The 72,089-nt window shown below is 42.5% G+C and overlaps 1 protein-coding gene across 1 annotated transcript; it reads left to right on the forward strand.

Moving 5' to 3' along the window:
* Nucleotides 1-297: 297 nt before the first annotated feature.
* On the forward strand, nt 298-57,905 carry LOC306935737 (uncharacterized protein). Its single transcript, XM_079518924.1, has 19 exons — nt 298-346; nt 3,691-3,771; nt 13,282-13,344; nt 13,792-13,863; nt 15,011-15,052; nt 15,354-15,392; nt 17,403-17,441; nt 32,455-32,508; nt 34,824-34,871; nt 35,307-35,342; nt 37,698-37,736; nt 43,802-43,840; nt 44,066-44,134; nt 45,536-45,574; nt 45,757-45,810; nt 47,756-47,812; nt 51,832-51,874; nt 51,973-52,027; nt 57,813-57,905. Exons 2-18 carry the CDS (start codon nt 3,755-3,757, stop codon nt 52,000-52,002), a joined length of 780 nt encoding a protein of 259 aa, XP_079375050.1. The 5' UTR covers nt 298-346; nt 3,691-3,754; the 3' UTR covers nt 52,003-52,027; nt 57,813-57,905.
* The last annotated feature ends 14,184 nt before the right edge of the window (nt 57,906-72,089 follow it).

A 72,089-nucleotide genomic window follows, 5' to 3' on the forward strand; every position in this document is an offset into this window, starting at 1 on the left:
CTCTTTCAATCTGCCGAGCTTGTTTTTCATAAAAATCCCCCGTAGACATGTTATGAGCTACTTTCTGTCAAGAAGAAGAAATGTTGGAGTTTGGAAGCGCTCGTTTGTATTAAGGGGTCGCGCTGCTGCCTCCTGCATTATGTGCAAATGCGAAACAGATGCATGCAGGGCCGTTCAGTGACTTACGACGAGCGCTTCCAAACTCCAGGACTTAGAAAAATAATCACTTGCACATAATTTCTTGACAGAAAGTAGCTCATAATATGTCTACGGGGGATTTTTATGAAAAACAAGCTCGGCAGATTGAAAGAGAATAATTCAAGCTTGGACTACAGCTGCAATGTTGGTGAGTTTAACGTTGTTTAAGACAAGCAGATCGCAAACGCAAAATGATGAGTGGGGAGTCAATGGAGGGTATTGCAACTCTAGATCCCATTATAAAAAAATCTAGAGTTGCAAATTGCGGCTAGTAAATTCCAAGTGTCCTAGCACTGTCCAAAAACTAAACTCATACTCAAAAATAAATCAAATCCAAACCAGTCTGTAGTATGCACCGAGTGTGGCCAGTCTCCTCTGACCACCCTTAAACTCCTTTGCAAAGTCTGGCCCTCTAGAAATCCAACATCCGGGGAAATAATCCAAAATGGAAAGAAAGTTCTCCTTCTCCTTGGTAGAAATCCAATCCGAATACAATACTATAGCAAGACTTGGGATAAATCCTCTTGCTTCTTAGTAGCCTCTTTTTACCTCCACTCTGGACTGACAGAGTGAAACTCTCCAGATGGCCCAAACATTGTGATTGCCCATCACTCCATCAGCCAGGTGAGCTGTGGGCGGGGTCTCTCAATCACTGCTTGTTGCCATAGAGACACACGGGGACTACAAATTCCACGCCCCCAAATGAGACAGCGTCCCCACTTCTGGTCCGTTTCAACTGTGTACTGCAGCTGCCAATGCAATCCCTATGAGAGGCATCATAAAATACCCTTATTTCACTGGTTCATTACTGAGGCTGTAGCGATTTATTTTGTGTTCGAATAATGTGTCCCATATGTTTTATTTGTCCTTTTTAATGTCATATACCTGCCATCTCAATATACAACCCACAATGTACTATAATATACTCTATAAGATTGTAAAGACTGCTAGCATCGGATATATTGAAGTTTCCCTGACGTATGATTTGTACGTCACGCATTAATCCTTATAAATACCGCTAGATGCGGCATTCCCCAGCGACGGATCGAGCCAGTCCAGCGTTGTAAACGGTTAAACGGCCGGTCTTCATCATGCCTAAAGTGTGCTGCGTTCCTCTTTGTAAAAACAACAAAGAAAAAAACCCAGACTTGATGTTTCATCAACTTCCAGCTGATCATGAAAAGAGACAGAAATGGCTGCACCCATCCACTAGTAAAAAATATGTGAAACCATCCAGAAGAAGTTTGTGAACTCCACAAGTGGTGGAAATTAAGTATTCAAGTGAAGCTTATGAAGGTATATGTCACAGTGAAAATAGCCTTGAAACTTATGATAGTCAGTCATGACGCAACTTCACCCTGTCTTTAGTGCCTTGCTACATTTACAACGTTTAAGTGTAGGCTACATAAGCGTTCAGATTTCAAATATAAAGTGCTCATCCCCGGAGCTACGGATGTTATACATTTGCACGTTTATTAGCACCCGTGTAGTCCTTATATTGTTCAATAAAAAGCATTTTTATCGCTCAAAACAAGGCAAGTCACGCCACGACGCACGTGAAGGACGAGCGTCATGTGAACCATTAATCTTATCCTACTGAATATGATATAGATTGACAATATCAAGAAGTCAGGCAAAATCATCTGAGGAGCATATGCTGCTATATAGGATTACACAGACTGAAATTGACTGCCTGAAAAGTAATTTATTATATTATTCTTCATGCATGAAGCTCCCAATTCCCGTGAAATTGCAATATATGGGCTATATAAATAAATACCCCATATATTGTAATATGTATTAAAACTGTAATACATAAGATAGATTCTAATTGATATTTTATTATCTATAAACCTGGAGAATCCACTAGATAGTTGACAATGGATATGTCACTCCTGGCCATTTAGTTGGGTCATTTTCCCAACTACTTTTAGGCAAATCATATGGACAAATTGATAATCCAACAAGTTTTATTTTTTCTTTGTATAAAGAATTCATATACGCCTGCATGTTCACACCATGCACCACAAATACGGATAATGTATCTTCAAACTCGGCGGCGCTTGGAACGTCACTTATAAGCGACAGGTAATCAGTCTGTCAACTCAGCTCTGCTCCGTTAACATTATGGGTAACTCATTCAAGTGGTAAATTAAATGTGAAACAAGTCATCTATTGAGAAAACAAAAAAATATGTTGACAAAGACACTTCATACATTTGGAAACATATTTTTATTCAAATCAATATAGTCTTCAGTTCATGTTGTATTATTTTAAAAGTAGGCTAACTACAGTGGAATTTCAATTGACTTCTATGGGCTGGCATGCAGTACACTGGTCTAACGGACCAGAAGTGGGGACGCTGTCTCATTTGGGGGCGTGGAATTTGTAGTCCCCGTGTGTCTCTATAGCAACACATGCATCTCACTGGCTTCTTGTAGCATATAGTCCAGCAGATAAATAGCAAAATCTCATAGAGTAGCGGATTGGTAGAAAATAATAAAGTACATGAAAATTGACACATTGCAAACAAAAAATACATAGAAACAATGTGACTCTGGGCACAGAGGTTACAATATATGCGTCTTGCATCTCATGCCTGATTTGTACGTGCGGCATATCAGCAGACTTTCGGCACAGAGGCCCTGTCTCTTGTTTCGGAACAGCGGTTCCCTGCGGTGCTGTTCCATGCAGTAGTGATCCAGAAAAATGTAAAACATCCTTGATAATGATCGGAGCGCCAACCGTGCTGTGATCGGCCCTGAGCAGATCGGAGAGATTGGACTGTGAACCACTCATACTAGAAGATAATTTCCAGAGAATAGCTCCCGGGCTAAACTTGGGGTAGACAACCTCCAAAATAATAATAATAATAATAATAATAATAATAAGGGTAATAATAAGAATACGAATCTGAGATCAATCCCTTTTTCTGAATCAGCTTTTTCCCCACTTCCGGTTCCTGCATATGTGAGTTTCATAGCAACCGAGGATCATTCAGATGGTGGCAACAAGTCCCTCTAGCGTTTAACCCTGGCTTTGGCACCCAGAGGACCATGGCAAAAAAGAAAATATATCTTGTCCTTGGCACACAAGGCTGAAGGTTAAATGGTGTCTCATAGCTTAGTGAAGAGCGCCACCTAGAATAAAAAGTAAAATCACACGAGGCGTCAAAACATGTGATTGGCAGTGTGGGCTTTTGACAAAACCCAAGTCAAAAGCTGGGATTGGCAAAGAATAAGGCCACTGCAGCCAGCAAAGGGCAACTGTCTGGCCTGCATCAATCCTTGTCATACATTAATTGTGCGAGCGGGGGCAGTAGCATGCCAATTGGAAGATCTATAGCTATATAGATCTGCTATTTGGTTACGTTTCCATTGGCATCTGTGTGACGAAAGGTGTTTTTGTTGTTAACTGCTGTTGGTCAAAGACTGTTGAATCAGAACTTGAAATAAATGATTTGTGTGTTTTTAATTTCTCTTCTATGTACAGACACCATCATACCCGGTATAATCAAGGTCAAGTGCGCACTGTACAACATCACCTCCTCCTTGATATGATACAACAAAACAGGTAACAAGCTTCTCCTAGTGTCACACTGTCACCTGTTGTTAAAAACAGCTCACCTGCCGCCTTAATCCCCAAGAGGCACTGGGGCAGTAGCATGCCACTTGGAAGATCAATTGACCTTATGCAGACCGCAGCCATCTTGCCATTGCCATGGCAGGTTAGCAACTAGCCACAATTTGTCATTGACAGCCCATAGATCCAGAAAAGGTCTGATTGTATTAAACAACGTCAAACTTACCAACATTGCAGCAAACATTAAATTCCTTTGAAAATGAATGGCCATTTTTGAGTGTTTGTCTAAACACAGACATTAAATGCCATTGACCATGAATGTCCATTTTGAGTGTCTGTATAAACACTAACATTGAAGATGAAGGTGAGGACACAAATTCTGATTGGCCGGAATGAGATGATGTATGATGATGATGTACGATAAGAGCACCTCACACTTTACACGGGTGTGATTTTATTATTTGCACTGGAATAAGAGTGTAAAATTGGATATTTTATCCATAAGTAGCTTAGCTAGATCGGCTATTTTCAAATGGCCAAAATGTGTATAGGGCTTAAGTTGTTAATGTTTGTTTTGTAATAATAATAATCAAAACCTATAAAGTAAATAGTAACTCAAGATTTCAAATAATTGTAGTGGAGTATGCATCATCATTGAAGGTCTTGAGAGACACACTGATTGAACATTATATTAATATTTAAAAATAAATAAAAACTAGAAAAAAATCGCTGCAAGCAGCGATAAGGCAGGACCAAGCAGGAAGGCAATAAGCAATAAGAATAATATGCACAATAAGCCATATAAACATGGAAGAGTGAACTTGTGAAAAAATAGACCATGAAATTGTGACAGGGTCAGTTTTAATTGTGTGTGTGTGTGTGGGGGGGAGGGGCAGCATTATTGAGGACTCATACGCCGAGTTGTCTGTACTCAGAGTTGAACCCATGACTTCGTGTCCCGAAAGCGAGAGCCCTACCTACTGAGCTAGAGCTATCCGGACACAATCAGTTGTTGTATTGTTAACAGCAAAATCATTCAAGAAGGCAATAAGCAAATATACTTTGAGTACTCAAACAGATCTACACGTGTAATGCCCTGGATTCGAACTCGGGCCTCACGCATGAAAGTCCAACATCTTAGACCAACCATTAGACCAACAGGATATCCCTCTGGACCAGGGGAGATATTAGACTTTTGAGACCATCAGGCAGAGGCTCTGAGCCACTCTGCTAAACTCAACTCTCTTTTCACCTCCTCCCATGGGGAAACCCGATTCGGGTCACGGCACCAATGTAACGCCCAGGATTCGAACTCTGGCCTCCCACGTGAAAGTCCCACATCTTAACCACTAGACCATGTGGTCTACATGACATTGTTCTATTGTTAACAGCAGAATCATTCAGTGTTTGTGATGACAATTATGTGTCCATTACTCATTACTACAGTGTGTTCGCTATTCAATGTTTTTTTAAGGCTGGTTTCAGTGCTATTTGGCATGACCCTCTACCATACTGTAAAGTTGCAAAAGCATATGACGCTGCATGTACGTATGTATTAGGGACAAAAAAAGATTTTTCACAAAACTGCAATTTTCATTGGCTCATAAAACCTTAATTCTTTCACTTTAAAAAACGTACCAAACCATGTCCGTATAGGTACAAAGTTCACGTGTAGAACTTTTCGTGCATTTTTATCAAAGATCCTGGGAAGAGATGCATTTTAATTGATTTTCATATAATTCAAAATGGTGGGTGATCTAGAGGTCAGAGGTCAAAAGGAAGAGCACCATACTTGTTCGGCAAGAGGAGACGCATTTGTGTATCGAAGTTTCATTGCCGGCGGTCAAACGGTTCATGAGCTATGCGTGGTCAAAGTTTGCATTTTCAATTGAGTGCTATAGCGCCACCCTTTGGCCAATGGTTGTGGGCTTCGCATTCTCACCGTTTGGCATGGCCCTCTACCATGTTGCCAAGTTTCGCGAAAACCGACTGCACGGTTCAGCCAGAACTGCTATTTTTGGCGGAAGGAGAAGAAAAAAAGAGACAATAACAATAAAGGACCAAGTCCTTTCAGGACTGCTTGGTCCTTTAATAAAAATAAAACAGACAGTACACTCACACACGCAGATTTTGACCCCCCCCCCCCCCCACACACACCAGCTTAGCTGTAGCTTTTTAAAACCAGTTAAACCAGTTTCACCTGGCTAGTGGCTGGCTACCCACCCCCTCCAGCCTAAATGGTGCATTTATATAGCACCTTTATAGCGCTTTACATAGTGCATTACATTCACCCATTCACACACACATTCATACACAGATTGCGGCGGAAGCCATGCAAGGCATCAACCTGCACATCAATTTGGGGTTCAGTGTCTTGCCCAAGGACACTTCGACATGTAGACAGGAGGAGCCGGGATTCGACCGCTCTACCTCCTGTGTATTCCTTGTCCAGAAAGAGAGAGAAATAAACAAGCTTCAGAGACAGAGACACTTTTTAGGTTGTGCGAACGTTGTGGCTGCACATGGGCCTTGTGGAGTCGCGCCTGCGAGACGGCATTTATTTATTCTTTGAAATGGAACGGCTTTACGTGTCTGTCTCTCTCTCTCTCTCTCTCTCTCTCTCTCTCTCTCTCTCTAAGAAATTCTCTCTCTCTCTAAGCAATTCTCTCTCTCTATTAACTACCGGTATTTAATTACATATTTCCATTTTTGCACCAATATTATACTGCCATGTCTTAATACAGTGTTGCTTTTTACAAATAAAATAAGCAAATTAAGAAGGTTGATCACAAAGTTAGTGTGGTATTATAGGCTACTTTGATGGGAATGCGACGCGATTAAGAACACCTGCCTGGGTGCTGTGAACAGTGAAGAATTATATTATATTATATTCTTACCTCGTGGCTCGTGCTGTTCATTTGAAGAAAGAAGAATTATAGGCCTAATCCAATAATTTTAATCCAAGGTTTGTTTGTCTGTAAGTCATATATTATTAAAGTAAGAAAACTTTAAGAAGAGCTGGTCATAGAGCACCGAAGTCTGATGTCACTTTCAGTAGAGGGCACCAACACACAGGTTCATGTATTTTTTTATTTGCATTGAAATCTCCATAGGGCGATTTTAGGTCGCTTCATATAAGAACTGTGTTTGAAAAATAAACCGACCACCCCGGCCTTTCTGTCGGGGGAGTGGCTGTGCGCCGTTAATGATGTCCATTCATATTTGATTGATCTTATATGAGGCGATCTAAAATCCCCCTATGGAGATTACAATGCAAATAAAAAGTACATGAACCTGTGGACTGACGCCCTTTACTGACAGTAGAGGGCAGTGACGTCAGGACTTCGGTGCTAGTCTATTGTGCTGCAGAGTAAGAAGCTGCTCCGCTCTGCTAATTGATCTGACCTATATATTTGTGCAACTGACTGGCATGACTGATGTAGCCTAGTAAATATACTTATTTGGCAGCACCTGCAATTGGGAATGCAAGGCTGACGTCACGGTAGGCTGTCACGCCTACCGGCGCCATTGTGATTGTGATGGCCTACAAGCCCTACTACATATTAGATCTGCATCAAGTGTATAAAGTTGGTGTTTGAGTGTTTAGTGCACGGTGCTAGAGCTCTTTCAGTTCGCCAAAATGGGATTTATTAAGCCTACTTGAGTAGCCTACTGTTGTGTGAAATACAACAAGTAGGCTTCTCACCATAAACAAGGTCAGAATAAAGGGGATAAAATAAATAATGGACTAACGTTTCACCGGCGCATTCATCTCACTGCCGCCTGAGTGTGACTCTCTCTCTCGCGCTATATTATGGATATATAACTATTCTCTCCCTCTCTCTGTCTCTCTCTGTCTCTCATATATCTCACACACGTTATACATTCGCGTGTGTGAGTAGATCGGCGACCCGTTTCCTACCTGCTGCTCCATTTGTCTGTCAAACCACCACCTCGGTCATTTTATTATTTAATATCTCCGACCGACGGCGACAGTCGATGAGAGTCAAGCTCGGCTATATTAGGTCAGTGGCTAACACAACAAACTAGCCTGCAACATAAAACCTCTATTTATTTACTGCAGAGAGAACACGTTTGCAGTTTGCCTGATGATCACTTGTCAGTTGTCACTCTTGTGGTATTTCCCCATCTCCCTTCTTCCATAAGGATATAATAATTATGTCCACGTGCGTCGTGCACAACTCCACTCATCTAGTAAGTTGTAAACATTGCCAACATGCATCACGCCCGTTCTTTTAACGAGCCGTGTGTTACCATAGTTGTTTTACTTTACACACACACACACACACACACACACACACACACACACACGTGCATGATTCTGCATCGATGTGGTGATGTGACATAATCGATGCGTTTGCTGTTGATTTTCCTCTGAAGGCATTCCAGCCTTCCAGGCAATGTTGCCCGTTAGCTACAGTAAGCTTCATGCGTTAGCTTTCTGCTTCTGTCTGAGTCTGACTGGGACAGTGACTAGTCTGGGACAGATCGAGTGACTGAGACTCTGAGAGTCATAATGTCATTATTTCGTAAAAACAATTTCAAAGCGAAGATTTGATTCGGAGAGTCTCTTGCTCTCTTCATCTGTGATTTACAACAGCTGATCATCACAATACATCGCGGATGCGTTCGCGCACCTCTCCCGTACACTCTCAGTAACCTCAGTAGTTAATTTAACTCTGAGTCAGAGTTAAATGAACACTTGTGTTTTTAGTGTGTAAAAACCTCAATGAGAAGTGCCCTTCTCAGAAAGTCCCTAGTATAATTAGGGTAGGCTATACTATATTTGTATTGTCCATTTTATAGTGACAAAGCACCCATGGGTTTTTAGTTCTGAAAAACAGTGTCATAGGACTTAAAATAATAAATATGTTAATTCAGTCAGAACTATTCTTTGTTTTAATAGTCATGATAATGAATAATGTATTTGGATGTTAAATCCATCTTTGCCCACTACTAGTATTTGTTACCTTCAGGTGTGCTAATACTACACAGATCAATATACATTTACAAATAGCCTATATCTTTATAATGTTTTATATATATATTTGAATTTATTATCAGTTATCGGTATCGGTCTTGAGAAGCAGGATGTTATCAATATCGGTTAAAAAAAGTAATGGTGATGGGCCATGGTGGTCTGCTGGCCCTGCAATATGAGTACTTTTACTTGTAGTACTTTAAGTACATTTTGATGCCGATACTTTTGTACTTTTACTCAAGTACATTTTCAATTCCATACTTTTACTTGTAACGGAGTAGTTCTAAATTGCAGTATTGGTACTTTTACTTAAGTAAAACAATTGAGTACTTTTTCCACCACTGTATGCCTTGGCGTTGGCCAGGTATAGTTGGCCAGGTATAGTAGTGACTCATCACAACCAAAATGGCGCACCCCCCGAATTTGCATACCAAAGGTGCGAGGTTTGCAAGCCCTATTCAGTAACCTATACACATTTCAAAAGGCTTTCATATGCTATTAATATTTTTTCTAATAAGGTTTGTCCTTATAAATAGAAATGTGAAAAAATTTGTATAGTTTTGGATATTAATAAATTCATTATTAAAGCACAGGGCCTCACATTTCTCCCAGGCAGCTCTGATTGCGCTGATAGTCTATTGCGTTTCATTCCTCAAAAAGCGTCCGCTTTTGGTCTGCGAGCCATGCGTGCGCCTCGCAGCAAGCACTCGTCTCGCTGCTGTCATAACGCCTCGATTAAATGATGTTTTATTTCAGTTAATTTTACGGCAAGAGAAGCAAAATGCCGTTCCTTTACACTTGTATGTGCTGTTGCGTTTGCAAAATGCTTAAAAAAGTTAAACCTTGACATCTGAAGAGCACTTACAAAATGTCTGCATTAATATGTTTGCCTGGGCATACACAGTGTGCAATCAGAGATATGATGTCCGATTTAGGCCAATACTCGCACTGCACACAAGAAGAATGTTACTACTGAGAATAAAATGTACTGATGTCAATGGTACCCGACCAAGGTGGCAAAAAAACTGCCCACCTTTACCCAGTGCAAAGTTGTCCAGGTGCCCAATTATCCTACCCCTAGGTGCCCAGTTGTCCCACTGAGAATTACTACTGAGAATAAAATGTACTGAGGTCAAAGGTAATCAATCGACCAAGGTGCCAGAAAAAACTACAACCCTGTACCTAGTGCCCACATATCCCTAATGCCCACTCATCCAAGGTGTACAAGTGACCTGTCGATCCACTAAGTGTCCACTTGACCTGTAACCCTGTTAACAGTTTAAGGGCCCCAGACGGAGATCACCGTCAAGTTCAAGTGCACGGTCAGTTGCCCGAGACGGAGATTGATAAAAACGACGGAGATTAATGATATCAAAACCGGTCGCATCGCTCCACAGCCTAGGAGCGCTTGTTGCCCAATCCTCAGTGTTGCACAACAGTGACACATCATCGAAAATGTTCCCTGCCTGTTTAGCGGACGAAAACGAAAATCTTAAAACGTTCATAACTTGCGATCTAAATCATCCCGTCTAATTATGAAAAAATATCCTGTGTTAGACGGCGCTCCGCGGTCCAGTCGCTAGTCGCGATAGATTTATTCTTACCTCCCGTTGTTGTCGATCGACTCTAGAGTGGTGTGGCTATTGTTAGCTGCTACACAAACATTCACAACAACTTCCGGTCCGCAGGTAAAAGTGGTCCGGGCGCTATAAACGATGGGCACATTTTATTAATGGATTAAATAGGCCCGAGCCCTCAAGGTGTTAAGCATCTTTCTGATAAATTGAAAATGGAGGACCCTGATGTAAACAAGTATTTTTTCTGGTTTTATCCTCATAGCAGTTTTTGTCCTGTACCTTCGTTTGAACTGTACCCAAATTTTACAAACTGTGAATACAATTATCAATCAATCAATCAAACCCTTTCTTGTGTTCAATATTTTTAGCATTGTATTTGCAGTGGTGGAAAATATCTAAGTACATTTTTAAGTATTGTACCTAAGTAGGTACAAGTTTGAGGTATTTGTTGAGATATACACAGTTTACTATGAAAACCTGCATATCCATTCAGTCAGTCAGCGTCACGCCTCCATATATAGTCATCAGTCCACACCTCATGACATCACACCACGTGACATCATGCCTCGTGACATCATGCCTCGTGACATCACGTCTCCATATATGGCCATCTCCATATATGAATATCATGACACTGACCTCATCAAACCCTGGATAGGCATACATGGAGAAGACTGGATCATCACCTAGATCTGCATATGGAGCCGACCAGCAACTCTACATTTGACCTCAAATCCTCAAACCCTTAGATCTCCATATATGGACCTGCCCTGTTCTGACATTCCATATGTTGATCCTTCTCCACCTGTCCTTCCTGTTCTGACATTCCATGTTGATCCTTCTCCACCTGTCCTTCCACTTCGATGTCTCCCTTTTGACTGATACCTGTCCATGCAACAGGCCCGAAGATTAAGGCCCGGCCCTACTGCTGGGCCCTCATCAAACCCTGTACACTCAAGACACTGCCCCCACTGCCACCCTTACATCTCCATATATGGAGTTGACCTGTTCTGACATTCTATATGTTGATCTGACCTCATCAAACCCTGTACACTCAAGACACGCTCCATATATGGCCAGTACAGAATTCTTGCCATATGTTGATCTGACCCCCCCATACCAAAGCGCCAGCCGCCCAGCAGTCTGGCGTCACCCAGGCGGATGCGTGCAAGGAGGTCTTACTGGTACTTTACTTGAGTATTTTCCAAAACCAATACTTTTATAAATCCCAAAATTGTAGCCTACTTTTAATCCATTACATTTATTTGAAAACTTTAGTTACTAATTAATTTGTAGATTTTAATTATTACAAAACTTACATACAATAGCCCTAGCATATATAGATTTCGGGCATTTGAAAATAGCCGATCTACAAGCTCACATGGGCTGCAATGCGACACATTGTGAGCTTGGGGAGAATGTATCTCCTCCCAGGATCTTTGATCAAAATGCACAAAAACGTCTACACATGAACTTTCAACCTATACGGACAACAAATCGTAGTACCTTTTTTAAGTGAAAAAATGTTTTTATGAGCCAATGAAAATTGCTGGTTTGTAAAAAGTATTCTTCTGCCTAGAATACATACATGCAGCGTCATATGCTTATGTCACATTACAGTATAGTAGAGGGTCATGCCAAATAGCACTGAAAGCAGTCTTACTCCAATTGGCCATGCATGTACTATGTGTACTATGTAAACATTTATTAGCCATTCAGTTGCAAAATGTTTTTTTTATTTTTTTTTATTTGGGGACTCACGGAAAGAAATTGGCGACCCCTCCTAGGGGTCGCGACCCACAGGTTTAGAACCCCTTGCCTAATGCATGCCAAACTGGGGGTCCTTGAAATTAAAATGATAAGATGCTAGAGATCTATTGGGGCAAATGAGTTTAAAAAATGTCAATATTCAGAATTAATGTGTATAGGGTGTACCAAAACTCCTGGATGGGGCGTCAACAAATGTGTCACATGGTAGCGGCCGCCATACTTGCTGGCTTGTCTGGTTTGTTTACATTGAGCGACTATCCGTGTGCTTGTATACGTTCTTTTTTTAAACTGACCTCACAATGGTGCAGACTTGCTCAGTAAATAAGTGCCACAGCAGGTCGCGTCGAGGAAATGAGCCAGAAAACGGAATTAGATGTTCAGCTTTCCAGCATGGAGACAGCATCAAGGAACCCAGATTGACGAGTTTACAAAAAGACGTAGAATGGCTTGGATCTCGGCTGAACGGCGCACGGGCGCAGAGACATAACATTCAACAAAGTATCTAAGCTCAGCCGTGTTTGTTCACAACATTTTCCTTGTCCTTGTAATGTATTTGGGCCCGACGTTCTTTCTATCCATCCTGGTGTTGGTTAACTATGTTGTCCCCAAGAATGAGCTCAATATTTACAAAAACATACCACCGTCACTCTATTCTGTCCCTTCAAAAACCAATAAAAGGCGTAAGCCGCAAAAAAATATCTTAAAAAAAAAAAAAAAAGAGTAAACTGGTAAAGCTGGACGACTATCTGATTTGTAAACAAACATCCACACGCTGTCCTGCGTAGCATAGCTACCCATCCCTAGCTACCGTCCCATCCCCTGAAGGGATGCGACGCTCTGATTGGTTCAGAAACTTCATAGCGGTGTTTCAACTTGAGACCGTCTGAAACTTCAAAATAAAATGTCCACCAGTTCCGTTTCACTACGCCTTTAAACCCTAATAGGCTGTCAATGGCAAATTGTGGCTAGTTGCCAACCTGCCATTTACTTAACGGAAGATGGCCGTGGTCTGCATAAGGTAAATAGCTATATAGATCTGCTATTTGGTTCATTGGTGTTCTGTGTATCGAAAGAAAGTGTTTTTGTTTGTTGGTCAAAGTCTGTTGGATCACAACTTGAAATAAACCATTCATATTTTATGTTCTCTTCTAGTTTGGAGGGAAGAGACGAGGAATATCTCAACGATCTCTTGACAACATGCCTTGACACATCAGGGTAAAGGGCCGAACACCTGAGACCTTACAGGCTTACACACTAGTTACCCAATAGGCAGCTGAGGTATCTTGTTAACAGTGTCTGTAGATACATTACCTAAGTCCTTATTGTAGCTGTGTTGTTGAAATTAAGTTGAGATCCGTATGTCCATCATCCATTTATTGGTCAAGGCTTCACTCAGTTACCTCAGGTTACAGGTATGACACTCATCGTTCCATAGTTACAGCACATTAAGGCCTGGCCAAGCCTGCCCATCATGGTCTCCCTCCGTCTCTCTATTAGTTCTACTTCTGTGTCATGCTTTAACTGCAAACTTCAAACATGCAGTGGGTGTGTCGTTGTCGAAAGATGCTTAGTCAATCAATCTTGTGAGTTATCGTTGTCTGAAAACAGAATGCCTCAACTGCTGTTCGCCGAAGTAACCCATTCATGTATTTTATTTTCTAGATGGGAAAACCAAGGAGATGATGTTCACCTATTCAAGATGGATATTAACAACTTCCTCCTCTCTTTTAAAAGGTGACTCCTAGTGTTCCCAACACCTGCTGCTAACAGCTCACCTGCCACCCTAAGTCCCCAGTAGCATGCCACTTGGAAGATCTATAGCTATATAGATCTGCTATTTGTTGATTTTTGTTAGTGTGGTTCAACCAGACTATAGTAATTGTACTTTATTATTAGTGTGGCAACCAGACTATTGTAACACTTTATTAGTGTGGTTGCCCCAACAGGGCAACCAGACTATTGTAATTGTAACACTTTATTAGTGTGGTTGCCCCAACAGGGCAACCAGACTGTTGTAATTATTGTGGTTGCCAGACTATTGTAATTGTAACACTTTATTTATTTACACTGGAGTAACCCTAAACTTTGCCGCACTATTCCTCCCACAGTTTTTGCCACATGCACATGAGCCATATGTCAAAACGACCGGCTTCATCAGGATTCGTGGTTATCTCCTTGCTAAGACATCCCTTGTATAGTTTAATTGATATTAATTAATTAGTGCATTAATTTTCCCCATTCACTTGAATGGGAAAATGCGAAAAGTCACATTCAACCATTTGTTTCTCTGAGACACTTCATAATAATTACGAAAATTAATCAACATATAATTACATTGGTCGGCCTTATGGTGGCGCTATAACAGTCCACTTTACATTTAGCATTATAACTCTTGAACCATAGGTCGTAAAACCAAAATATTGTTTTCCCTGGATTCCTTGGGTCAGGATAGATTTTCCGGGAACTAATCGGCTTCCAAAATTAGGGGATGGGGCCTATTTTACAAAAAATGCCACAAATCATGAACCAAACGTCCAATCCACCCCGAATTTGAATCACATGTTGTGGGTGATGGCATCAACACAGAGACAAAAGCAATTCCATTTTCATCCATAGGGGGGCCACAAATGCGAAAAATAACCATTTGTATTTTGTATCCAAAACATGATTTTGGGGGGATAAATCCCCCATACTTACACATGATCACAGGGGTGACTTGAGCAAAATTAGTGGGAGGGGCCTATGTAAGCGATTGCAGCAAACACACTTTGCAATTTTTCTAAATTGCGACATTTCTGGTTGTTGACTGTTGTTGGTGAAAGTCTGTTGAATCAGAACTTGAAATAGCACATTAATGTGTTTTATTTTCTCTTCCATTTAGAGGGTGTGATTGGAGAGTCTTGGAGATGGAATTGGAATACAGGTAAAAAGCAGAACACCCGATTCCTTAAATTATTGAAATTACAATAAAAAGATTTTGGAAAAAAAAGACTTATTGGATGCCCAACGGAAACAACACAACGCACAGAAGTCACTTCTGGTTAGATACAGGAGGATCCAGACCCGGAGGCAACCGCCCAGAGCCTGCTAGTGTTGCCAATACCTGCTGCTAAGGTGGTTCACCTGCCAGCTACCCTAAGTCCCAAAGAGGCAGTGGGGGCAGTGTTTTGTTGCTGTTGGTTTTAAATATCCCATTAATGTGATTTATTTTCTCTTCAATCTAGAATGGAGATTGAGATGAACACAGTCAGAGGCGACATCAGGTAAAAAGTAGAACACCCGAGACCTTAATAGGCAGTCCCGCAAAGGGCAACTTTCTGGGCTGCACCAACCCGTCGTACATTCATTGTGCAATCAATAAGGCGAATACTTCCCCATTCATTTAAATGGGGTAATGCCATTTAGCTACAGTGGACCATAGTAGCTGCTTATTACACCCTAGCAACAGCATATTAGATCCTAGCAACAAATATTAGACCCTAGCAACCACCTATTTTGCCCTAGCAACCACATTAGATCCTAGCAACTGCATATTTGACCATAGAGATTGCATATTAGACCTTATCACTTATTAGAGCCCATCAACAACCGTAGCAACTGCCTATTACACCCTAGAAAGGGCTGCACGATGTGGTCAAAATGTAATATCTCAGTATTTATGCCAAATATACAATATTACTGTTAACAGATCGCGGAACTGCCTCAACGCAACAGTTACCCTAAAATAATAAAAAATAAACATGTCAGCTCAATTTCATTGTAACTAAGATATTCTATAGAAATTCATAATTATTTAATGACATAATTAGCCAGTACGAGCACATGTACTGCTATGGCGACATCCATCTTTGTTGTGAAAAAGGAGCGAATATCTTGCAATGTCCTGGCCCATATTTACATACTGCGCCCTGGTTTGTTATGGCCTGGTTCCAGACGAATGTGCTTGTTCCTATGCTACTTCGGTTCCAAAGTCCTCCCACAAGGAGTGTGGGGGTCAGACGTAGCTCTGGTCCATAGCTCTAATGCGTTACTCTCAACTTCCGCCGCTCGCATGAATGCAGACCAGCCTCTCGTCTTTAGCGTGAATAAAAAGAAAGTTTTTGCTACTCACCAAAACAAAGGCGGGTTGTGTCATTAGAAAGCCTACTTTCCTTAGTGGAAACACTCTGAGCCCCCCACCACACGTATAAACGGTACTTTTTGGCCAGAAAGGGATTTTTTTTCACCGGAGGAAAAATATTCTCTATGAGGCAATTCTCTGGGCAATATCGGTAGAAGGAAACAAACTCCCCTTTTGGCCAAAAAGTACCATTTATATGTGTGGTGGGGGGCTCAGAGTGCTCCAACTAAGGAAAGTAGGCTTTCTAATGACACAACCCGCCTTTTTTTTGGTGAGTAGCAAAAACGTTCTTTTTATTTACGCTAAAGAGGAGAGGCTGGTCTGCATTCATGCGAGCGCCGGAAGTTGAGAGTAACATAGCTCTAAATGCAACGCATTAGAGCTATGGACCAGAGCTAGGTCAGACGTAAATCTGTCTGGGGCAATTTGCATTGCAAAGACAGATTAAGCCTGCTGGTCTGCCACACTGTAGATCCGATCTGCTTGCTTAAACCACCCAAACTTGTATACCAGAGTATTGTGGCTCCAAACTGAGATGTAGTTTTCTTTTTGTGTCCTCCCATTGAAAGTCAGTGGGGATTTTTGGTGCCGTTTATTGCTTATTGCGTCGGCGTGTTAACGCATAATGTAGTCATGTTCACTCACTGCACTGTGCAGGATGGACTGTAGTAAACGTTAAAGACTTGTTTCCCTCCTGGATCGGAACATGGATCAGTAACCGATATCTGATACGTGGATTAAATTATATCGGGTCCCTCTCTCACAGTACCACCTGCTTAAACCCACAAATGTTAAATTATTTTAAAAGGACCACAAGGTAAGTGGTATTCTATTCAACATATGGAGAAACAGAGGACGGTCGGAGAGACTGCAAAAGCTACACTTCACTGCTGGTCAGACACAGTTGGAGTCAGGCCCGGAGGCAATCCACAGTGCCCAGAGCCTCCTAGTGTAGTCTACACCTGTTGCTAACAGCTCACCTGCTACACTAGAGACAGTGAGGGAAGTAGCATTCCACTTGGAAGATTTATAGCTAATCTGCTATTTATTCATGTCTCCATTGGCTTTCTATGTGATGGAATAAGGTGCTTATGTTTACTGCTGTTGGTCAAAGTATGTTGAATCGGAACTTGAAATTCTATCTTCTATCTAGGCGGGATACAAAGGAATTCATGAACAACCTAAAAGGAAGGTAAGTAGTGCCTTCTAGTCTGACTTCGATTAGTCGACTAATCGATCGAATGAGTCTTAGTCGATTAGTCAATGTTTTATTTTTTCTATGATTCGACTTGGGGATTGTTGTAATTCATCCTGCCACACTAATAGCCAGCGCAAACTAATAGCCAGCGCAACACCCCGTCCTTTGTCCGCCTTCTCCTACCAAACCACACCGTTTGCACACATCTCACCATGCACAACACCAACAGCATGCCTGTCCAGATAACACGCACTACTTTGCATCCACGCAACTGTCATATTTACTGTACAAATATTACTTTTGTCAGACACACTGTTATTGCCATACATCTTCTGAATGGTTTCATTCAGAAGATGTATGTAAATAACACATGACAGACATCAATCAGTGAAGTCCGGGAGCTCCCAATCTGAGTTTCGTCCAGTCTCCATGGGGGTCCACCAGGGCTCAATCTTAGGTCATGCCCACCTTTATGCAGACGACACAGTCTTATATTGTGTTGCTGACACAGCCCAGCTTGCCACCAGTAAGCTGCAGCTGGCATTTAATACTCTCCAGGTTGCCCTGTTTGAGCTCAGGCTTGTCCTAAATACAAGCAAAACTAAGTAGTACCTTGGCATCTGGCTGGATGAGAAATTGTCTTTTAAATTCCACATTGTAAATCTTGTCACCAAACTGAGACAAACATTTTTTTCAGGAACAAAGCTTGTTTTCCGGCATCCTGTAAAAAAATCATTGAAGCCACATTTCTCTCGGTTCTGGACTATGGAGACATTATTTACAGGATTGCTACATCAACTTTAAAGCACCTTGATACGGTTTACCATTCTGCCCTAAGATGGGTCACTGGTGACAGCTATGGTACCCATCACTGTACACTCTTTAGGAACGCAGGCTTGTCCTCTCTGTCCGAGAGGCGGGACATGCACTGGTATATTTTCATTTTCAATGCCATCTCAGGAATGGTCCCCTCTTACATTTGTTCTATGTTGGATCAGAATCCAAGTCCGTATCAGACCCGCTTGAGTGACTTCCTGACCCTCAAGGTTCCTTTTGCTAACTCAGAGCTAGGTAAAGCAGCTTTTTCTACTGCCTTCCCTAGGTCAATTCAGGGAAATGATTTCTAGCACTTTTACTCAACAATGTAACAATGTTTTAATTGATTCTCATCTATCTATTATAGTTATTTTAGCTTTGCACTTTCTGTTTTACAATTCATATATTTGATATTGCTGTATTTAGTGTATGTTGTTGATTTTTGTGTTTTGTATTTCGGCTACATTGAAAATGAGGGCCTGCCCCTCAATTGTACTCAGAGTTTAAATAAAGGTTATGATGATGATGATTGCGCTGTGATGCAAATTACATCACAACTTCCTCATTCCCCGGCACCTCCCCTTTTCACTACACATAAACACACAAGCACGTGCGCACACACATACACAGGGCACAGCAGCACGGTACAGCACAGTATGCTACAGTCAGGGTTGGGAAGGTTACTTTTAAAAAGTAATCCCCTACAGTTACAAGTTACTTGCTATAAATTGTAGTCAGTAACGTAATCCGAGTACCACAATTTAAAAAGTAACGGGTTACTTTCAGTTACTTTTGGATTACTTTTAAGCAAACCTCTATTTAATTACATAAAACAAGTTTTACCATTGATAACCAGAGCAGAATGTTTAGCCTATATAAAATTAAGAAAAAACTACAGAAATATTGTTAAATCAGTGGTTCTCAACTTTATTTTTACTTTTTACAAGTACTACCTCAGAAAATATTTGGCTCTCAAGTACCACCATTATGATTCATGTTAAAATGTAGTCCTATTCGGCTAGGCACAGGTTTGCACAAAAGGCAAATTAATTCTTAATCATTATAATAATAATTCCTAATCATTATAATGCATATACAAATATAAATAATATATGTATACAGCCAAATTAAGCCATGCTGTACAAATTGGATACTAACAGTATCTATCGTATCATTCCACTTCCCGTCGGAATCTCACTACCCACGGCCACCCGTGTCCCCGCGTCCAGAGGCTCCACACCCCGCCTCCTCTTGTCCCCGCGGTTACAGAGCTGTCAGTGTCCGCTGGCTACAGATCACGCTATAAAATATAATATAATATAAATATGGCATATGGGGACTGGAGACAGTGGAGAGTTAGATTCCGACGGCGGGGAAAACCATTGGTGCTGCTGGGGGACCGACGCGAGCGCGCTGCTCGTGTGCCCACAGTGCATGTTCAGCTCTTTGCAGTTATTTGTGCTTGTATTTTTCTTTAAACAATGTATGCTAGAAATGTAGTTCAAACTTCAAACTGTTCAGCTCTTTGAAGTTATTTGAGCTTGTATTCTTCTTTAAACAATTTTTTTATACTTTTTTAACTTTTTAACTTTTTTTTTACATTCTTTATAATGAGAGTCGATGGAAGAAAGGTCCCATTTGTCACAGTTCACTTTTTTGTGCTCTAATTACTCCGTCATACTTTCACTTTGAAACTCCATTCAAACTTTACAATGTTCATCTATCTTTGAATTGTCATTGGTGAAAAAGTTGTTTTGAAAAAGTTTATACTGTCGCGCGTCATCGTACGTTCTCACTGAAGACAGTTGACTGGACCTTATATAGGCTACCCGCTGCTATAGGCCTATTATTGTTATATATCATTGACCTAAATGGTGTTATATCATTAGCAACAATGATAGTATGATTTATTTTTAAAAAGGGTTATGTCTTTTTCATAAATTGCTTTGGACATGTGGAAAACTTAGTTAAACATGCAGAGTGACACATTAGGCATTAGTTCACTACTTTACCTGGATAACATCATCTTTTCGTTTTGACATGAAATAATAATCCTGTACCGTCACGTGTAGCGTTTGGTTTTATTAGCGCGATCGTGACAAAATATCCTACAGCTGCTGCTGCCCGCACATGAACGGTAAGGATACCAAGGATTGGTGGACAGTGCTACGCAACATGGAAGTAACACTGACTTGAAGCCGTTTATAAATCACAGTCAGTGACCGGACGAGTCAACTTTTCACCGCCATTTGGTGTCGTCGTCCCTCCCCGTCGTCCGTCCGCCCCCCGCCACCCCATCAGAAGCGTTTTCTACGAGTAGGATACAAAGGCAGCCTGAAAGGCAAGCATTTGCATTCCAATGGCCCGCCGCCCATGGGTGATTGAGCGTCGCGCTCTACGCGCAACGGCTCTCTCTCTTTTCTCACTCATGTTTTCAAATGGATTTTTATACGACGGGAAAGCGTGGAATTCCCCACTCACGTACCAGTGGCATGTGTCCCGCGGACCGGCACCGGTCCGCGTACCGGTGGTTGGGAACCCCTGGACTAGAGGGTGGAAACTAAAATTCTTTCCTTGGAGATGTACCAAACAAATTGTCGTCCCGGCCAAAATATTCACTTTACACGGATGTTCTTTGGTCATTTTGTAGCCTCTTTCCTCTTTCACACAATGTAACCACCAAAGCACAGATACATACAGAATGTGAACTACGACCTTTTTTTACTTACTCTTACTCATCCCATGGCCTAGGGGGCCGTCAAGGCTGTCTCCTCTCCCCTGTATTATTTAACATCTTCCTGGAGAACATCATGGAAGAAGCACTCCAAGAGTTCCACACCTCCATATCCATCGGAGGAAGACCCATCTCCAATCTCCGCTTCGCAGATGACATCGACATGGGGAAAAGCGAAGCCGAACTCCAGGAACTCACCACCAGACTGGAAGAGGTTGCGAGAGCGTATGGCATGGAGATAAGTGAAGAGAAGAGCAAGATCCTGGTCAACAGTCACAACCAATTAACACCAACCAACATCATAATGAACGGACAAACCCTGGAAGCAGTAAAGGATTTCAAATATCTCGGATCTTATGTGAGTGAGGATGGCAGCTCCACAAAGGAAATAAGATCAAGAATCAAGCATAGCAACATCAGCCATGACAAGACTTGCCAGAGTATGGAGAAGCAACACCATCAGCTTCCCAGTGAAGGTACTACTACTACTCTATGGTTGTGAGAGCTGGACACTCACAGCGGACACTGAGCGCAGAATACAGTCCTTCGAGAACAAGTGCTACAGAAGGATATCATATAAAGAAGACCGGACAAACAACCTTTTAAGTGACACAAATACAGTCAAGCTGCCCATTGACCTCCATTGTATAATTCTTACGAGGAAATTATCGTGAAGACAATTCTTAACTCGCTCTTATAACCACATTTTCGAACGTACCAACACCACAATCGCACATGTTGTACCTCAATGTCTCAGGCCACTCACAGCGAAAAAAATATTTGCATTCGACTTTTACTTTTTGCGAGAGAGCAATTTGTTCGGGCATAGGTTTTTCCCATTCAGGCCCATTGAAATCTCCCAGTCATAGTGCTGGCACTGTTTTACTCTTCCACAGCTGAGACATATAAGGGCTTAATTACAGGGCTGACATTAGAGTTACAAGATCTCAATGAGTTGCTCTGCGAAACCTTGTGAGCCTGTAGGTCTGCTATTTGTGCCATTAGGCTCGACACACGCAAGCGCACACACGCACGTACACTCGTGCGCACACACACACACACACACACACACAGTATTCCTATTGGCTGGCCTTTACACAGCTCTAACTTTTGCTTGCAGCATGCTACAGTCTTGAAATTTGCTCCATGGGCTTAGACCACCAATAGGAGCACGCTGTCATTGCTGAATTGCTTAAGCCCCACCCCTCTGTCTTCCTATTGGCTGGCCTTTACACAGCTATATCTTTTGTTTGCAGCATGCTACAGTCTTGAGACTTGCTCCATGGACTTAGACCACCAATAGGAGCACGCTGTAATTGCTTAAGCCCCGCCCCTCTGTCTTCCTATTGGCTGGCCTTTACACAGCTCTAACTTTTGTTTACAACATGCTACAGCCTCAAACTTTGCTCCATGGACTTAGACCACCAATAGGAGCACGCTGTCATTGCTTAATTGCTTAAGCCCCGCCCCTCTGTATTCCTATTGGCTGGCCTTTACACAGCTATAACTCTTGTTTGCAGCATGATACAGTCCTGAAATTGTGTTTATGGACTTACACCACCAATAGGAACAATATAACTCTAATATAAACTTAAAAATAACTTTAAAAAAATCTGTACACATGATCTCTGGACCTTTCCGATGAAAACTCGAACGGCGGAATTTTGATAGTGCGTATCGTTTGGCCGTAATCGTCGTCCGAAGTTAGTAGGAGGGGCCTATTTTACAAATAAATCGGAATGTTCGATCCATCCCAAATTTGAATCACATGTCGCGGGTGGTTCATTCAACCAAAAGCCAAAAGCAATTCCATTTTCATCCATAGGGGGTGCCGCAAATGCAACAGATGTAACCATTTATTGCAGAAAAAATATTTTTGGTGGGATAAATCCCAAAATTACTTACACATGATCACAGGGGTGACGTGACATTGTAATTGGCTGGCAATGTTAGTGGAAGGGGCATATATAAGCGACTGCGGCAACCACACTTTGCAAATTTTCAAAATTGCAACCTTTCTAGTTATTACTGCTGGGCCGTTATCGGCGTTAACGTGCTGCGTTAACACGAGACTCTTATCGCGCGATAAAAAAAATATCGCCGTTAATCTATTCTCAAAGTTGGTTCTGGGAGCTGGGTCTGCAACTCGTCCGTATAACCGCCCATGGGCCGTTGCCTCATTTATATTATATATACAGCGTGTTGAGTTTGCAGACCTCCTATTTCCTGCACGGCACTCACCGTGGCCTCACCAACAGCACGAAAATGTAAGATCTGCAAGCTCACAATGCGCTGTGGATGCAACACTGGAGCTTGTAGATATACAAAATGACAAACATTTCACAGAATATATGCCACTTTGAATTAAAACAATTGTTGTGCATAGACTGAGTATGGCACGAATGAAACTATAGATTTATTTTGGGGATGTGGAGGACGCGCACTCACCACTAATCCAAGCAGAGGTCCTCACAAGTATAGAACACCGCCATCACAAAGTCCTCAGCGTGTGGCGCGTCCCGTAAAAAGTTGAGATTTAACTTGTGCCATACTCAGGCAATCCTCTAGCGATTGTTATAATTCCAAGTGGTCTATACTCTGTGAAGTGTATATTTGCATTTGGTGAATAAGTCATGTTTTTTATATGCCTTTATCAAACGATATGGAGAGAGATGCCATGCAGTCTATATTGCATCATGTGCACTGGTACACTCTCTCAATTAGGGATTTTCCCAGCGGTTAATTTCACTCTTGTGCTGTACAACCTTTATTCAAACTGAACACATGTATTTGATCTATAAGGCCAAACCTCATTTGAAACAATATATTAAGAGTAGGGCAGGCTGCCTATATGACAGCCTTTTAAAATGTTTATAGCTAATATTGGAATTTTACACAGCTGTGCTACCACTAATTACATCATGTATGCCAGTCTGTTTGCACGAATCTGGGTCAAATCAATTAAGCAGCAGTAGCTGCCTATAAGCCCCCCTATTCTCAATAGGCCTATTACTGTAAATCAAAAAGATGTATGTTTATCATACCTTTTCATTTTGGACTAAAAAACATGCTCGACAGGAACTGTAACCAAATAATGGCCCGGTGCAGGCCGGTGAAAAAATAAATAACGGCCTACTGCAAATAACGGCTTGGTTCCTTATAAACTCCGGGGTCCGAATCGATTTTGCATATTAACAGCCCGGGCTGCTATATGGTAATATACGGTATCCATAATTAGGGCTCCTGGTCTAATGGGCCACCTGGCCTGAGAAACCCATTCTCAAGGACTTACTTCTGGTCATTATTTAGGTAGCGCACACATATTTTGAATGCCTTCGGCAGAGTTCAAATGAGCCATTTTAAAGATTAACACCAAGATTGCAGTGAGATTAATCTACATTAAAAAAAAATATCTATGCCCACCACTACTAATTATTAATACTAACCTGGATAATTCACTAGGTAGTTGAAAATGTTGGGATATGTCACTCCTCCATTTAGTTGGGTTATTTCCCCAACTACATTCAGCCAAGTTAAGCACAGTAATACCATGGTCAGTACACCAATTACTTGTACTTTTGGCACTGTGGGAAGGTGCCAAGTCCAACTGGAAAGGAAAATCAGCATCTCCATTTAGATTTGTCTTGTGACCATGGCAGCCATTTTTCAAAATGGCCGCCACCTGTTGTTATTTTACAATAATTCAAGTTCTAGACCACCTAGGATCTTGATTCTGGTGACTAATCCTACATTTCCAAGGATGAGGAATACAGTGGTACTATTTAGATTTGTACTGTGACCATGGCAGCCATTTTTCATAATTGGCAGCAGGACATTTCAGGAGGTGGGCTTTCTGACCTTTGACTTGTCCCTTTAAGGCACAGTGTTTGACTTCACTGGCCACTGCAGGGAACTGTGGGGGAGAAACTTTGGTCTCTTTACACCCCGATTAGGTTCAGGGTTTTTTGGTGGAGACTTGCCTCTCATGACATCATTGCTGAGGCAGTTGATCTCCTTACTGCGAGTGGTGGCACACTGGGTCTCCGGAGCATTGTATCTTGGTGGCCTCCTGCCAGTGTTTCTCCACACTTCTGTGTTCTGGGGCTCTGTTATAGTCAATATACATTGTATTGACTGGAGGTTGCTTTCCAGGGCTCTGGCTGGGCCCTGCAGGGTCCAGCCCCAATCAGGATAAGGGGTTTGACCCTTTCAAACTGTTGTAGCGGCAGTCTGGCCAAGTGTATCGCCTTGGCTGACATGTTGGGGACACAGAACGACACGGATGCCCCCTTCAGTGTCTGCACATCCTGCCTGATAGTGATCTGTTCTGCCGTGAGTCTCTAGTACACTGACTGAGGATGTGTTCGTTTTTTTTCTTCACAGAATGGACAGTAGGCATTAGCTTTCCCTGTCTCTTTGGGTGGGGCTGCATCCTCGCACTCAGCTCCGTCTTTGGCACCATGCAGAACTGTAGCATATCCGGCCATTTTCTGAGGTAACCAATATTTTGGCTCATTACTAGGGAGCTGCACACGGCCTATGGTTGTTAGCATGCCTACCATCGACTGTACTTCTCAAAGGCCGCCCCATCGCCTCGACAAATGTCGGGTGCCTCCAGGACACTGTCTATTTTCCGTAACGCTAGTACGCCGTGTGGGAGTTCATGTAAGCGTCGGCCACCAGGCAAGCCTCTTCAAGCTTGAGGTATTCAACTAGGACTTGATACTTGAACCGCTGTGTGGCGTTGATGGCAGCAGGTTTGAGTGATAATTTGAGGCGGGCAAACTCACTCAGGTCTCTGTTGGTGAAGTCGGGGATGGTAGGTCGTGGCCCCCTGTATTGCTGCTCCACTGTGTTATCTGGTGGGGAGTACAAGGGCTGGTGTTCTGACCATGCCGGATACTGGCAGTTCAGGGGCAGAGCTGGTTGGCTATCTGGATGGAGGTCTGGCTAGGAGTACACATAGACTGGTGTTCTGACCTCACTGGGTACTGGTGACTCAGGGGCAGAGCTGGTTGGTGAGTTGGAAGGGGATCTGATGAGGAGTACACTTAGTACGCCGGCTGATGTCTTGGGCTCACTTGACTCACATGTCAGTTTGAACACATGTACAGTACTACATCGATATTACACATTTTGATGGTTTGACTATTATCTAACATGTTGTAAATAGTACCACTGTATTCCTCATCCTTGAAAATGTATGATTAGTCACCAGAATCAAGATCCTAGGTGGTCTAGAACTTGAGTTATTGTAAAATAACAGCGGGAGGCGGCCATTTTGAAAAATGGCTGCCATGGTCACAGGACAAATCTAAACAGTACCACTGAATTCCCCATCTTTGAAAATGTGGGATTAGTCACCAGAATCAAGATCCTAGGTGGTCTAGAAGCTGAATTTGTAAAATAACAGCAGGTGGTGTCCATTTTCGAAAATGGCTGTCATGGTCACCACGAGACAAATCTGCGATGGAGCTATAGCCAAAATTCCTTATGGCATGCTTTAATTGTGTGCCAAATTTCATACATTTATCGTAAAGTGCACGATTTTTGCCTGGCGCCTCTGCTATAAAATATCTTGATAGAACTTCTGCTTGAGATCTTTCACTTGTTTTTTCCTGTTCACTTCCGTTGCATGGCAACCGGAGCGTTTCATACGGGTGGTGAAGAGCGTAATGAAACCTAATCAATAAAAAACATGAATAGAAGATGATCTTGGCACCGTGCACCATTGGAAACAAGACATCCAAAGGCGTTCCTGGCGTCGAATGAGTTAACACATATGCTGCCCAAAATGGAGATCTCCGTCTTTTAATGCTTTATATTTATTCAATTTCGCTATTCATTTCAATGGAAGTTGCTTAGTGGCGTTTTGAAGCACTTGTCATGGTGCGACTCAGGAGATGTAGGACCCAATTGCAGGAACAGACAGGCAGGAGCAGAGCAGGTCAAACTAGAAAGGTCGCAATTTAAAAAAATTGCAAAGTGTGGTTGCCGCAGTGGCTTACATATGCCCCTCCCACTGATATTGCCAGCCAATTACAATGTCGTGTCACCCTTGCGATCATGCGTAAGTAATGATCGCAAGGATTTATCCCCCCAAAAAACATTTTTCTGCAAGAAACGGTTACATTTTTCGCATTTGCGGCGCCCCCTATGGATGAAAATGGAATTAATTTTGGCTCTGGGTTGATTAAACCACCCGCGACATGTGATTCAAATTTGGGATGGATTGGAAATTCCGTTCGTGATTTTAGGCATTTTTTGTAAAATAGGCCCCTCCCGCTAACTTCGGACGACGATTAAGGCCAAACGATACGGACAATAAAAATTCAAAAAATCTGAAAAAAATGTAAACGCGGTCCGATAGGTCCAGAGATCATGTGTACCGATTTCTGTGAGATTCGGACAGAATCTGTAGAAATAGAAAATAAAGGTGTGTTTTGAAGAAAAATCAAAATGGCGGAAGTTCTATCCTGACGCAAATGGGCGTGGCCTATATGGGGAGATGCGTCATTGCCCAAGGAATCCAGGGCAAAAATAATTTAGATTTTACGACCTACGGTTCAAGAGTTATAAGCCAAAACGTTAAGTGGGCTGTTATAGCGCCACCATGAGGCCGACCGATATAATTATAAGTTAATTAATTTTAGTAAGTATTACGAATTATCCCTCAAAGTTTTGTAACTATAGCCCTTACAGTCTCCGAGGAAAAAATACTTGAACGTGATTTTTCGCATTTTCCCATTCATGTCAATGGGGAAATTTAATTCACTAATAAATTAATATCAATTAAACTATGCAACCTTTCTCTTAGAAATGAGCAAGCACACCATTCCCAATTTTTCCGGTCAATTTGACATATGGGTCAAGTGCGTACAGTTAAAACTGTGGGAGGAGTAGCGTTTCAAAAAAAAGGTTACTCCAGTAAAATAATAAAGTGTTACAAGTACTATAGTCTGGTTGCCCTTTGGGCAACCACACTAATTAACACTGATTTATGCTGGGAACACATACAAACAGGACTGGAACTTAACACCATAACAACATCTAATATCTGGCAGGGAACACAAGGAACTGAGAGTTTAAGGCCTCGGCCACACCACTCTGGATCTTTTGCAAAACGGATATTTTCGTCCTCCGTTTTAGAAAAAATCCCTGCCCATACGACAGAGATATCTGAGTCCACACCCAAACGCAGAAACGCATTGAACACAGGATAAAATCACTGCAGTAGCACGTTTCAATTGTAGGCTATTTTATATTTACACTTCAATCATATTTTTTAATGAAGGAATAAGTACCGCATTTTAAAAGCCACCTAAATTGTGAGTGGAAGTATATGTTTCTTTCATTGTCTGTCAGCATGTCACACTATGTGCGTAAATCTCCAGATCCCGACTCTCGACTTTTCTCTCCATATAATTTAAAAATGATAGACACTTGATAGACACTACCATTGCTCTGGCGACTTGGCAAGTCCTGCACAGAAATTAATAGCAGAGTCAGACAGAAGTGTCCACAACCAGTTGTGAGCTTGTAGAGTGGCTATATTTTCGAGCTGTATAATAAATGGCACCGTGGCACGTTATAATGTAGGCTAATACAAGTTCACGCGCACATTGTCAGAATGTATAGGCACAGTGACATGCAGTCAATGGTGCGCCCTTAATTACCTAAACATGAGAGAGATGTGCCATATAGCCTATGCGCACGCACGATGCGATTCCATTCACACCTCTCTCTCTCTCTGCACCCTCTCTCTCTCTCTCCTCGCATGACCATGACCATGAAATGGAGCACAAAATACAGCACGATATAGTTTCACATGCGGCTATGCACACACCACGCATAGACTTGTTGGTGTAGGCTACTGCAAAATGGCATTTGGCCTGGGTACTTTGGTAGGTTAATATCCACAGTTTATCTGTAGCGGTCCGCAATTAGGCTTCGCACTCGGCACCAATACAAATGAAACTATTTGAATAAAGGTTGTACATATCAGTGAAATTAACCTCTGGGAAAATCCTTAATTGAGAGAGTGTAGGCCTATTCTTTTTACAGTCTATGGTGTAGGCCTAGCAAGCACACCACAGATCATATAGGCTGCATGGCTATAAGGGCTTGTATTGGGCACTACCCTACCATCTCTCTATATCATTTGATAAAGGCATATTAAAAACATGACTTGTACACCCAATGAAAATATAAACTTCACGGAATATATACCACTTCGAATTATAACAATCGGTTGATCATTATCTGAATAAAGCAATATTAAAATCTCAACTTCTCTGCGCAACGGGCCATTGCGCAGAGAAGATAGATATCTGTGTAGTTCCCATGCAGGCACAAGCTGCATTTCACACGCTAATGAGCGGTGACATCATCGTTTCTCAAAAGCTCCGTTTCGCATGACTACACAGCTCCACCGATCCGATATTTTCGAAAATCTTCACTCATTTATCCGTTTAAAAAAACCTCTGTTTGAGTGGCCGAAACCACCGTTTGCGTGTGGCTGAAAGGCCCAAACGCACAGAGAAATCTGCGTTTTGCAAAAGATCCATATACGTGTAGCTGAGGCTTAAGTAGACACAGGATAACAATACACAGGTGAACAGAACTAACAATCAACACAGGGATTGGCTGGGAGACTAACAGGACACAGGAGGAGAAAACTAGCAATCATAGGGAGGTTAGACAAGACAGGAAACGGTAACTAGGGAAAACGGGAAACACTATAGGACACCACTACATAATAAAGGTATACAACAGACAGATATCATGACACACCTGGAAGACTGCCGGAAGTACAATAATAACTCAATGGCTTGATCGAGCGGAAGTTAAACCCGGATCTCAAATTTGAGGTCCGGGATAACGCACGTTACGCACATGACGTCATGAACGTCCATCCACCTCTATGAGCGTGCTGATGTCCCCCTTTTGGTCTCCTTCCTCATCATAGACTCCAACGGTAGCCAAAATCTCCCCCCTTTTATATCTGAATCTAAATCACATATTACAATTCTTATCAAAAATATAGCTGCAAGCAGCTGTAAGACAGGGTCAAGCCCAAAAAGAAAAACAGCTAAATAAAAGTAATAAAGTAATCAATAAAAATCACACATGTGAGAAGTGAGTGGCGCTCTTATCATCATACATCATCACATTCCGTGCTCAGCCAATCAAATCACAAATGTGCTTGCCCATGTGGGTTTTAATTAGATTCCAACCAGGCCCTATAGGTCAGCCCCAACCTGCTCATTCCTGTGTGGTTGACATGGCATAGGTCAGGGTTCCCCAATAGGCGGCCCGTGGGCCATTTGCGGCCCGCGGAGCGCCCCCTTGTGGCCCCTGGAAGATTTTTTTTTAAAAAGGGGGTCCCAGATATAAATGGCATTAAATGGGGGTCAGTAGCCTATGCATGTCAAACTGGGCATCCTTTTCAAATGGGGTCTTGTCCTGAAAATGAATTTTCAGGGCACGTTCACGTTTCATTGTGCACGTTCACGATGACACGTGAACGCTGTTTCATACGTAAACGCATGCAATGATAGTCAACGGCAGCGCGTTCATGTGTTTGGGGCAAATCCATCCCAGAATGCACTCTGTTCCTACCCGGAAGGAGGTGTGAAATCGCCTCATGCGCTTTAGAGCAACTTAATGCAAGTGGATGGGAGGAGAACTCGGGTGCCGTCTCTATTCATATATACTCTAAGGCGTTTTTTTGTTACGCTGATTGGCTGAAGGTGTTGTTTGTCAACACTGTAGTACCGTAACCAGAGTCAGACCCTATTTGCATGTATGGAAATGCAATTTATGTGACGTGGCAAAAAGGGCTGAAAAGTGTATTGATAACAATTTACTCGTCGAAATATCTAAAGGTCAAAGGTCTTTTGACAAAGTTGTGTGAGCTTCAGTTCCTTTGCCGAAATTTTGGGAAAAAACGATAGCACAGAACTGCCAAAATTGTGGAATTGTCACGAAAACAATATGACCTTTGGGCTTCACCCCTTAAGTTATTGTTTTTGATCTTGTAGATCGGCTATTTTGGGTGAGCACAGTCTGGACACCCACACAGTGGTGTTTTTGACAGACCGATCAGGGTCCCCTCACTAGTCGCAGTAAAATAATTAATTTTGCCGTTTTCTAACATCTAGTCAAGTGCCTGGGGTATTTTATTGTCTTGAAAAAGGCAAAATTAAATAATATGAATTTTATAATTTAAAAATAACGTGGGCAGTCAAAGTGTTAACTGACCAGCCAAATGGCCTGACCTGAACCCCACAGAGAATCAGGTTGTATTGTCAAGAGGAAGGTGTGAGACACTAGACTGAACAACACAAATGAGGTGACGGGTGTTATCAAAGCAAACCTTGGCTTCCATAACCTCTAACAGTACCACAGGCTGATCACCTACATGCCACACCCCATTGATTCAATAATTTGTTCAACAGTAGCCCCTAGACCAAGTATTGACTCCATACATTAATATACTCAGATGGTTGACATTTCTGGATTTATTATTAGTAGTAGTAGTAGTAGTAGTAGTTATATTTTCATATGTATGCCATAATCATCTAGATTAAAACAAAACAAATCACACTTGTGTGAAGTGAGGGGCGCTGTTATCATACATCATCACATTCCGGCCAATCACAATTTGCATCCTCACCTTCACATTCAATCTTTGTTGAACGCTCAAAACTGGTGATTCATTGTCAATGGCATTTCATGTTCATGTTGGGACAAACAAACAGTACTTCAATACTACACTTTATGGGCAATGAATCGAGAATATATATGACAGTTTAACCTTTCTAATAGTATTACGGAAAAATGTCCAGCTTTTGGTGTATGTCCACAGACTTTGGCCTCACCCACACCTTCACATCTAGCATACAACATTGTTGGATGCTAGATGTAAACAAAGGGTAAGTGTCATGGCCGCCCCAATGCATTTACAATGGAAGTCACATGGTTTGACACAACATTTTTGTTGTACGGCTTTCGGCTGTGTTTCGACTGCCCCCTCCCCTTCATACAACAAAAATGCTGTGTCAAACCATGTGACTCCCATTGGAAATGAATTGCGAGCTTGCATCAGTCAACAAGTCTCATGCATCAGCTATACAACAATCTGTTGTGAAGGTCTGAGTGAGGCCTTAGTCCTTCACAAACATTAAATTCCCATTGACAATGAATGGACAATTTTACGTCATGGTGTCTATTTTACGTCATGACATGATGCAAATTTGAATTGGCCGGAATGAGATGATGATAAGAGTGCCCCTCACTTCACACGGGTGTGATTACATTTTTTAGAAGGAGCTGTAGATTTGCTATTTGGTACATGGACATTATGTGTGACGTAAGAACTTGTTTGTATTTACTGCGGTTGAATAGCACTTGAAATTTGTAATTAATGTTTGTTTTATTTTCTCTACTATCTAGATCACCACTGTATCTGGAAGCCACAAGAAAGATCGCACACCAGAAAAATATAACGTGAGTGGCTTTCTTATCATCAAGCAGCATCATACATCATCTCATTCTGGCCAATCACATTTTGTTTCCAATGGTTGTGTTTACGCAATGTTTGTGTTTACACAACCCTCAAAGCTGGTGTGTGTGTGTGTGTGTGTGTGTGTGTGTGTGTGTGTGTGTGTGTGTGTGTGTGTGTGTGTGTGTGTGTGTGTGTGTGTGTGTGTGTGTGTGTGTCAGGGCTGCTTTTTAGGTAGTGCGAATGGTGCGAGTGGTGACGGTACAGGATTATTATTTCATGTCAAAACATATTGAAGTATCAGAAGATGATGTAACCCGGGTAACGTAATGCATCACTCTGCATGTTTACCTAAAGTTTTCCACGTGTCCAAAGTCATTTCTGAATGAAAAAGACATAGGCCTAACCCTTTTTTAATCATACTATCATTGTTAACAGTTTAATGGCCCCAGACGGAGATCACCGTCAAGTTCAAGTGCACGGTCAGTTGCCCGAGACAGAGATTGATAAATAGGACGGAGATTAATGATATCAAAACCGGTCGCATCGCTCCACAGCCTAGGAGCGCTTGTTGCCCAATCCTCGGTGTTGCACAACAGTGACACGTCATCTAAAATGTTCCCTGCCTGTTTAGCAGACGAAAACAAAAATCTTAAAACGTTCATAACTCGCAATCTAAATCATCCCGTCTAATTATGAAAAAAGATCCTGTGTTAGACGGCGCTCCGCGGTCCAGTCGCTAGTCGCGATAGATTTATTCTTACCTCCCGTTGTTGTCGATCGACTCTAGAGTGGTGTGGCTATTGTTAACTGCTACACAGACATTCACAACAACTTCCGGTCCGCCGGTAAAAGTGGTCCGGGCGCTATAAATGATGGGCACATTTTATTAATGGATTAAATAGGCCCGGGCCCTCAAGGTGTTAATATAACGCCATTTAGGTCAACGGTATCAACATATAATAGACCCCGCCCCCGGTAATTAATAGAGCCAAGACTTTTAATTGAAAGGTGGAAAGTATTGGACTAAATATGGTAAGTAATGATGTAATAATGGTGGCATGCCTAATATTCCCTTTCATGCCCAAATGCCAGATGTTATCATATCCCAGATATCAGTAAATGGCTATATTGGCATCCTCATTTGGATCAGTGGTTCTGGACAACTGGATAATATGCCTATCGTATATGGACATATCAGTCGGATCGGCGGTTCTGAACAACCGCATATTTGCCCTTCACTCCCTTGAGTCCTCGCCGATGTGCCCGTTGAGTTGTAGATTGGTCCCATATCTGTGGCTCTGTGTGTGTGTGTGTGTGTGTGTGTGTGTGTGTGTGTGTGTGTGTGTGTGTGTGTGTGTGTGTGTGTGTGTGTGTGTGTGTGTGTGTGTGTGTGTGTGTGTGTGTGTGTGTGTGTGTGTGTGTGTGTGTGTGTGTGTGTGTGTGTGTGTGTGTGTGTGGTCCAGCAGAAAGGACAGAACTTGTGAGTTGTAAAAAAGTTGTAAACAGTCAGAAAATCTGTCAATGCACCTATGCACTATGTGGGTGTCCAGACTGTGCTCATCCAAAGTAGCCGATCTACAAGCTCACAAGCGATAATAATGGGTAAAGCCCAAAGGTTGTAGACCCCTTATTGTTTCCGTGAAAATTCCACCATTTTAGCTGTTTTGGCAGTTCTGAGCTATCATTCTACACAAAATTCGGCAATATGGTAGAGGGAGGTGAGGATCCCTCAGGAACTGAAGCTCCCACTCAATTGTATTCGTATACTGTATATGATGTCTGTCTCATCAGTCAGTCATCACGGCTTATTTCCCTCTCTCTCTCTCTCTCTCTCTCTCTCTCTCTCTCTCTCTCACACCCCAGAACCCAATAGCTGATGTTTGCATTCCATCAGCATTAAAAAATCATTTAGGAATGTTTGCGCTCTTGTCAGTGTTTTACAATGAAGGATTACCAAAAGTTAAAGCCCCGCTGTCAGGCGTGAGATGCCAGCAACGAAGTCGACAAACAATAGAAGATTTTTGCTGAGGGTGTTGGCCGGGTGTTGGTTGTTGGGCGCAAATCCTGCTGGCTGTCTTAAATAATCACTCAGACAGAGAATGAGTTAACTCACTGCCTCACTCGCCCCTGTTACCCCTTGCCAGCCCTTTTATTTATTGTATCGCTCCCCGGTCGATGTGTCGTTCTAGAGTTATCGTCGTCTGAAAACAGCATGCCTCACTGAAAGACAGTGTTTTTGTTGTTGACTGTTGTTGGTCAAAGTCTGTTGATTCAGAACTTTAAATAACCCATTAATGTGTTCTATTTTCTCTTCTAGAGTATCTGATTACCATTTTTGGAGATTCCTGGAAGCACCCCTGCAAGAGTAAAATGCACCTCCATTATTTCCCAACACTTGCTGCCAACAGCTCACCTACCACACCTACCACGTATAGTTCACCTACCACGTATAGTTCAACTATACATTTTGAATAGTTGAAATGGCCAGTCTACAGCTCACAACGTGTCAATGTAGATTGGCTAGCTGAACTATTCAAAAATGTTTTTCAAAATAGTAAAAAAGGCAAATAAGTTTAGGGATAAGGGGTTTAGCGGTGAAGAAAATGGAGCCCATTATGCCTCCAAGTGACAATGAGGGCAGTGGCATGTGACTTGGAAGATTACTTTTTTTAATGTATTTGATGTATTGCCATGTTTATTTCATGCTTACTGTAAATCGCTCGGGATTAAGAGTGTGCCTAAATTGTCAAAGTCTGTTGAATAACCCATTAATGTTTGTTTCATTTTTTCTTCCATCTAGTCTTAAAGCAGTGCCTCTCGTGCTTCCACCAACGAGGTAAAAAGCTTTTCAACCTTGTCTGTGTTTTTTACCATTTGCATTCATGCTAAAATAAGCCCATTTATTATTGGTGCTCTGTAGCCCTGTGGGCAGACTTTCAAAGCAGTCCACCACCTATGCATTTAGCCAATAATGGCATATGCGGTGGACAGTCGGTGTGCTGTTAGAAACTACAGGGAGTATGGACAGGTAGAGTTGCCAAGTACAAGCCTTTTTTGTACTAGGGGTTTACGGTTTAAAACCAAACCGTTTGGTACGGCATACACAGTTCAATACAGGGGCGCTGGAAGGTGTTTATACCAGAGGGGGCTGAAGGGTGGGAGGGACTTATTCGGGTATAATTGGCCTAATAATGACTTATTTAGGACCTAGCACCGCAGCATCATGTACACGAGAGAGAGAGACTCGTATCGCACACAGCAATGTAGTGTCTCCACTCTCCATTTTGTTCGTGATTTGTGGCGTTTTTTGTAAAATAGGCCCCTCCCACTAACTTTGGAAGCCAATTACGGCCGAACGATACGCACTATCAAAATTCCGCCTGTGGTATTTTCATCGGAAAGGTCCAGAGATCATGTGTACCGATTTTGTGAGATTTGGACAACATCTGTAAGAGGAGGAGCAAAAAGTGTGTTTTGGAGAAAAATCTAAATGGCGGAAAATCTATCATGTCGCAAATGGGCGTGAGATGTGGTTTACGACCTACGGTTCAAGAGTTATAAGCCAAAACGTAAAATGGGCTGTTATAGCGCCACCATGAGGCTGACCGGTAACATTATAAGTTAATTAATTTTAGTAATTATTATGAACCTCCCCTCAAGGTAACTATATGCCCTAATAGGCCTTGAATGAGGGTTTTTGCATTTTCCCATTCATGTCAATGGGAAAATTTAATAAACAAATAAATTTAAAAAAGTTAAAAAAGTTAAAAAAAAGTTTAAAAAGTATAAAAAATTGTAAAAAGAAAAATACAAGCACAAATAACTGCAAAGAGCTGAACATGTTGAAATTTGAACTACATTTCTAGCATAAAGTATGTGGAAGTAGTAGGATTTCGAAGAAAGTGAAATATAAAGAGAGTATAAAGCGAGCCCACAAATATAAATTGGCGATAACAAGTGTGTGCGCTCGCTGGAGCGAGCCCACAATAATAAAGTGTACTATAGTCTGGTTGGCAACCACACTAATAAAGTGTAGGGCAACCAGACTAATAATAAAGTGTTACAAGTACTATAGTCTGGGCAACCACACTAATAATAATAAAGTGTTACAACTACAATAGTCTGGTTGCCCCACACTAATAAATGACACAATAATCAACAGAATTTATTTAGAACACAAAAATAAAAGTTACTGTGCGTGTGCCAAGCCGTCATTCTCTAGTATTATACCGTACTAGTATTATTTCCCAACATGGAGTAACCTCGCGGCAGACTATCCAGCATGTCTCCTCCACCTCGGAGGAAAGTCTGGTAAGGCCGGCAGTGTCAGTAGACCAATCAGAGGCAGGCGGGGTGTTACCATGTCTATGCTCGGACGTAGAAAAGATTCACGCATCTGTTGAATTGAATGCAGTACATAAGTAAGTAGCCTTGCCGAGCCCTGAGGCCCATAGGGCAGGAGCCTATCTCCTGTTTCTGTAGCGTGAGGCAGCTTGATGTACAAGTACACCCCCTGGACATGACGCTAGTATGTCGCAGGGACTTACCCCCAATCCAACCCTTGATGCTGAGTGTCAAGCAGGGAGGCACTGGGTCCCATTTTTAGAGTCTTTGGTATGACCCGGCCGGGGATCGAACCCCGACCTCCCAGTCTCAGGGCGGACACTCTAACCACAAGGCCACTGAGCTGGTGAATGCAGTACATAGGGTGACTATTTTCCCTTGCGTATAATATTTAAAGGCACAAATACAATATATGGTGACATATGGTAATACTTTTCCTTGGGAAAAAAGAGTAAATACTGGAATATGTCTGGATAGAAAATAAAAAGCTTTTGGTCAAAGTCTGTTGAATCATAAGTCTGTTGAAATTAGCTCTGGTCCATAGCCTTACTGCTTCAAAATCCCTTTCTGGCCAAAAAGTACCGTTTATACATGTGGTGGGGGGCTCAGAGTGCGTCCACTAAGGAAAGTAGGCTTTCTAATGACACAACCCGCCTTTGTTTTGGTGAGTAGCAAAAACTTTCTTTTTTTATTTACAAAGAGGAGAGGCTGGTCTGAGTTCCATGTGAGATTTAAAAGCGAAAGTAGCAGAGCCTTAATGCAGGGCAGAATCATAGAAGCAGTAAGGCTATGGACCAGAGCTAACTTGAAATAAGCCATTAATGTCTGTTTTATTTTCTCCACATAGAGGCCAGGTACATTTTCTCAAGGGAAAGATCCTAACCAGGTAAAATGCAGAACAACCTTAACTTTTGCTGCCACCGTGTGGCCATTAGTGATATTGCTTCACTGCCGGCACATTACTACTTATGCACTTTCGTTTTCCCCTCTCCTGAAATGGAGAAGGAAAAGCTAATGTTAGTGTAAAATAGCTCGAACCAGTGCTGATTATTTCGTTAGGACCCGCTACAGTGGTGTTCGATACGAACTTAAAGGGATAGTTCAGATTTTTTAACTTAAGTTGTATGAAATACTTGCCATTAATATAGTGGTTGCAACTGTATTAATTGATTGCCCGAGTCCCATGGTGGGAGTTCTGCTCTTGTTTTGGTCAATATTAAGTAGTTCCGGTCATTTTGTGGGGGGCACTGGGGCCACGCAGTAAAAGTAAATGAATCCACAAAACGAACGTAATTTGTATTGTTGACCTATTTCTAAAATATTAGCTCGACTTTCGTTCAACTTTGACCCCTCTATCACATGGAACTATTTTTTGGGCGTAGTGATATGGACACAAAAAACATAGTTCTGTGTGATAGAGGGGTAAAAAAAGAACGAAAGTTGCACTAATATTTTAGAAATAGGTCAACAATACAAATGACGTTAGTTTTGTGGATTAATTTACTTTTACTGCGTGGCCCCCAGTGCCCCCCACAAAATGATCGGAACTACTTGATATTTCACCAAAACCAGAGCAGAACTCCCACCACGGGACTCGGGCAATCAATTAATGCAGTTGCAACCACTATATTAATGGCAAGTATTTCATACAACTTAAGTTCAAAAAATCTGAACTATTCCTTTAACCGGGATGTGGAAACCTCTACTTCAATGCTCGACGAGTTGCTTAGCCATTAGCCAGTTATTCTGTCTCATCTAGAAGACTCGTACCCAAGGTAATACAAGCCATTCAAGGTATATGGGTTGTAAAGCCAGATACCTTGATTCGTATATGTTGACCTGTTGGAGATACCGCGTGCATTGCCTGGAATCAGGTTTAGAAGCCATGGGAGCCGCCTTTTATGCTGTGCAAGTCTAGTGTTACAATGATGTCACCACAGTGTATATCCATCTTTGGAGTTTCTACATTAATCTGATGTCAGCGCTGGATATCGCTGTTGTCTCCATATATGGGACTATGGGTTATCCCATATATGGAACTCTAAGTGAAAGCCTTCGCAACAGTTAGCATTAGCTCACAATGTCTATCTTTCTCCAGAACACATTCAATCCCAGCCCTCTAGGGGAAAACGTGACACCAGTGCCAGAGAAATCCGTGAAAAAGACAAAGAAGAGCAGCCCTCTGAATAACCAAGGAGACCTTTTGTAAAGTAATCACTTCTGGAAAATAACAGAAGACATATCACAGGTTGTTTTCTAATCACTTACTTTTCAATGTGCACAAAGTGCACAGTATATAATTGTATCTGAGAATCTAAACAGCAGCAGGTATCGTTTCTGGCCCCGAAGTATCACGAGATTTTGGCCAGACAGAAAACGGTGGAAGCCTCGCAATACCTCGCATTCAGAAAGGTACTTTAGATACCATACCTCTATAAAATGACACAGTGTACACATCGAATAGCAACACAGCAGACAATAATGTGTTACATGTCTTCTGTTATTTTCCAGAAGTGATTACTTTACAAAAGGTCTCATTTGTTCATAAATAATGATTGTTATGAGCTGGTCCAGCCGGCTCCATTCACTGCCATGTATTCATTGCACTTCCGGTGTGAGTTTGGCTCCCATGAAAGTGTCCATGAAAGTGTCATGGCGCAGCCCAGTCACGTGACCACTTCTGTTCCTTCTCAGAGATTCCCTTAGAGTATATATGAATAGAGACGGCACCCTGAGGAAACCCTGAGGCGAAATGGACATAGTGGCCGAATTTGGTATTGCAGCGCTGGGCCAATTCTGGTTCGTTGACTATCATTGCGCACGTTCATGATGACACGTGAACGCGGTTTCATACGGCCCAATTCTTCCCAGAATGCACTCTGTTCCTAACCGGAAGGAGGAGTGAAATCGCCTCATGCGCTTTTGAGCAACTTAATTAAGTGGATGGAAGGAGAACTCGGGTGCCATCTCTATTCATATATACTCTAAGGAGATTCCTTGTGAATAACCAGGAAGTGTAGCCTGATTAATTGAACAAGGTGGATCCTCTTGTAAACAAGTATAATGCTATATTGGGTCGTCCACTCACAGTTAAAGCTGCTATAAGCAATAATATGTCAAAATTGTAATGACCTTTTTATTTTTTATTTTTTTGGTATTCAGACAGCCAGCAATGGGTAGAACGCTCCCAAAAAGAATTTAGTCTCTGTGACACATCTAGGGGCCACAATCTGCATTCAAATATGTTCCTAGAAGCTTTGTCATTGGTCGTGACGTGAGCGCCCCCTCCAGAGATACTTCCGGGTCCCACTTTTGTGTCGCTTTTGTGTCCCCATAGAGTTATACTGTGACCCTCCGTCGGACTAAATCTGAGATGAAAACAACCACGAAAGTCTCATTACAGCAGCTTTCCTCGCAACAAGAAAGCTGCTGCTCTCCCAAATCTGGCTGTGACAGGCCATCTGCCCCACACGGAATACTATCGCCATTTTATTTAATTGTGTCAACTAAATCCTCATTAATTGCAAACTAGATTCAACATACTCAAGCCTGCACACATTCTAAATATGCCCCCGAAATATTGTACTGAGCAAATGGACTGTTACCACCTTCAATAATAATGATAATAATAGTCTTACATATGTAATATGTTAGCTGGTAACAGACGGAGAGACGGACGGACGCACACACGGACGGAGTGCAAAACATACTCTCTCCCCATGCCTTCGGCCTGGTGGAGACAAAAAGAAAACAGCGATCCTGTTTGATATCAATAATAAAGCTTATATGACGGAACGTTCCGCCTGAAGCAGTTGACAGTTGGATTTTAAATGGCGGAACATTCCGTCATGAGCAGTTTTTGTGTTAACCCGGTCGATTAACCCGGTCGATTTTGCACACACATTCCCTGGTTGCCAACAATGGACCTCTGCCCGAAATTGTCCAGAACGGCCTGTTATAGCACCACCAGGAGGCCAACTTTTGAAAGAACACATTTTTTTTATATTACTCAAATCGTTACACACTATCTCTATAGAGCGTCGCAGTCCCGCCCCCTACCAGGGCCCAGGAAATGATTATCCGTTCATTTTCCTCATAGACATTTCAGAAAGTATTTATTTAAAGACCTTTTAAGCGTCGTACAAAGCCACTTTTTTGTTGTTTTTCTTCTTTGTAATTATTTGTTTGGTCCAAAACATTGTGTTTGTTGTCATGATTTGTCAGTTGTATATAATAATAAATAAATACGTTTTGAAATGTCTGGGAAAAATGCATTGGGAACTATTTCCTGGCCTGGCTATGTCATGAAAGGGGGCGGGACTGCGACTCTCTATAGTCATGTGTGCAAGACGGATTGTCCGATATTTCATATATTCCATCCTAATTGGCTAACATTGGCTTTCAAAGTTTGCAGGGATTGCCCCGTTTTGAACAAAAAGTTTCAAATCATTATCGCAGCGTGCAATCTACGTGAAATCTTTCACAGACTTTCCTACTAGCCTGAGGAATATATCCCACCCTTTTCACTTTGGCCAGTTATAGCGCCACCAACAGGTGGATTTTTGCAAAACACATTTTTGGAACAAAATGCCTCAAATCATCCAATTGCCATCCAAGGTATAAGAAGAAATTGCACCCTTTTCACGTATTATAGCGCCACCAGGAGGCCACAACCTGACCTGCCCTGTTTTTTTGTTTGGCCTTTCTTTCTTCAGCGATCCTAGGCCCAGTGCCGTCTCTACAGGGGGGCATTGCCCCCCAGATTGGATTGTGTGCCCCTCCAGTCCAGATTGGCCAGTAGTACCCTACCCTACCAATATTTTAATGTTTTACAAATGTTAAATCTATAAGTTCTCCATGATTATTGTAAATATATACATGTTCAAATTAATTGAATAGTTAATAGAAATACAAATATATGAATGTAATACAGTACATGCATGCAGAAGACATTATAATGCTCAACATATTTGTATTTCTTTGGTGCTGCAGCATAATTGTAGCCTACTTGTAGCCTTTTTCAAGCATCACTTTGTTAATAGGCGATTATTTGTTATACATAGGGGGGGTTTGAAAAATTAAGTGCCCCCTTTGGAAAAAAGTATGCCCCCCTGCTGTTTTGTGCCTGGAGACGGCACTGCCTAGGCCGTTCACTTCTTGTATACACGCGTACTAAAAAACAGAATAACTCTAAATCTACAGAGCTCTCCATGGTTTTGACAAAACACACGATTTTCGGAGGTCTTTTCTGATTACCCGGTGATCCTGATTAAAACATTGGTGCTTTCTAGAGCAAGGATGGCCTCACTTTAGCTTGCTAGCATTGACGCTAAATATTTAGCATCAAAAATGGACCAGCAAAGTGGACGTGCGTCCACTATAATGATTTCAAAAAGCTGTGCAAACGTATTGGGAGCGCCCCCCTAGTGGTCTGTTTACACAGACTCAAATATTAGACACTTATAGGTATGGTTGAAAAGATAGATAGATTTGTCAATGGATTCTGTTACTATTGGGTGTGCTAAATAACATACTAAAACAACCAGAAAGGCATAGTTTTCAAGATGGCGTCCACGGTGGCTAAAATGAGCTAAAATGCCTATAAACTGGGATTTAATATGTAAAAAATCATAACAATTATGCACTTGGTAACTACTTTTTGAATTTTGCCATGGTGTTAGATATGGGCATAAGGTTTTAAAAAACCCTTGCAAACTAATTTGGCTCGCCCCCTAGTGGTCGGTTTGCAATGAAACCACTATTAGATATGTCAGTATATGGTTGAAACCCCAAATAATTGATAGAAGAGATTTCTCAATGGATTATGTTACTAGTGGGTGTGCTAAATAACATACTAAATTCTTACAAAAAACAAACATCTAGAAAGGCATCGTTTTCAAGATGGCGTCCACAATGGAGCTGCCGGGAGCTTAAAATGCCTATGGTTTCATTGCAAACCGATCACTAGGGCGCGAGCAAAATTAATTTGCAATGGTTTTTGAAAACCTTATGCCCATACCTAACAGCATGCCAAAATTCAAAAAGCAGTTACCAAGTGCATAATTGTTATGATTTTTTACGTGACGCTGCCGGGAGCTAAAATGCCTATAAACTATATAAACTGTGATTAATGTAAAAAATTGTAACAATTATGCACTTGGTAACTGCTCTTTGAATTTTGGCATGCTGTTAGTTATGGTCATAAAGTAAAAAAATAAATAATCAAAAACAAAAGTCACCAAAAGCCAAATTGTGGGGATTTTTTACGAGTCAGCCCCCAGCTATTAGTACAGTGCAGCATTGCATTCTGGCCGGTTACTGCATACAGCTATTTAAGCAACTGATTTCGGCTCACACAGCTTTACACATTTAGAACAACACAGAAGTTTCATGTGTTGAGTATGGGTGCAGTAACTAAGGATGCCCCTCGTTGAGTATACCTGGGCCCGCCTCCTCACTGGTACCAAAACGTTTGACCACATCACACCTGTTTTAATTGATTGATTGACTACTCTTTGGATCTGGTCAGCCTACCCCCACACGGCCAGACCGGCTTAGGTGTAGCTTTTAAACCCAGTCAAACCATGACCTGCCTACCCACCCCTCCATACATGTGCCATTCTCCACACCAGCAGAGAGCCTAGGCTATTATTCAGTGTGTATTCCTTGTCAAGAGAGAGAGACAGAGAAACAAGCTTCTATATATGTATTACTTCATGTGTTAAAAGCACTCAAACGTTCTTCTTCCTCCCCCCTCTCTCTCACTTGTTGGCTGTCTTTGTTTTCTTGGGGAAATTACACGATGGAAACTATATAGATCTACCATTTAGTTACGTCCCCATTAGCAATCTGTGTGACTTAAGGTATTTATGCTGTTTACTGCTGTTGGTTGAAATGTGTTAAATCAGAACTTAAAATAATCCATTATTGTGTTTTATTTTCTCTATCTAGAGAAGGACGTTGCGGTGCCTGGGCTTTATTTGTGAAAAGGTAAAAAGTGCCTCCTATTGTCGCCAACACCTTGTTGTTGCTAACAGCTCACCTGCCACACACAAGTCCCCATGACAGTGGGAGCAGTAGCATGGCACTTGGAAGATCTATAGCTCTATTTGGTTGCATCTCCATTGGCAAAATGTGTTTTGTTTACTGCTTTTGGTCAGTTTGTTGATTCACAACTTGAAATAAAAATGAATGTTTGTTTTCTCCTCTATCTAGCTTCAACAATTTTCACATAAGGAACTGCTTTAACGATGCCTGCGGAGGGCCCAAGACCATCAATCAAGAGTAAAAAGCTGAACACCTGAGACCTTACACCCTAGTTCCCCAATTGTTGTTTTTAATATGGAATGATTATGACAATTATGCAAAATAATTGTGATTGTCTCAAATAATTTTGATTAGGCAATGTAATAATTGTGACAGGCCTAATATAGATATATCTCTATCAAAGTCCCTTTCCCTTTCATGCCCATATATAGAGATCCCAGATGTTATCGGTAAATGGCTATATATTGGTATCTCCAGTTGTATTAATTATTCAAATAAGCTTTGATGTCTAGCTATGGGAGAGAGCCCAGAGCTCCCTGGCGTGATCACAGAAGCATTACATTATATGCTCACAGGCAAGAATTGGCTGGACATATCACGTGGGTGCCTAATCCCAATGAATTTAGTAAGGGGTAATACCGTCAACAAATATTGTGAAGCCTGCGTAGCTAGTTCAGGCAGACAACTCGTGAGCACGCCTACCTGATTAGGTGACTAGTCTCATGCACTGTTTACCTGATCAGAGCGGCTATTTAAACTTCTCTGCCTACCTGCTCATTCCTGGCTTCTCTCCTGCTGTGCGGACGTGCGTCGCTGCTGCTGCTAACCTGCTGCTCATGAAGTTTTTGCAAATCCCACCGCCTCCCCAGCATCCACCTGTAGGCTCTGTTTCTAGATCCCCCTGCATGGGGGTCTTATTCATTCCCTATAATTCTATTTGGCTTATAACTTATCTAAAAAGTTAATGTTACAGGGAATGAATAGGGACAGTGTCCTATGCCAATCTATGCTTCATATATCTATGCTCAATACATTCTCAATAGCCTATATCAATATTCTAAATAAATTCTAGAGTTGTCTGACTGAAATGGCTAAAATTGTTACGCGGTGGATACAAGCACCACATTTGGTACACACTCTTTAGGGTGTATCTCACCAGGTGACTCCGTTATTCTCATTCCAAGCTTTCTTCTCACACGTGACACACATTAGCGTCACTAATCAGCAAAGTCTTATTAGAGTCTCGGTTGCGTCTTATTTATTACGATTACAGGTTGTATAATAATAGCCATTGAGTTTCACAGATGTGCGCACAGATACTGTAGGATAAGTTATTGAGGGGGGGGGGGGGGTGACAATAACCCCCTCTCCTCCCAAATCTGCCCCCCACACCCTAAAAAAAACACCTATGCTTGACAGATTAAAACATAATGAGTTGCTAGATCTACCTTTCTGGATGATATATATATTTCTGGTATGCCAAATCTAAGATTGTATCATAGGTTTTACAAGCAACACTGGTATCATTAATTATTCTAGAGTTAAAGGTGAATTTGTTGTTAACTGGTGTTGGTCAGAGTCTGTTGAATCAGAACTCGAAATAATCCATTAATATGTCTTATTGTCTCTTCCATCTAGCAACATTTCTGGTTTGATCGATCACATGGCGACAAACAGGTAAAAAGTTCCTCTAATGTTGCCAAAACATGCTGCTAACAGCTCAACCACCACTCTAGTACCCCAAAAGACAGTGGGGGCAGTAGCATGCCACATGGTTGATGATTGCTGTTGGTCAAAGTCTGTTGAATCAGAACTTGACAGAACCCATTCATTTGTGTCTTATTCTCTCGTCCATCTAGACAGAACAATCAAACAGAAGAATTGAACGAGCTGTTGGACAAATTCTGTAGCAGGTAAAAACCTTAACTCATTCATATTTGCTTACTTTTAAGTTGTCACAGAATATTTATCTCCACTACAATCGATCCCCCAACCGTTGATAATCACAGCCTTTCGCCGAGCTTTAGGGATTTTTTTTAAAAATGTATTTATTGTAACGTGGTAGTGCAGGGATTCTCAATGTTTTTGGCTGGGGACGCCCGAAAATGCTTTGGCCATGTCTTGTGACCCCCCTCCCCACCCCCAATACAAACTGACCGCTACAATAACCTTAATAGAGAAAATACATCCTAAATAAATACTGAAACCAGATATAATCATTATCAGTTTATGCATTTTTATCAGTTTATGCATGCACTATGTGTACTAAGAAGAAGGAAAAAAAACACAAAAACAATAAGTGACCAAAGTCACTTCGTTACTTCTTCGTCCCTTAATAATAAATCCAATGGCAGTCCCTCAGTCATATCTGGTCACAAATATATATAGGCTAACTTCAACTGAGATATACTACCACAGTATTGTGGTCCATCCTATTTATTGCACATTCTTCGTTCTTCAGGATTCTTCAGGACCAAACGTCATGTTAACGGTTTGCAAAGTTTTAATTTGCCATGGTGGCATAGTAATGGAAGTATATGCGGTTCTGGATGATGGTTTGGGGCGAACCATCTTGTTACACACAGCTGCCAAGCAAGTCAGATTGCAGGGTAAACCTGAAGAGTTGCGGATCAGAATCATGAGAGATCTTCAAGTTTTGCACGGGGTGGCCGTATCTCCTGCCACACAGCCAAAACAAATCAATAATATTGATCATTGCTCATTGGTTATTATTATTATAAATCAAAATTTCACTTTCCCTGGAATCCTTGGGTCATGACACATTTTCCGCCGTTACGGTTGGTTATGTTGCTGATTACACCTCAAAATACATACATCAATGATAGGTTCTATTACATCGTTGTTCCCACACTGTACATAATTTGGTGTTCATATCAGAACACAAAAGTTGCTTATTTACTTTATGGTTTTCTATGGCCACACAATGGATTCCTATGGGATGATGCAACCCAACACGATCACCTCTGTTTTCAAACGGTTTGTTACGGATGGATCATGGATTATTTTCCGACACTAGGATATGCATGTGCGCTATTTTAAGGCACCCGTGCGTGTAATGGAGCGACGTACAATATTTGTTGACTGTCAATAAGGTTAATGAAAATCACACCCGTGTGAACTGAGTGGTGCAACTCCGTGGGGGGGTCCCCGGGGGTTCCCAGAACCTCCAAACCCACACGAACACGCCCAGGGTGCCGGGCCGGTTCCGGCGAGCGCCCTGTGTCCGGAACGGTTGAGAATTGTTACCGTGTGGAGGTCCCTAGGGGGTGCCTCTACTGTACTGTCACTGTACTGTACTACTGTCACACCCGAAATCACATAATGTCTGCTAAAAAACTCAGCTTCCAATCATGCAGCTGTGCAGTGTGAAGCTCAACAGCGCCACATGGCTGCTAAAAACTAAGCTTCCCATCATGCACCTGTGCACAGTTTGAAGCTCAACAGCGCCACTTTGTCACCTGTTGGTACTCTAAACAGACAGACATACAAAGGGACACACATTGCTGTTCCTTGGCGTGGCTGCACCACTCAAAGACACCAGCAGTCAAATGGGGTTAAAGATAAATTAATTTAGCAGGCAACAGCCGGGCCTCCCCTGTTCCCCCCTTGCCAGCCTTTTTCGTTATATTTTACAATGACTTTTTCTTGTTTTGATCGCTCCCCCGGTCGATCGGCGACACGGACATGTGTGCTGTGTTCACGGAGAAAAGAGTATTCCATTCTGAGCATGCCTCACCAAAATAAGGTGTTTTTGTTGTTGACTGCTGTTGGTCAAAGTATGTTGAATCAGAACTTGAAATAACCCATTAATGTATATTTATTTTCTCTTCTCTCTAGTACTGTGACAGAACAGAACGACATTCAAACGTTCAAAACACGCGTGAACTTTGACAGGTAATAGTCTTTGTCCATTCATGTGCCAAGTGTTACAACCGATTTTCCACGTCAGGTCTTCCGTTTTTTTGTTGAAGGGATATTTCACTTTCAAAAAAACTTTTGGTCATTTCGGCTAGTCCGGTTTATGTGAACACCCCAGACAGTTTTTTAAGTTGCTCCATTCAATATTTAAATATTTGATATTCATGTTAGCTGCCCTGCCTCCTTCCTATACAAACCCATTACCTCCTTTATGATGAATTCCCGTTCTGTTCTTTGGCTTTATAGAAGTGTATATTTGTACGTCTCTAAATGTTTTGATGAATTGAACAAGGTGGACCCTCTTGTAAACAAGTGTAATGCTTTATTGGGTCTTCCACTCACAGTTAACAGTCGTTGTATTGAGTTGTGCTTGAATTGTACTGTAATTCTGCAAACTGTTAATAAATATTTCAATCAATCAATCAAAAATGGTAACTTCAACCTCCATTTTGAATATTTATTAGACAATATAAAAAAAAATGCAAACAGCACAAGGTACAGTCAGGCATTTTGGTCCAAAGGGATTTCCGAAGAAAGACCTTGCGGTTTTGTTTCCATTCGGGTCCCATGCACTCACACATACACAATCATGAACCATAATCTAAGACAGCAATTGGTCACCTCCTCTCCCTCTGACCTGCTGACAGGTGAAATTTTAGGCCTGTTTTAAAGGAGGCCAGTGATTTTCTTGTTTTAAGGGAAGGGGGCAGGACATTCCACACCTGAATAGCAGTGCTGCGGAAGGTGAATTTACCCATATATGTCACCCATAACTAGGTGGCACCAGATCATTGTTTAGAATGTTTACGCTACCTCTAGTATTGTGGATGTGGGTGTCTCACTTTTTTAAAGTAATTAGTCAAGTAAGTGGGCATGTACAATTTGTACAAAATGTCAGACCCATTTTCAATTGTTTGACTCTGTCTTCTACCCGGAGCCAGCCCGTGCTATCCAGATGCTCTGCATATAGGTGGGTCATTGGTCCCAGGCCTAGAAGATGTCGAATTAGTGTGTTTCGGGAGGTTTGGAGCTTATTCTTTGTGCCCTTGAGATGTTAGAGAACCAGGATAGGGCTCCAGCTAGAGTCCTGAGAGCCCTTTTGTTAACAAAAGAGGAAATTCTGCCCAAGAATCTTGTCCTTTGATTTACTCTTTTGATCGCCCTTGTTGCCATGCTTTCAGCTTATTGTCAAGGATACAGCCTAAATATGTAACCTCTTCTTTGCTAGAGATTACTATGTTGTCAACTCGGACCTTAAAATCAAGTACATTTACCCTCTAAGGGAACGGTTGGACCCAAAAGAATGGATTCTGTTTTACCAAGATGCAATGAGTTTGTTATGGGTAAGCCAAGTTCGGATTTTGGTGAGTTCTGTACTGAAAGCCTCTTCAACCTGTGTTTTGTCTTCTCCCAATATCAGTAGTCGGCAAACAGAAACAGTTTGCAATTACAGGCAGCACTCATGTTGTTAATGTATAGTAGAAACGGTAACGGCCCTAATATGCTTATTGAATTATTAAAAATGAATGAAAACAGTACATTAAAAAACATGCTCCCCTCACGTATTAGGACAATATCAGTCACCATAAAAAAAGGTTGGGTATTTTCGATGAATCTTTTTTTTTTAATATATATATATATCATTTTTATCCCACGGCTGGCCAGGGGGAGGCAGTTTAGTGACCAGGATTACTGCATATTTTTTGTGAGGGTACCTACCATAGAGTATATAAAAGGATAGAGACTGAACTGGCGCGAAGCTCCGCCCCCCCAGCTATTCATGTCAGTGGAAGTTGCTCAGTGGCGTTTTGAAGCACCCGGAAGACTGCCGGAAGTCCCTCCTCCGGACCTCAACTTTGAGGTCCGGGGTGACGTATGCAACCGAGCGCTCAATGTTAAAGCCCAGCTGCACTGGGTTTCCCGGTCATGAATCCACGGGTCCGCCTGTAGTCCCTCCTCCTACCACTAGGACCCAGACCTTCAACGTTGAATAGCCTCACTGGCCCCTTGGTACCTACCCTCTGCTTAACATTTTGACTACAGAACCCGAGTTACTCGAGTTAAAGGGCCACTTCACCCCTTTTGCAACCAGATCTTATTTTAATGATGTTTGGGAGACAAGAAACACTTTCCTGGGGTTTGTATGTGGGTAAAATGTGTTCAGTATTTCAAAGTGTCCATGATGTCATGGACACTTTGAAATACTGAAATATCTAAAAACACAGGAAAGTGTTTGTCTCCCAAACATAATTAAAATAAGTGGCCCTTTAATTAATTGTAGAACACTTCCCCTGCGGTTTTAAGTCATACAAGCAATCCACCGGACAGAAAAGGGTATGAGACGCTTTTTGATGACGTCATCGCAAAAAGGTCCGTCGCTCCGGCGTTTTGCTTGATTGATTGAAGTATTTATTAACAGTTTGCAGAATTATAGTACATTTCAAGTACAACTCAATACAAAAACTGTTAACTGTGAGTGGACGACACCATAAAGCATTACACTTGTTTACAATAGGGCCCACCATTTTCAATTCATCAAAACATTTAGAGACTTAGGCCCAGGCCACACGTATATGGATCTTTTGCTAAACGCACATTATTTTGTGCGTTTTGGGCCTTTCAGCCACACGCAAACGGCGTTTTCGGCCACTCAAACGGAGGTTTTTGGAAACGGATAAATAACTGAAGATTTTTTAAAATATCCGGATCAGTGGAGCTGTGTAGTCATGCGAAACGGAGCTTTTGAGAAACGATGATGTCACCGCTTATTAGCGCATATCATTTTTACTATAATTAGGTGAGAAATGCAGCTTGTGCCTGCATGGAAACTACATGGATATCAATCTGATTGTTTATGTTTATATATCACTCACTGTTAACAACTTTAAAACATATCATATGTTGCATCAACTGCAGCGAGCAAAGGACCGCTACAGATAAACTGTGGATAATAACCTACCAATAAGGACCCAGGCCAAATGCCATTGTGCAGTAGCCTACACCAACAAGTGTATGCGTGGTGTGTGCATAGCTGCATGTGAAACTATATCGTGCTGTATTTTGCTCTCCATTTCATGCGGTCATGGTCATGCGAGGAGAGAGAGAGAGAGAGGTGTGAATGGAATCGCATCAAATAGCGTGGTTGGTGAGAAGAAAGTATACAGTGGGTCGCTGTGCGCATATGGCACATCTCTCTCCTGTTTTGGTAATAAAAGGCGCACCCTTGACTGCATTCCGTTGTCACTGTGCCTGCATGCCGACAATGTGCGCGCGTGAACTTTTATTAGCCTACATTATAACGTGACATTTATTATACACCTGGAAAATATAGCCACTCTACAAGCTCACACTTCTATAGGTCTGACTCTGCTATTATTTTCTGTGCAGGACTTGCCAAGTCGCCAGAGCAATGGTAAAGTGTCTATCATTTTTTAATCATATGGAGAGAAAAGTCGAGTCGGGATTTGGAGATTTACGCACATAGTGTGACATGCTGACAGACAATGAAAGAAACATGTTCCACTTCCACTCACAATTTAGGTGGCTTTTAAAATGTGGTACTTATTCCTTCATTAAAAAACATGATTGGCACCTCATAAGTGTAAATATTAAATCAAATATAATATAGCCTACAATTGAAACCTGCTGCTGCAGTGATTTTATCCTGTGTTTAATGCGTATGCGTTTCTGCGTTTGTGTGTGGACATAGATATCTCTGTCGTATGGGCAAACGGAGGACGGAAATATCTGTTTAGCAAAAGATCCATGTACGTGTGGCCTGGGCCTTAGGCCCAATCCCAATAGAGTGTTGCAGTCCCGCCCCTACCAGGGCCCAGGAAATGATTCTCCATTCATTTTCCTCATAGACATTTCAGAAAGTATTTATTTAAAGACCTTTTAAGCCTCGTACAAAGATTGTACATGCCCAAATTTGTGCATGTACATTGAAGCTTGAAGTTGACTTGTTTGTGTTTTGCATGTCTTTCTGTTGACAGGGCTGCCAGGCCAACCGCCGCCTCGCACAGAACCGCTGCCCAGGTATGCCCTTTAGACAATGATATTCTTAAAACACTGTATATATTACTGTAACTGATAGAGCAACTGATCTTGCCCCTTCTATTCTTCCTCCACAAAAGGATTCAGAGATCGCGAACCGCATTTTCTGAAACCGGATCGAAGTCTTCTGCTGAAGTAAAACCCTTTAACATTGCATGCATTTAGTGAATTGTGGCCACACACACACACACACACACACACACACACACACACACTTGATACCTTTCAGAGTGTTGATGCCCACATTGGAACACATGCCAGTAATGACGGTAAATGTTTTATTTCCTGTGTAACATTTATTGTTCAGTTGCCCCTGGACAGAGTTCGTCCACAATGAAACAGAACAGCACAGCTCTGCATTCCTCCCCCCTCCTCTCACACACGACAACACAGTCTCAACTACTCGGCAACAAAAGTTCAGAAACTTAACTTTGATCCATTATGTCTCCACTTTAATAATACCAATTGAAGTATTGCATTTTATATCATTTTAATCATTTTAATCGTTGATTAATCATCTTTACATTGAGGTATAGATTGTAAGGATTGGGCGTTCGTGGAATGAGCAACACAGCTAAACGTGTGGGTAGAGCCTCCAGAAACTTGCCAAAATGGCAAGTGGTTGGTGTTCAACCCTTTTGCTATGATTTGCTCAGTGGATTGGATGATTGCACTATCCCACAGTAATAAGGGAAAAAACACATTTTTACACTTTATTAACTTTACACTGTAAAGTGTTAAGTTGCTTATTGCTCATTCCACAAACGCCTGATATTTACAATCTACCTTGTTGTAAAGGTGACTAATGAACGATAAAAATTATATGAGATTAAATACCAATTGGTATAATGAAAGTGGAGAAATAATGTACAAAAGTTAAGTTTATGAACTTACTTTGCTGAGTTTACTTAAAGTAGGAAGAAAAGAATCAAATACAACCTTGTAACCAAGCTTTGCTGTTTTCATCTTCAATTAATTACAATTTAGGCATTTAGCAGACACTCACACACTTACTTTAAGCAGTAACAAAAACAAATAACAAAAGCATGGAATACATCACATATATAAAAAGTAGTTATGTTTCATTCCTTACTGACTGCCAGTAGGCAGTAAACAATAGTGAATATACCTCTCGCGCTCCGCGTAGGTCGAGTCTTAATATAAACAAAGTCATGTGACGTGTAGGCTGACCGTGCGTCCCGGTAGGCTATATAAGCACGTGACAGCCCGCACCCGGCCTCTTTTTTTCTTCTCGCTACCTGACGTGAGTATCGTAGGTAAGTGTAGCTCCTAGAATCTGTACATCAGTTCTGTATTGCAGGTCCAAAGAGTTGTTAAGACACTATATGTGTCGTGGTGTTGACATCCTGCCTGTGGCTATTGCCGAGAGCGCAAATTGTTGTCCTCTCAAGGCTGTGGTTGTCAAAATTATCACCATTTCTCTTTGTTTGTCTTGAGGATCCCTAGCTACAAACAAACACTCTCATGTATTGTTGTTAAAGGGCTTCCTCCACACACTGGGTGTTGGCCGCGTGCTGCCGGTTTCCCACAGCACTCGCCTAATTTACCTAGTTATATTGTTTGTTTGATAATTAAACTAATATTATTAATTCTTAATTTGATTAAGAATATATAATTAGATTCAGATTACTGGAGGTTCCCACGCGGTCTGTGCCTGCACAGTCCTCGCTGGGATTGTCTAGTTAAATATCTGATGGACATTTGTTGTTTGATGATTAATCTAATCAATTAATTCATCTAAATAACTGAATTGTTTAAAAAATTCAGATTACTGGAGGTTCCCACGCGGTCTGTGCCTGCACAGTCCTCGCTGGGATTGCCTAGTTGAATATCTGATTGACATTTTTGTTTGATGATTAATCTAATTAATTAGTTAATCTAAATAACTTAAATTGTTTAAAGACAATTCAGATTACTAGAGGTTCCCACATGGTCTGTGCCTGCACAGTCCTCGCTGGGATTGCCTAGTTAAATATCTGACATTTTTGTTTGATTAATCAGACCACCTTCCTCGGCATGTCCCTAGCTTCGGTATCGATGCAGGCACGACCGACTGCACAGAGGGTGGGGAGAATTCAGAACCTCCTGCGGTCTTTCCGCCTGGGGGCGAGGTTGACCGTCCTAACATGGCTCAGACTGCTCGGCATGCTGACTGCAGTCTGAGTCTCAGCAATCACTCCTCTGGGGCAGCTACATCTACGCCCATTACAGAGGTGGTTCAATGGCCTTCACATGGACCCCTGTCTACACAGGGGGGTCAAGGTCAGAGTCACTCGCAGGTGCCTTGGTTATCTCCGCCGCTGGCGGGACAATGCATTCCTGCTGAGTGGAGTCCCTCTCGGCTTGGTCCCGGCGAGACGAGAGGTGGTGACAACAGATGCCTCGCCTCAAGGTTGGGGCGCGGTATGGCAGAGGAGGTCAGTCCAGGGGGTATGGCGCTCTCGATGGAGAGGACGCCATATCAATGTGCTAGAACTCCGGACTGTTTCCCTGGCGCTGAAGCACTTCTTGCCCTTTCTCAGGGGGAAGCACGTGCTCATTCGGACAGACAGCACCTCAGTGGTGTTTCATGTCAACCATCAGGGAGGGACCAGGTCTCTGGAGTCCCTGAGGGAAGCCCATCGCCTGTGGACGTGGGCTTATCCTCTACTTTCCTCGATGAGGGCTATGCACCTGCCAGGCAGAGTAAACTCTGTGGCAGATTATCTGTCTCGTCAGAGACTGCCCCCTGGGGAGTGGAGATTGCACCCCCAGGTGGCACAGTTGATATCGGATCGGCATGGGGTAGCCTACGTAGATCCATTCGCCTCAAAAGGCACGACTCATTGTCCTCTGTGGTTCAGCCTGGCAGAGACCAGTGCCCCACTCGGGATGGACGCTCTCGCCAACGCTTGGCCGAGAGCGCTCCTTTATGCATTTCCCCCGATCCACCTGTTGTTGCCTGTGCTTCACAGGGTGAGATCGTCAGATGACAGAGTTCTCTTGGTGGCCCCCAGGTGGCCCTCGAGAATATGGTATTCAACGCTCCTCAGTCTGTTGAACGGGGATCGATGGCAGCTTCCAGTGAGGATAGACCTCCTGTCCCAGCTGGACGGGAAGGTGTGGCATCCATCGCCGAGCCTCCTTCAGCTTTGGGTATGGCCACTGAAAGGGATCAGTCACTCTTGAGTGGGCTAGGCCCCTCAATATGTGAGACCTTGCGAAATGCAAGGGCCCCTTCCACAAGGTTGGTGTACTCTAATTGCTGGGCTGCTTTCTCATTATGGTGCAGCGACAGGGGTCTGGACCCAGTCTCTTGCCCTATACAACACGTACTACATTATTTACAGTGTCTACTGGATGCCGGCCGTGCAGCCTCCACCTTGAAGGTGCACACGGCCGCTATATCCTTCAATCATAGCCATATTGATGGCAGGTCAGTTGGTGCGCATTACTGGGTGACACAGTTTCTGCGCGGTGCCAAGAGGTGAGGCGTACTGCAGCTTGGGACCTGCCTCTGGTCCTGCAGGCATTGAGCAGGGCGCCCTTTGAGCCTATGGCTGGGTCGTCCTTGAGCTCGTTATCGATTAAGACTGCCTTTCTGTTGGCAGTTACGACAGCTAAGCGTGTGAGTGAGCTCCACGCACTTTCTATTAGCCCCGCATGCCTTCGGTGGAAGGCTAGCGGCACGGGGGTCACACTTTGGCCAAATGTGTCATTCTTGCCTAAAGGTTCTGCCCCCCGATTATGTTAACCAGGCCATAGAGTTGGCGGCATTCCATCCTCCCCCGTTACATCCGAGGCGGAGGAAAGGGCCCACTTACTGTGTCCAGTCCGTGCGTTGCAACTGTACATTCAGGCAACACGGGATATTAGACGCTCAGAGCAACTGTTTGTGTGCTACGGCGGAAAGAATAGAGGAGGCGCGCTGTCTAAACAGCGGCTATCCCACTGGGCAGTGGATGCGATTAAGAAGGCTTATGAAGCATCTGGTAAACCTGCCCCCTCCGAGGTCATCTGCCATTCTACCAGGGGCGTTGCCACGTCCTGGGCGGCGATGAGAGGGGTGTCACTGGCGGACGTCTGTGCGGCGGCGTCTTGGACAGCCCCTTGCACGTTCTCGAGGTTCTATCGCCTTGATGTGGCCTCTGGATCCTCACTGACGTCAGCGATCCTGCCACTGGCTGCTACGGCAGTTTAGTAGGTTGGTTCGATTCCTCGTGACACTTCTGGTATGAGTCATCCACTATTGTTTACTGCCTACTGGCAGTCAGTAAGGAATGAAACATAACGCAAGTTACGAATGTAACTATGGTTATGTGAATTCCTGGATGACTGCCAGTAATAACGGTCACTCGGAATCTTTCAGGGCGAGAAGATTCTTAAGAGGCCGTGTGCGGGCTGTCACGTGCTTATATAGCCTACCGGGACGCACGGTCAGCCTACACGTCACATGACTTTGTTTATATTAAGACTCGACCTACGCGGAGCGCTAGAGGTATATTCACTATTGTTTACTGCCTACTGGCAGTCATCCAGGAATTCACATAACCATAGTTACATTCGTAACTTGCGTTATCATGACTCAAGCGTAAACTAAGAACGTAACAGTGGAGTATCTATGTAAACTATACATACTATACTATATTATATATTATACATGTGTACTATAAAGTGCTATGACTAGTGCAATTCTAGTGCTGTCTACGTAACAAGCTATAAGTCTGTTTAAAATACTACCCTAAGTCTACATAAAGTGCTATCTAAGGGGCTAGGCTAGGGCAAGTGCTACGGGCCATGGTGGAGTCTGAAGAGGTGGGTTTTCAGACTATGGCGGAAGATTGGGAGTGAGGCTGCAGTTCTGACTGTGATGGGAAGTGCATTCCATAGTTTTGGAGCCAGAAGGGAGAAAAGTTTTGGACGTGTGGAGCGTTGTCCCGGCGTTTTTAGTGAAGGTACCTCCAGCTTCCCTGCGTTGGCTGGGAGTGCGCGGGAGGGTTTGTAGGGTACGATCATACTTGTGAGATATGGGGGAGCCATGCCTTTGGTTGCTTTGAATGCCAGCATCAGAGTTTTGTATTCTGTGTGGGCAGCGACCGGGAGCCAATGGAGGGAGCGGAGAAGGGGGGAGACGTGTGAGAGTTTTGGCTGGTTGAAGACCAAGCGAGCTGCAGCATTTTGGATCAGTTGGAGGGGCTTACGTGCACATGCCGGGAGGCCAGTAAGGAGGGAGTTGCAATAGTCAAGTTTTGACAAGACTGTTGTCTGGATTAGGAGCTGGGCTGACTCCTGGGTGAGGAACGGTCTAATTCGTCATATGTTATAGAGTGTAAACCTACAGGATCGAGTGACAGCTGTGATGTGTGTTTTGAAAGAGAGCTGACTGTCCAGGACAACACCAAGGTTCCTGGCTGTCGGGACAGACTTTACCAGGTCGTTGTCTACGGAGATAGTTAGCTCCCGCATAGGGCAGGACTTAGCTGGGAAGAACAGAAGCTCAGTCTTGTCTGGGTTCAGCTTGAGGTGGTTAGAAGACATCCACTGTGAGATGTCAGCCAGGCATGCAGTGATGCGCTCTTTAACTACAAACTAAATCTGACCCTCGGTCAGAGGGTACACATACTGTATATTTGTACACACACATACATTAAGGTAAAATTAAGGTAAAATTAACGTGTATTTGCTTTGCATTCCATTACAAACTGTGCCAAATCTGTCTTTTATATATCTTTAAAGTTCAAGATAAATCTGTGACCTTTTTTGTCTACATCAACATCGACCACAAAAAGCTCCTAAAATGTGAGCTTACAGTTGTAAAATAAGTGTTTGTGATCATGTGTGTTCTAGCTTTAAACTTTTACATACAAGCTCATGTAAGCTCCATTTTGTCTTTTCGTCTGTTTTTTTTGTCATCTTCCAGGAAGAAGTTTTTTTTGGAGCCATGCTGGGCCCAGACCTGAGGCCAATTCTACAAATGCCTTCTAAATCCTGACAGTTTTCTGGAAAAACCCATGTTTCTATGTCAGTGGTGCTCAAACATTTTCATTTTCACCCAATAAAATATGTAATTGGCTGCCGACCCCCATCTGACTATATGTTGTTCCAGGAAAGATTTGAGTTACAAATGTTCACTTTGAAAGAATATATATATTCAAAAGGTTTGTGCCACATTTTCACGATTTAAAAAAAATAGCCGATCTACAAGCTTGTTGCGCGGCACTCGATGCCACACTATGAGCTTGTAGATCTGCTATTTTTCAAAAGTTAAGTATACATAATGCTTAAAACACCAAAAGGGGTTCCCGCCCAGAATGGGTTAAAGTGATGAAAACGATTTGGGGATTCCAGGTGGTGCAGCAGGGGTAGTTTCTGCCCTTCACCAGGGTAAAGTTTCTGTCCATCACCAGAGACTAAGGGTATGAATCCTCCATAGTGAGTGAACAATTTGCCATGGTCACGGGTGGAAACGAATATCTATCAGAGTACTATAGAAACTCCTACTACAGGTTGGTAGGCACCTGAGCAGCAGGGAGACAAACTAGGTTGGATAGCGTGTTCCTCTGTATGCATTATATGGACTCTGTAGTCTCGTGTAGCCAGACAAATATTCCACAATCTCCAAATGCTATATACCCGGTATATAGTATAGTCTGGAACTACACATCTACAAATCTGAGCAGGAAGCTGGTATTTTCTGTTCAAATATGTTAATATCCATTTCTGCTAAGCTATATGCTTAGATGATTTTGATTTATGTTAAGATTAATTTGCGTGAAAACGGAAGTGGGTAGGAGGCTTCACTTCCACTTTATCGCTTGCTCATGATCAGAGCTTCCGTGCTCCAAACTGTATGACGGAAGCATTTCAAATTTGCAGGAGGCCAACAGTCTTGAGACTATGACTCTGTGGAAGCGGCTGGCAGCTTCATGGGTATCGGTCGGAGGAGACACGTGTTTGACTATACACCATCCCAAATAAACTAGGGGTTAGAAGTGACATCATGTGCGGGAGAAATTTGGGAATTGCCATAACCAAGTTGGGAGATAGGAAGAAGACGTATTTTCTCATTGCATGATCATCTTTTAAATTAGTCTAAACAGCCGTTTAATACTTAAAAAGTAAATTCTTGTCCCAATTTAACAAGGGAGTTTTCATAAGCAAACGGATTTGAATGCACCGTTCTTTATACTAGACAAACCAAAGTTTAAAAAAAAGACTTGTTGACCTTTTAGAAAACATTACAGTTTTTACAATTCCCTTTACACTGAAGTAACAACAGCTCCTTTATGACAAGACCACTAAAATGGCCACAAACAAATCTGATAAACAATAAAGATAAATAGTGGTTAATTGCATGGGTGGGATAGCGCTCTCTGGCCTCTGTGCATTCAACTTAACCTCACACAAAATAAATAATTCAGAGGGAAGCAAAACTATTACTTCCCGTTAAGAGCCACCGATCACTTTCTTGTGTATATCCCTGAGGTCTAAGACCTTATTAGCCTACCGGTATGCTTCACTTCGTACACCATAGGAAAACAGTCACGCTGTAAAACAAAATCACACCCGTGTGAACTGAGTGGTGCAACTCTGTGTGGGGGTTCCCGGTGGGTCCCCAGAACAAAGGATTTGTTCATAAATTATTTATGGATTTACAGAATTAGAACCTGGTTGAAGTTTTATTTTATTCTGAACAGAAAGGCTTTCAAGCATCACCTTAAAGTAGGTGATCCTTTCAGTCTGGTCTTCCACTATAGCAGTGGTTCCCAAACTTTCATGTCAATGACCCCCACATTGACACTAATTAGTCCGCGGACCCCCATTTGAGAAGATATGCCAAGGACCCTCATGAGAGAAGATTTGAATGACTCTTAGCAGTGATCTAGTCCCCCAGGGTTAGACCCATAAGGGTGCATTTGGTTCCAAACTATCATTTAGCTGGGGACCCCCTGGAACTCTCTAAAGGACCCCACTTTGGGAACCACTGTTTTACACCAGTGCTGCTGGAGCAGCTCTCTGGTTAGTTTTCAATTATTTGAGATGAGAAGCAGTAAATGCTGTGGTCGTGTTTGACCAGAAGATGGCGCTAATTATCTGTTACTGTTAAATATGCCATTCATAATGGGTAGGCCTATAGTTTAGGTACCTAATGAAACCTTTGTAGCATTCTTTTTTTACCTTTTAGTAAAATGTAAAAGGCTTTTTATACATTGCCATAATATATATATATTGCTACTTTTACTTAAAGGAGCATTCAGTGATTTGGGTGATTTGGAAAACCACCCAGTCCGCCCCGGTAACAAAATGTGCACATGCACGCTCTACAGTGGGGGGAAGTGCAACAGGCCAACAGCATGTGCACCAAGGCCCGCCCCCACTCGATCATGATTGGAGGAAGGCCCCTCTCATCCTGATTGGATGGAAGGCTTTGCCACCCGCCACCAAAACTGAAACTAGGGTTTTTTGACCCCAGGGGCTCACTGGGGACAGGGAGGAACTCCTTATATAGTCAGCACACTCTATAGTAGGGAGGATTATCCAGAAAAAAAGAAAAAATAAGTGATATTTGAATTAAGTCAAATCACTGAATATACCTTTAAAAGAAAACGCCAACAACTGACTGATATAATATGTATTTAATCTTCCAGTACTACTGTTAAGTTGTTGTAGGCTACATACCTCCATTTATTTACAACGTTATAAACATCTATTTTAAATATAAAGGTCTCTCCTAAGAGCCACGGATGTTACAATCCTCCTCGGGTGGGTAGAAGTACCTGCATCTTCACTATTGTTACATAAAAAGCATTTTAATCACATCGGTGCACATTTTTGTCATGATAGTTATAATGCAATCAGAGTACAGTGCACCTCTCAACCGATAGGGGCGCGTACTTGAAAGCATAATGAAATAACCTGATAAAATGTCCAACGATCGCTTTTTATGAATGGCAAATGGTGCATTTATATAGCGCCTTTATCCAAGGTACTTTACATAGATTGTGCATTACATTCACACATTCATACACTGATGACAGGGGATGTGCAGGCACCAACCTGCACATCAGGAGCAATTCGGGGTTCAGAGTCTTGCTCAAGGACACTTCGACACTAACTCTGGGGGAGCCCGGTTTGGAACTGGCAACCTTGTGGTTACCATCCGGCCACTCTACCCCTGAGCTACTGTCGCCATGTAACAATAGTGAAGATACAGGTACCCACCCGAGGAGGATTGTAACATCCGTGGCTGAGGATATTTGGAATAATGATGTTTATGTAGACATGTATAATGTTGGTAGCAAGGCGTCCAAAATGGGGTGCAAGTTGCACCATGACTGTCATGATTATGGCAGACAGACCGCAGTGTGGCGGAGTGGGGCTCGCTCTGCCACACTGCGTGTGTGTGTATGTGCGTGCGTGTGTGTGTGTGTGTGTCTGAGTTAATTAATTGGCTGTTGCCAGAGCAGTCCAGTCCAGCCAATCAGAGCCGGGCGACACATAACGGCCTTAAAGTTAGAGTATAAAAAGGTTTAGCTGCGAATAGAGCACATGCTGTCTGTCTGTCTGTTTGTCTGTCTGGACTGGACTGTACTGAACTGGACTCAAACCAACACACACTCACGCACGCACACACACTCAGTCAGGACCCAGGACTCAGGAGGAGCAGAAGGAGGAGGAATATCCTTTAGCTCTCGATTGGCAGGGCCGGATCTACCATATGGGCACTTTGGGCACGTGCCCAGGGGCCCTTGGGCACCAGGGGCCCCTCAAAAAAAAAAAGAAATTCCCTGCTAATCCGAATGAAATAAATGGTGTCTAAAAAGATTAGTGTTTTATTGTTGGTGAGAAGGGCAGCTGAAAGTTCAATTGTGTGTAAAGCAGCAACAATGCGCTAGATTGGCTGTCACTCTGGGGGGGGGGGGGGTAGGCAACCGGAAATAGGCCAATATAACGGCATAAAACTGCCCCAAAACGGCTCCAAAACAGCAAAAATGTTGCGCGCGCGTGAAGGGGGGCCCTTCGAGCTTCAGTGCCCAGGGGCCCTCAGAGGTGTTAATCCGGCCCTGTCGATTGGAGCCTCATATCGGAGCTTAGTTGGGACGTCCAAGGCTCAGCCAGCCAGCCATGCGTGTGGCCGGCCTTGTGGTGTGTGTGAGGGGCGTGCTGCTGGCTCTGGGACCACTCAACCACCACCATGCCTTCTGTGAGGAGGAGGAGGAGGAGGAGGAGAACCACCACAAGACATCTTAACCATCTTCTGCTGCTGCTTCTTCTTCATCGTCGCCGCCTTCCGCTTCATTTCAGCAGATCTCTTCATCTTCATCATCAGCGACCAGCACGCAGTCTCAGCAGGCAGAGGTGAGTGCCATGCAGTCTGTAAGGCAGGGACTCCTCCATATAACAGTCTGCCAGGCAGGGACCCTCCATATAACAGTCTGCCAGGCAGGGACCCTCCATATAACAGTCTGCCAGGCAGGGACCCTCCATATAACAGTCTGCCAGGCAGGGACCCTCCATATAACAGTCTGCCAGGCAGGGACCCTCCATATAACAGTCTGTCAGGCAGGGACCCTCCATATAACAGTCTGTCAGGCAGGGACCCTCCATATAACAGTCTGCCAGGCAGGGACTCCTCCATATAACAGTCTCAGCAGGCAGAGGTGAGTGCCATGCAGTCTGTAAGGCAGGGACCCTCCATAAGAGAAGATGTTTATGGTTCTAGCATTCATTCTCAACCATTTTAATTTCAAATGCAGTTTGACGTGCCTTTAATTATTAAGGTCATGCATGGTCATGGACCACCATTTCTATCTCTGTGACCCCAATTTATATTGGAAAAAAAATCTATGTTAATTTAACTCGGAGTGTACAAATGGAACCACATGGACCTGTTAGGATCCATTTGGTTCCATTTGAATTTCCTTTTTTCCACAGTTTTGTTTATTCAAGATTTCAGGGTATACAGTAACTCAGATAATATAGCAATATATGAGACACACCCATACGGGACATACCAAAAAAATAACATGTACATATAAACGTCATAACCACCATATGCAAAATATTGTGGTAGCATTAAAGAAAAATAATCCATTTGAATTTCAAGAAACTTGGTCATTCCTACCATCCAGTGCCATTTCAGCCTAGTAAACGTTTTCATCACAAAATATATATTTTTACAGGATTTTTCTTTTCTTTTTTCCTGAAAGAGGGCATGTATGTTCAACTGATACATTCATCACAATTAATAACATATGGTGAGAAGTATTAGAATTATAGTAGGCCTATATAATAAGAATTCAAAGTTTTGATTTTGTTTGGATTTGAATAGATAGCTGAAGCTGAACAAACATATGGAGGCTGGAGGGCATGGCATTTTTGCATATACCTCTACTCAAATCAAAGGGATTATTTTATATTTATATTCTGAGTTACAAATCCAGTTAGGGGTTCAGAGTCTTGCTCAAGGACACTTCGACACCAACTCTGGGGGAGCCCATGGTTCGAACTGGCAACCTTGCGATTCCCGTCCAGCCACTCTACCCCTGAGTCACCGCTGACTTATACTGTATTATTTTTAGTTTCCAATACTCTTACATCTACTCCACTGTATCTCAGAGGTAGCCTGACATTTATTTTCCTTTTGTTTTTATCCTAGAACACTAAACATGGGTGATTTTCACCCGGACGATTATATTTTTGCAATTTTCATAATGAGGTGGGTGGGTCTTTCAGTACCTTCATGATGCTCAGTGACATCATAGAAGGTAGGTTTGTTTCTGTGACCACATCCCTGTTTTTTTCTACAGGCAGGTGTTCGGGTCCGTGTTTATAGTGATAGTGTGATAGAGAAAAAATCCCATGCACCCACAATGGACTTTTTATTTTTTTCTTCACTGGACCATTCTCACGTGTCTTAGGAATGGGTGGACTAAAGGAGAAGTTCCCAACTTCATTTCTCTTTTTTTAGGAATATTTAAAAAATAATATGCACGTTTTCACCGATTTTGCCCCACCCCCATGAAATCTATTTTTAGTTTTTTTGTGAAAAGTCATGATGAAATATTAAAGGCGTAGTGAAATGAAAAATAAGTTTTTCACACTTTTAGACCATATCCATGGTCATCATATGGGCATACCTAACAATGGATTGCCAAAAAAATGTAAAATATTGTTTTAATTCCTGAAAACGAAAACGTGCTGCGTGATGACGTGTAGAGATACACATCGATAAAAGCCAATAAAAATGAAGCTCACCAGTTTTATTCCCATGCTTCTTGATTCCTCCTCCACAGCTGGTTTTGATTAAAGAACTACTTTTAATCCAATTCAAGATGACATCCAGACAGTGTATTACTGGTTTTAAACGTAATCATCACACTAAAATATGTATAGGGGTTGTCCCCTATGTCTCCCTGTCACTTTGATTACAAACGAAATTCACGAAATTCACCTACAAGCTCGTAGCTTGTAGATCTGCTATTTTTCAATAGCTAAAGCATAACATAATGCTAACACCAAAAGGGGTTCCCGCCCAAAATGGGTTTAAATGTGTGGCTAGCGATTCAGGGCTGGAGCCTCAGAGTAGACTAGGCTGATTTTCTCAAAATGTGCTTATTTAAAGTGCTGACGGCAAATCGTGTTAATTTATTACATATATGTTTTCTAGCGGTATTAAGGGCTGCTGAATCCAAATCTGCTGTATGTAAAGCTAAAAAATGGCCGCCAAGCCCTCAAAATGGACCATTTAAAGATGACGGCCACCACTATAATGGAATATATTACATAGCATCTTTTTGTTAGAATTTTGTTTCTTTTAGGTTTTCATATATGGGGAATCCAATTAAATATTCTGATTTGAAATCAAGTATGAGGAAACTGCTTAAAACGCATATGTCACTCATTCTTGAGATAAGGGACAAAACTTTTTTCAAATCAGAGTTTCTTTTTTTTTAAGAAACATTAAACTCAAATGGATGTATTTGTAGACACAGGTCTCAACTACCAATCTTGAGAAGGAACAGGTTTTTCGTGTAACATTTTTTTCTAAAATGGGACATTTATGCACTTCATAACTGATTCATGTCGACTCCGTCAGACACACTAAAATTCCCTTTATTTTAATTTGATAATTTCAACAATAATATAAAGTCCTCAGTTATCGTATAATGACTTTCAGTAGTCAAGTTAAGTAATACAATTAATTTAATATTGTTTAATATTGTTATTTGCAACCTCTACTTTCAATATTATAACATAAAAACCATGTAAAAAAAAGCATCATTACGTACATTATTTAATCTGGATCTAGATTCTAATTCCTCGCATTTCTTTGATAAGGAATCAACTAGTGCGGTTAGCGTGCTAACAGTAACTTGTAGCTCCGTCACGGTATCGGCCTGGACGCTAGCCGAGCGCTCCAAACTCACAATGGTCTGGGTATTGGCCGCTACTTGAGTCTCCATCGGCTTTAGTGCGCCAGCCATCTCCCTCCTAACTGTCTCCATAACGGTTGATTCGAATTTAGAGATGAGGTCTGTGCGCAGATCGTCCATCATTACATTAAAATGTTACTTTTCAGCATTCCAATAAAAATAAAAAAGGATTTCAATTCAAATAGGCTATTTTTGCCCTGACCTGTATATGCAGCGTGGCCCTCTGGAGTGAGTGTGGAAATATAGTGACCCTCTCTATCGTCAAAGTTGCCCACCCCTGAAATAGGTAAGGCTCCACAGCACAAGGGTAGGAAAATGTGCCCAGCAGCCAATCAAAAGCCATTTTAAATTGGTCTTATTCTGAAGTCCTTATATTTGCTAGCTCACAACCAATGCGGAAGTCTTATATTTGCTACCTTGACGGGGCCCAAGAGGCAAATTTGCAAGACGCTCCGCTTTACTTCCCGTATCTGCGTGAAGGGGGCGGACACATTATTAGGAGATGGGAAGAATATTGGAGTCTATTCATTTCCAATGGGAGAATGAACATGAACACAGCTTATGATCCATTCTTTAGCTCCATAGTCACTGAACAAAATGCTGGAGCCAATCATCACAAGGAACACAATATTTCCAAGATATACTGGCTTCAAATCAGGAGAAAAACTACTTTGTTATCGACCTTTCTTTATCCCAGCAACAAACTCTTGCGGGATTTGAGAGTCCGGAAGCCTCTCTCTGTCCATCTGCAATTTGACAGACAACACATGGGGGGCTCTGGCCCCATATTTAAGATGACAATATGTGAATATTATAATGTGAAATGAATGGACATATTAAAAGTGAAATAAAATGTGTTCCAATGCTTAATAATATAATTTTCCATAACTGTCTTAGAGTCTTGGTTGATGGGGCTGATTTGGGAAATGGGAATCATGACATCTTGTTGGCAGTGAGCACTAGGGACAGATTAACCCCCACGAGGGCCCCTGGGCCGGTAATATTTGCAGGGTCCCCATAGCGCGCGTGTGTGCGACATTTTCGTGTTTTTATCATCTTTTTAACCTAAATTTAACAAAATCAACAGCCAATGAAGGGCCCCAGGAGTCCTTTTCAGGGTGTCAAACCTAGTACCTCACGGTCAAAAAGATTCTTTGGGGCGAGGGGCCCCAATGGCTAATCTGTCCCTGGTGAGCACACTGTTGGTTCTCATTAGAGTTCTCATCGGGCCTGAAAATTAAGGCCCGGCCCTACCCTACCCTAACTGGGTCGGCCCGAGGCTCGGCCTGACCCTAACAATTACCATAATGTCAGGCCCGAAAACCCGAAAAAGCCCGAGTGGAAAAAAAGGGAAAAGAAAAAAGGCCACTATATGGCCACGGCGCCGTGGATTATTGAGACGAGTGTGTCAGAGAACGCACTAAAAGTCGCCGAAATAAGGGATTTATGTAACTCACGTTAATTGGCTGATAATGTTCCATTTCCAACCTTCTAATGGTTTCCAGCAATTTCCAGGGGTGAGTAAACATATTCTGAATCAAAGTAGCAGCACCAGCGATCCTCGATCTGAAGTGACGCAGTTAATATGTCCAATACTGTCCCCGTTAACAAAGTGCAACTTTTTCATTGCATTGCTTTTTCACCGTTGTGCAACAGTCCCGATTCAGAGCTATACAATATTGATTGATTGATTGATTGAAAATTTTATTAACAGTTTGCAGAATTACAGTACATTTCAAGCACAAACTCAATACAAAGGCTGTTAACTGTGAGTGGACGACCCAATTAAGCATTACACTTGTTTACAACAGGGTCCACCATGTTCAATTCATCAAAACATTTAGAGACGTACAAATAGACACTTCTATATAGACAAAGAACAGAACAGTAATTCATCATAATGGAGGTAAAAAGGGAAAAGAAACATATACAGTGAGGGGAAAAGGGGGGGGGGGGATTCTGATTTTACGGGGGCCAGTTTCGAATTGCAGCCATCCGTAGGTGCCCTTTGAGAGCGGTTTTGAAGGAGTCAAGGGATTCGCATGTCTTAATGACTGTTGGTAGGGCGTTCCACATTTTGGTGGCATAGGAGCGAAAATAATTTAGTCCCTTGTTTGTGCCGAATCTGGGTTGTACATGGTTCGTTGCACTCCCTCTGGTGTTGTGGGTGTGGACTTCGTTAACATTAAGGAAGTATCTAGACAGGTACATGGGTATCTTGGTGGAGTATCGAATCTTGTGGACCAGACCCATTGCAAGATGCTGTACTCTGTCGCCAACCCTAAGCCATGCCAGTCTGTCAAAGTGGGCAGGGGTGAGGTGGGTTCGGGGGGTGAGGCCAAGTAGGAGCCTGACCAGTTTGTTTTGGGAAGTCTGGAGCCTAGTTTTAAGGGCCTTTGAGGTGCTGTGGTACCAGGAGGTGCATGCATAGTCAAAGAAGCCTTGTACGAGGGCTCCTGTTAAGGTCTTCAAGGTGTTTTTGTCGACCAGTGAGGAGATCCTGTAAAGGAATCTTGTTCTTTGGTTGACTTTTTTGATTACGTTGGTGGCCATTTTATCACCGGAAAGATTAGCCTCCAGGATGGAACCTAGGTAGGTAATTTCATCTTTATGTGTGATAACATTGTCACCCACTCTAACCAAGAAGCCATTTGCCTTGCTGAGATTACAATTAGATCCAAAGAGAATGGATTCAGTTTTTCCCAGGTGTAAAGATAGTTTGTTATCAGCGAGCCAGGTGCAGATTCTACCGAGTTCAGAGCTGAGGGCATTTTCAACCTGCAGTTTGTCCCTGTCCGAGACCAGCAGTGCCGAGTCATCTGCGAACAGGAACAAGTTGCAGTCACAAGCTGAAGTCATGTCGTTTACATATATTAGGAACAGTAGAGGCCCTAGTATGCTTCCTTGTGGAACGCCACAGCTCACTGGGAGGGGGGGGGGGACAGTGTTCCGTTCACTTCCACCATCTGTTCTCTCCCCTCCAGGTAGGATTGCATCCAGCTCACTGATGTGCTATCGTAACCAATTGCTTTTAGCTTATTAACCAGTATGGAGTGGTTCACGGTGTCAAAAGCCTTTTGGAGGTCCAGCATGACCATGCCGCAGTATTTGCCAGCATCCACCTCTTGTTTGATGTGGTCGCTCAAATAGAGAAGGCATGTGTCAGTGGAGTGGGATGTTCTGAAGCCAGATTGGAACTCGTACAATAATTTGTTAGTGGCAAGATACTTTTCAACCTGTTCATAGACTATTTTTTCCATCACTTTCGAGATGGAGCTTAGAATAGAAATAGGGCGGTAGTTGCCGGGGTCTAATTTACTCCCTTTCTTGTGCAGGGGGGTTACTTTGGCCAGTTTGAAATCTAGGGGGACCTGTCCCTGTTTGATGGAGAGGTTTACTATGTGGGTGATGATTGGAGCTATAGAGATGGCTGAGTCTCTGAGAAATTTGGAGGGAATATTGTCATGGCCAGTGGCCTTGTGGGGTTGGAGGGCACTCAGTTTCTTAAGTACCTCATCAGTTGTTACCATAACTAGTTTAAAATCGTCTTTACAAACACCTAGGTTTCTGTAGAAGGTTTTAATGTGCTCTACACCAAAGAGCCCAGAGTGGGAGGGCAGATTGTTAACCAGCGTTCTTGCTATGTTTGTAAAGAAGATGTTCAAGTAGTTGGCCACATCAAGCTTGTCAGTAATGAGAGTGTCGTTCGCTTTAATGTTTATGTTTGAAAACCTGGTTTTCAGTTTCTGACCGCAGCCTAGTTGGTTGTTGAGTAGCTTCCAGAGCTCTCGAGGATTGTTTTTGTTTTCCTCAGCTTTATTATTAATAAAGTTATTTTGGCGGATTTGGTCATGGCAGTAACAATATTTCTTAGCCTGTTTCGTTGGGTTTTTAGGTTGATCAGCTGAGCTTGGAGATCCCTGTTGAAGCGCTTGGCAAGCTTTGACTTGCATTTTAGAAATTCAGAGCATTTTTTGTCTCTGGCATTTGTTGCAGTCAGTATGTCCGAATTCATCCATGGCTCCGAGCGGGTTTTGACCCTGATGGTTCTCAGAGGAGCCATGTTGTTCAGTACTGATGTAAATTTGGTTTTGAAGCCAAGCCAAGCTTCTTCGACAAGTGTGCTTTTAAGCTCATCGGACTAATCCAGACTCTCCAATTCTTGGTTAAAGACCTCACTAGAGTAGGTTTTGAGGTCCCTTGATATGACTGATTTGTGGCAGCCAGACTTTGGTTTTTGTTTTTTGCGGGTACAGAATATCATGAAATGATCACTAAGCCCGCATACAATAACACCTTTCTTGGAGATTCTGGATTTGTCCGAGGTCAGAATGAGATCAATGACAGTTTGAGTAGAAACACACACTCTAGTGGGTTGGGTAATAAGCTGGCTAATACTATGCAGATCACAAAACCTACAAAATTATTTGAAAACAGGCACCTCTTTACGCTGTACGTCTGTATTCAGATCGCCCATCAGGATTTTCTCTGCACCCTCCTCCTCAGCTAAGCATCCCTCAAGAATATCATAAAAGCCTTGCTGGTCAGGAGGTCTGTAGACTGTGCCAACTAGTACTGATTTCGCATTTTTGAAAATTAATTCAACCCACACAGTTTCAATTTCAACAAGCTGTAAGTCAGTACGGGTAATGAATTCAGTATCTTTGTGGATATACATGCAAACACCACCCCCATTACGGTTTCTATCATTTCTGACTACTGAGTAGTTCTCCATTTCAATCTCAGCGTCCCTGATGGATTCATCTAGTTTGGTCTCAGAAAAACACAAAATGTTTGCCTTGCCGGTAAGGAATAATTCTCTAATTTCGGCCAGTTTGGAATAAAGGCTGTTTATATTGAGATGAAAAAGGTGAATACCATTGTTGTTGAGGATTGAGTTGTTGATGTCAGCAGTTGAGAAGAGTTGATCAGGTCCATTGTCTTTTTTAGTAGCCATGGGTTGAATAGGGGGAAGGGAAGGGGAGCGGGCGTCCTCGGTGGGGGTGGGGGGGGGGAAGATTCACGTTCAGCTCCGTTCCTTTGTTTGTTTGCCTTGGAGGATCTGTGTTGGGTCCCCAAGTCGGCTCCGTGCCCGTACCTTGAGTTGGCTGTGTGGCCGTGACCGTCTCTTGTGTTGTCCTTGCGCTGGGTCCCCAAGTCAGCTCCGTGGCCGTACCTTGCGTTGGCTGTGTGGCCGCGACCGTCGCTTGTGTTGTCCTTGCGTCCGTGTTCATCTGGCTGCAAATTTGTTTCTTCGCCTGAAGTCTAGTGAATACAGGACCAGGATTAGGTTGGATGTCTCCTGCCATTAACAAGAATATACAACAGTCGTCTGTCGATCTTGCCAAGCAGGGGTTTGTTTCTTTTGGCCGGATTGCAGGTTAACAGCGCGTGAATTCCAGCCGCGCCGTGACCAAGGTGTTTACCGGTTGATCCATTGTTGTTGCAGAGGAGATAAAACGCGCTGTGTTGTTCGTTGTTTACGCTGGTGTTGTTCTCGTAATCAATTTTCCTCATATCCACGTGATGGTAGAACCAGGGTGAATTGGAGTAGAAGTCCATAATCCACAGGAGTAGAAAAAGAAAATGAGCGAGAAAATACGCTTTTTTGTCAACATTCTGTGACTTGGCGCAGGAGCGAGACGAAACACGTCTGTCCATCTCAACGACCGGATTGCTGTATGACAACTGTCAACTTGGCTATAATCTACTAGGTTATAGTTTACATTAATCATTGCCTCTCAATATACCACGTGTAATGTGCGTTGCCAAACCAAAAGAACAGACATACAAACAATCAACATGCCGCTCGATGGCGTGTCGACAGCTTGCAGATCTTTTATTTTGGGCAGTGGGCACACAACGAGGCGCGCTGCGCTACGATGGGGAAATTAAATAGCTGTAGCCTACAGCGCGCTGCGATACGATTTGGAAACCAAATAGCTGTAGCCTACAGTGCACTGTCACTGTAACATTGCTTGGTCATCATGTAACTATATTACGTGTATGCAGGCGCTTTCATAGTTATATGGAGCATAGTGGTGACTGACTGGTGAGTGGTGACGTTGATTAGGTAGCCTAATTTAGCTTATTCACCCAGCTGGGTTCAACGAGAGAGACAGCAGTGTCTCGTTAAGCCCTGACGTTTCCAAAACGAGCTATTGCGGAAAATACATTGCTATAAAATTGTGTAAGAAAATACATATTTAGCCCCATGTTCGAATGTCCCCGCCCCCCTGTCAAAAATAGCTAAAATCGCTACGCTAACGAAAGAAAGCAGCAAATGAAAGAAAATGAACATCTTATACTTTCTCTAATAACAACCTAAAACATGAACCTTGGTTGCAAAAAACTAAAGTTGTCCTTTAAGTTATATACTTGGTGCTGAGCACTTAACCAGCTCATTTGGCTCGCAAACCAGAAGCCAGCCAGCAGTAGCAAGTTCAACAACCACCGTGTTCTCTCACTTCTCTGGTGCGCTGCTGCTGATCATCACCTCCTCCTCCACCAGTTCAGTCAAAATAGTATTGTAGCGATCCCAGGAACCGGAGGCAGAGACGTAATGCACAGAATAGGATTATCTCTTTATTACTTCAGGATCGGACAGTACAATCAACACGTTTGTGCTCCTCCTAGCTTCTTGTAGAACACCAACACAACAACATTCCACACACCGCGCACGTCACTCACTCCCCAGTCCCGGAAGTCCCACATCCAAGTCACCCCCATTGGCTGAAGCCATAGCTTTCAGTACCGCCTCC

This window comes from Electrona antarctica (genome assembly GCF_951216825.1).
Source record: "Electrona antarctica genome assembly, chromosome: 13".
Lineage (NCBI taxonomy): Eukaryota > Metazoa > Chordata > Actinopteri > Myctophiformes > Myctophidae > Electrona > Electrona antarctica.

Bases quoted from the DNA above. Each gene is read 5' to 3' on its own strand.
- LOC306935737 (XM_079518924.1), top strand. The intron at 35,343-37,697 runs GTAAAAAGCTTT...TTCTCCACATAG, and splicing joins CTCGTGCTTCCACCAACGAG to AGGCCAGGTACATTTTCTCA. The intron at 45,811-47,755 runs GTAAAAACCTTA...TCTTCTCTCTAG, and splicing joins TTGGACAAATTCTGTAGCAG to TACTGTGACAGAACAGAACG.